Genomic DNA, 61,565 nt, shown 5'->3' on the forward strand with positions numbered 1-61,565 from the left:
CCTGGGCCAGCCACCCAGAATCAACTAGGAACACACCAGTTCTTAGACCCCAGAAATCTGGTGGTAAGGCCCAGCATCTGTCTTAACAAGTTTTTTAGGTGATTTGATGCACATTGAAATTAAGTGACACACAAAGAAATAGGTGAGGGGGATCCCTGGGTGGCTTAGTGGTATAGTGGCTGCCTTTGGCCCAGGACCTGATCCTGGAGTCCCAGGATCGAGTCCCACATCAGGCTCCCTGCATGGAGCCTGCTTTTCCCTTTGCCTATGTATCTGCTTCTTTCTCTCTCTCTCATGAATAAATAAATAAAATCTTAAAAAAAAAAAAAAGAAATAGGTGAGTATGGCCCACACACAGGAAATAAAGCAGCCCAGATGTTGGACTTACTAGACAGAAACTTTAAATCAGCTATTATAAATACATTCAAAGACTAAAGGAAACCAAAATAACAGATTGAGAATAGTGTGTAACCAATTAAAGAATATAAATAAATAGTTTAAAATGCTGAGAAAAATAAAATAAAATTTCCAAAGCTGAAGAGTATAATAACTGAAAGGAAAACTGTGGCCACAACAGCCCAATACCTGATTTGAGCAGCTAGAAGAATCAGTGAACTTAAAAATAGGTCAATTGAGATTATGTAGGGTGAGGGGGAAAAAAGAGTGTCAGAAACCAGAAACCTGGGGAACACCATCAGCTGTACCAACATAAACATAATGGGGAGCCCCAGAAGAAGAAGAGGGAAGGAATGGGGGAGAAAGAAAGGATATTTGAAGAAAAATGGCCAAAGCTTCCTAAACTGGGTGAAAAACATATTGATCAATGTATTTAAGAAACTGAGAAACTCCACATAAGGTAAACTTAGAGATCCATATTTAGAAACATCACGAAAAAATTGTCAAAAGACAGAATCTTCAAAACATCAAAAGAAGCACTCATTGTGTGCAAGTTGTCCTCAATGAGATGAACTGATTTCTCCAAAGAAGCCAGAGGGTAAAAGCATGGTATATTCAAAATGCTACAAGAGAAACACTGCCAACCAAGAATTCTGCACTCAATAAAATGATCCCTTAAAAAATGAAGGAGCTGGGACACTGTGGCTCAATGGTTGAGTGTCTTCCTTTGGGATCAAGTCCTGCATCATCCTGCTTCTCCCTCTGCCTATGTCTCTGCCTCTCCCTCTGTATCTCTCCTGAATAAATAAATAAAATATTTTCTTTTAATGAAGGAGCAACTAAAGCATTCCCAGATAAAACTGAAAGAACTCTTTGGCAGCAGAACTACCCTGCAAGAAATGCTAACGGGGGTCCATTGGACTGAAGTAAAGGACACTAGACAGTCATGCAAATCTACATTAAGAAATAAGAAGCACTGGTAAAGATAATGACATGGATAAATATAAAATATCGTGAAGGTGTTTTTTGTTTGTATTTTTTTCTCCCATATGATTTAAGACACCTACATAAAGCAACAATGATACCATGTTGATGGGTATATGATGCATAAATATGTCATTTATATGGCAATAATAGCACAAAAATGGGGGCCATGAAACAGACATATAGGAGCAAAGCTTTTGTACAATATTTAAATTAAGGTGGTATTAATAAACACCAGATTGTCATAAGTTGAAGTGTTAACTATAATCCCCAGGGGAATATTTAGAAAATAACTTGAGTACACTTTTTTTTAAAATAGCATAGGAAATAAAAAACACATTAGAAACTATCTGGTTAACCCAAAGTAAGGCATTAATGGGACTATGGGAACGAAAGAAGACATGAGACATACAGAGAACTAATAGTAAAGTGGCAGCTCTGAATTCTACCTTTTCAGTTACATTAAATGGATTATATTATTATATTAAATGGGTTAAACACTCCAATCAAAAGGCAGAGGTTAACAGAAAAGATTTCAAGGGCGCTGGGTGCCTTAGTTGGATGGAGCATTTTAATCTCAGGTCTTAATCTCAGGGTCTGAGTTCAAGTCCTATGCTGGGCATGAAGCCTACTTTAAAAAAAATATTTTTTTAAAAATTGTCCAACTATATGCTACCTACAAGAGACACAATTTAGATTCAAAGACACAGGTTAAAAGTAAAAGGATGGAAAAAGGTATATTTTCTTGCAAACAATAATCGAAAAGGGCTGAAGTGATTATACTAATATGGGATGAATTAAACTTTAAGGAAAGAGTAGTTGTAGAGACGAAGATCATTCTATGATGATAAAAGGGTCAGTCCATGAAAAAGACATAATAATTATAAATATATATGTGCCCAGTAACAGAGCCTCAAATGAATCAAAACTAACAGAATTGAATGAAAAAACAGTTCAACAATAAAATAGTTGGAGATGTCAATATCCCACTTTCAATAGCAGACGGAACAACTACACAGATCAACCAGGAAACGGAAGACCTAGTATTATAAATCAACAAGACTTAACAGATCTCTATAGGACATCCCACCCAATGACAAAAGAACACATATTTTTTCTCACGTAACATAGAAAAGTCTCCACAGTCTGATCTGTTACCATAAAACAAGTGTCAATACATGTAAACAGATTGATGTTGTCTGGTCACCATTTAGTGGAATTAGTTAGAAACCAATGACAGGAGATTTGAAATACAGTGTGTGTACAGTGTGAGTGCCTGACATTCAGAGCTTGATTGCAGAGACATCCACATCAAAGACATCTATTTCAAATAAACTTGTAACCAGCTATATGATGCAGCTGTTAGGAAGGAAACCCAATAAGGAACTGGGCTACCCCACCCATGAAGTTCCCCTTTCAGAAAACCCTGGGTAACCTTGTTAACTGACCATTTGACTGGCCCTACTTTTCTGTTCCATCATTCTAATTCCTGTTTTTATGCTTTAAATTCACCAAAAAAGATGACCCCACAAGACCCAAGGCATCCCATCCTTGGACCCTAATAAAAGCAGAGCCTGAGCTCCATGCTGTCCCCCTCTTTTTCTCCCCAAGAGTTTTCTGTGTGACCCCTGAGTATGCCATGCACCCTCCAATAGATCTTGTTCTCTCGAGCTCCCTGATGGTACTCCTGATATGCATCCTGCTATCACAGTAACAAAGGCTGGTCCAACCACAACATTGGCTGTGGTCTGGGAAATGTCTATGGGGCTCCCTAGTACTGACACAGCCCAGGTGAGTGCCCCAGGCATTCCCAGCTGAGAGCAGCACTCTAGATGGGCTGAGATCAACAGGCGTGTGGAAATTAAGCAACACACTCTTAAATAGCCAATGAGTTGGAAGAGAAACCACAAGGGAAATTAGAAAATACTTTGAGATTAATTTAAAAAAAAAAGACAGTAAAACACAAACACGGATGAGATACAGCTAATGTAATTAGAGTTAAATTTATAGCCATAAATTTTAAATCAGTAAGGTAGCCTCTCGGCTTAAGAAACTAACAAAAGAACAACAAACTAAACCCAAGTCAAGCACAAGAAAAGAAATGATAAATACTAAAAGCAGAAATAAATGAAACAAAGAAGAGAAAAATGATAGAGAAAATCAAGGAAACTGAAATTGGTTGTTTGAAAAGTTTAACAAAATTGATAAAAACTTACAAAGAAAAAAAAGAATAGATTTAACTTAATATCAGGAAAGAGGGGCAGCCTGGGTGTCTCAGCGGTTTAGTGCCACCTTTAGCCCAGGGCGTGATCCTGGAGACCGGGGATCGAGTCCCACATCGGGCTCCCTGCAGGGAGCCTGCTTCTTCTCCCTCTGCCTGTGCCTCTGCCTCTGTGTGTTTGTGTGTCTCTCATGAATAAATAAATAAAATCTTAAATATATATATATATTAGGAAAGAATGAGAAGACATTGGTACTGATATTACAGAAATAAAAAGAATTATAAAGGTCTTGTATGAACACCACATGCCAGTTACAAGAACAATAGTCTCCCTCTCTGGGAACAATGGTTCCCCAAGAGAGGAAAGAGTTTATCCTCAATCCTCAGAATCTATGAATATGTGACCGTCTATGGCAAAAATGAATTTTCACATGTGATGAAGGGTAAGGACTTGGAAGTGGGGAGATTATTCTGGGTGATGTTGGTGGGCCAATCTAATCATAACAGTCTTTAAAGGTAGAAAATCCTTCCAGGACCAGATAAGACACAATGAGAAGGACCTGAGCCGTTGTTGGCTTTGAAGATGAAGGAAGAGGAATTTGAGTTAAGAAAGCAGTAGACCTCTGGAATCTAGGAGAGCAAGCCAGACGCTGCCCCGAGTGCCCTGAAAGGAACAGCCCTGCCAACTCCTTGATTTTAGCCTAGAGAGTTCCATCTCAGACTTCTAACCTATAAAACTATAAGATGACATATTTAATATACTTCTATTTTTTAAGTCACAAATTAGTGGTAACATGTCTTGACAGCAATAGCAAACTAACACACTAACAAATTGGATAACCTGGATGAAATGGACAAATTCCTAGAGAGGCACCAACTACTAAAACTCAAGAAGAAACGAAAACTTGAATAGACCCATAACAAGTAAAGAGATTGAATTAGTAGTAAAAACTTTCCCATAAAAAAAGTAAAGCCCAGGCCCAGGAGGGGCTTCACTAGTGAATTCTATCAAAGGTCTAAAGAAGAATTAGTATGACTCCTTCATAAGCTCTTCCAAAAATAGCAGGTTGGGGGAACACTTCTCAATTCCTTCTATAACCCAGTAGTACTCTGGTCTCAAAGCTAGACACAGATGTCACAAGGAAAGAGAACTATAACCCAATATCCCTTGTGAAGACAGGTGCGAAAAGCCTCAGTAAAATACTAGCAACCTGAATCCAGCAATTTTTAAAAAGAATTATCTGCCATGATCAAATGGGATTTATCCAAGGAATATATGGTTGGTTCAATATGAAAGATCAATTAGATATAAAGAAAAAGACCCAGAATAGCCAACATTATGCTAAAGAAAGACATAGTCTTTACCTAACTCCACCCAGCAATTCTACTCTTAGGTAAACACCCAAGAAAACTGACAATATATGTCCACACCAAAAAAGTAAACACAAATGTTGAAAACAGGATTACTCATAGTGGCTGTAAAAGTGGTAACAATTCAAATGTTCAAGAAGTGATGAATAGATTAACAAAATGTGATATAACCATATAACCTTGGAAAACAATGAAATACTGGTACAAGATGCATGGATGAATCTTGTAAACACTACACTAGGTTAAGAAGCCAGACACAAATGTTGCATGTTGTAGGATTCTATTTATATAGAACATCCGGAAAAGGCAAATCCATAAAAACCAAAACAAGCAAACAAACAAACAAATATAGTGAATTCTAAGGGTCAGGGTGTGGGTGTATGAGGAGCAGATGCTCATGTATGGGGTTTCTTTCTGGGTTGATGAAAATATTCTGAAATTGTACTGTGAATCATCACAGACTGAACAACTTTGGGAATATACTAAAACCACTGAATTATATACTTCAAAAGGATAAATTGTATGATCTGGGACTTATACCTCAATTTAAAAAAAAAAAACAAAAAACAAATGAGACATAGGAGGAGTAAGATTGTCTCCAAATATTATCCAGTGACAAGTGATAGACTCAAGAATAGATCCCAGATATCTAGGACTCCAAAGTCCGCACATTTTCTGTATGTACCAGTCAGCTATTCCCTCTACAATGCTGGGTAATAACTACCCTGAGTCATAATGGTTTACAGATACATGTATTTTTTTTTCTTGATTATGATTCTTATAGGTGTGCTTTTCTTCCAGCTTCAGGTCAAGTGGTCTTGACCTCCACTGTTGGGTTGGCTTCAGTTTCCCTCCATGTGTCTTTAGTTAACCTTGGTTCAATAGCTACCTGGGCAATATTTCTCTCCTGGGAGGTCACTGGAGCACCAACCAATCTGCACAAGAGTGCTGGAGGCCTCTGCGTGTATTATAACCTCTGCTACTACTCATTCCACTCACCAAAGCAGGCCGCCTGGCAAAGCCGGAGATCAGTAGGGGCAGGGAAGCACACCTGCACTGCAAGGTCGCATTGCAGAGGGAGGGACTAAAGAACTGAGAACCCTAATCCAATCTCCCGCCTCCCCTGATGCAGAGCTTCACAGCTCGCACAGGTGCGTGTGCCTGGGAGCCCTCTGGGATACAAAGGGAAGATGCAGCTTAAGTTAGTTTTGAGAGAATGACCCCCAAACCTTTGTATGTTTGTTTATTTGTATGTCTGTGTTTTGTTTTGTGTTTTGGTCTCTGACAAACGAGGGAAACGCACTAGTTTTGTTCTGTGTACAGTCTCTGTGCTGCCCAAGTGTTTTCTTGGGTGACCCTTCAGGCAGCTTGCAGCTCACTCAGTTCCCACAGTCCCAGTGCATCTGACCTTATGGGGAGTGTGTGTGTGTTGGGGGTGTTCCTCCGTCTATTTTTAGGTGGGATATTCCGACCCTCATGTGTTGTCAATCTGTATGCTCTATCTTCAGGAATTTCCATCGAGCAATTCTTCACACTCTCAGCAGTGGCAGGCTCTCTAATGGGCCCACTAGAGAAGGTCTCTAGTGGATGAGTAGAAAGTCTCTACTCATCAGTCCCCCGCCCTCTACTGCCCTCCTGCTAGGAGATGAGGACGCAGGTCTCCAGCTGCCCCTGCTCTTCCCTCCCGCCGTAAGATAAACATCCTCACATCTTGGTGCTCTAGCCATATAAGTAAGCACTATTCTCCATACGTCAGGTTACGGACCAGGCATTCAGGCCCTTTGTTATATACACTTCTGGTTGTAGCTCATAATTGCCTCATCCTTGTCATTTTCTAGCTTTTCTTTATCTGTAGCTCTACTTCCCCCTCAAGGTCTTCAGCACAGTTGTCTACTCTGCCCAGTTACCGGATTACACGGGGGCTCCGCTGTTCCCTCTCTCCCCTCGCTCTCCAGCTTCCCGGCATCTGCACCTGCTCTCCCCGCAGCCACCTCCCAGCTGTGGTCCTGGGGCTGCTCTTCACCCCCCTCTGGGTGAGGACCCTGGTTTTGAACCTCATGTCATTCTTCCTTGGCTTCCTCTCTTATTTGTACAGAAGACCTCATCTAGCAGGTCTGGGTGATAAATTTTTAAGCCTTTACATCTCTAGAAATAACCTTCTTTTACTATAATTTGACTCAGTATGAAATCCGGGTTGAATATAATTTTTCTTCAGAATTTTGAGGGCATACCCCAGTTCTTCTATTTTTAATAATGTTGAGGAATCTGCTAACATTTTATCCCCTCTCTGGTGTAAAGTAATCCCCCTCCCTCAGAGTGTTTGGTGATCTGCTTTACCGCTCATGTTTACAGTGGTTTGACTTGGCTTTTTTCATTCATTTTGTTGGGACTCAGTGGCCCTCTCAGTTTCCCTCCTGGGGAAAGTCACATGGGAGATGATGAGCCGCCACCAGCCTCCCCAGCTGCGTTCCCTGCTCTCTTATTCTCCACGTGCCCACCACTCAATCTCAGGCTGAACCCCTCATTTTATTTTCTTCCCAAGCTTCCATCCACCAGCTTCTGTTTTACCTTCTCAAAGACTGATTTAACATTATTTCCCAATGCTTCTACTGAAATTTAAATTTTCACTACGATGCTTTAATTTACTAGCTTTTAACCTAGCCTTTGATTTTTCTTTTCATAGCATCTAGTCCTTTATAGGTTCAATATTTTCTCTTATATCCCTGAACATATTAATTACAGGGGTTTCTTTGAGATTCACTTTACTGTCCACATTGCTGATGTTTATTTTGTGTTTTCTTTGTCATGTGTGATGGTTTTATCCTTTGCTTTTCATGTTATAGCTCTTTTCAAATATCTGGTTATCCTTGTGAAGGGGATCAGAATAGGCCATCTCGAAATAGGCCACTTTGGCATAAGAATTATTTTGAATGGAAAGCATTTGAGAAACAGCAGAGTCCAGGGAAGCTCTCTATCCTCCTCTTTCTGCCTAATTGCAGTGTCTATACTTTCCTTGTGAGGATGGCCCTCACTCCTCTCCAGCACCAGAAAATACCATTATCACAACTAAATAACTGTTACCACTGAAGACAAAGTCAGCATCAGTGGGTGCTGCACAAACAAAACTTACTAAAACATCCCTCGTCTTCCATTAATTTCCCCAGATATTTACCAGCCCACCATTACCTCCTCTAGAAGCCCACACACCTTCCACTTCTCCACAATGTATCGCCCTCCGCTAAGATGGAATACGAGCCTTAAACTCACCTCTGAGCTCCGCCGTGTGTATGCATGTAACCTTGTACATGTAAATAAACTCGGGGTTTTTTTCTCCTGTGAATCCATCTTTTACCAATTTGATATACAAGCCTGAACCACTGACTTCAAGAAAGCAGAGAAAAAATATTTCCTCCTAAAAACAAACAAACAAACAAAAAAATTTCCTCCTACATTTGGATCCTCTTTAATATTTAGGAGTAATGCACCTAAAAGCTGCTTGACTTTTTGCATGGTGATGGGAAAGTGATATGTGACTGGACAGAAAGCCGGACTTTTCTACTATCTGTGACTTTTCCTGCTGTAAGTGGAAGATGACCTAAGGTCCTATAATGCGCTGTCCTGCTGGGAGCAGACTGACATGGTTCTCCCACTTCATGTCCCTGCTCGGGGTCCTCTGGGCTCCCTGGGTTCCCACAGAGATGCTGTTCTGTTCCCCTTCTTGGCAGAGAAGCGCCCAGATGCAGGGGCTTTCCATTTGGGTAACGGCTGAGAACCAGGTAGACACGTGCACCTCTCATTAATCCCCTCTTGCCAGGGGCAGCCTCGGCCCTACCCACTTCTTGACCTGATGACCCTGCATCAGGAGACTTTCTGGGCCAACTTCTAGTTTCCCACGGAGATAAATCTGTCAACTTCTGCTTCATTAAAAAAGAAAGAGAGAAATAGAAGGAAGAAAGAAAAGAGAAGGAAAGAAAGAAAAGAGAGAGAGAAAGAAAGAAAAGGAAGGAAGGCAGGAAGGCAAGAGGCCACCCCCAAACAGTGGTATTAAAGAAATACAACCATCAATTTAGCCAAAGACGCCGCAGATGGGCGGTCTAGGCTCTGCTGGGCCGCCTGTCCAGCTGCTCCTCGGATCAGTGCCTGGAGCTGGCTTGCCCTGAGCTGGTGGGCTGCAGTGGGGTATGGGCACCCTCTGTCTCCCTTATGCAGGGGGCAGCCCGGGGGCTCCCAGAGGGTGAGTGAGCGGGCAATGAAGGAGGCATCAGGCCCCAGGCCCAGACTTGGCACCTCGTCCTCTCTCGCACGTTCCGTCAGTTAAACCAAGTGTCCAGGCCAGGCCGGGCTTGGGAAATGACTTCAGCCTTTCAGGAAAGGACCTACCACCAAAGGGAAGTTGTGGGGCTTCCCTGTTGGTGTAAATGTGGGTCTGGGGATCCTGGCACTTGTCCCCATGGACTCACCTGCTTGCTTGTCTACACCCTACTCCAGCTTTCCACCTTCCAGGCCTTTCCTTGGGGAGCAACCCAAGTTCCATGGGATCAGTCAGGGGTGGTGCCCAGTGGGGTGTTGCTCATTACAGGGCTGCAGGGCCATGTGTCCCCTAGCTGAGGAGCCGTCCCGCGACACCCAAGGCTGAGGTGTGTTTATTACATGCAGGTGAGAAGGGGGAGGAGATTGACCAAGGCTGTAGGGCAAGCAGGGCCAAATGGGGGTCCTGGAGGGCTGTCACTGCTGTCTTCATGGAGAACTCACCTGGAGCGTGTGACCCTCCAATTCTGGTGCCGTGCTGCTGCTTTGAGCCAGGACTGCTGCTCACATCCTTCAGGGCTTTTCTTCAAGGGCCAGTGTGTCCTGTGATCACAGGGCAGTGACGGCCAGGCGGGCAGTGCGCTTGTTTCCTGGTCGCTCCTGCAGGCCTCGGCGGGGACTCGGGTGCTGGGCCTCCCACTTGCCCCCTGCCCCCTGCCCTCCTGCCCCTCCTGCCTCTGCTCTCACTTCCATACCGTGCGGGGCTCGTCTGGGCAGCAGAGTTTGCGGGTCTCTGCCTCCCGCTGCTGTCTTCCGGTCCCCGGGCCGCACATATCGAGGGCAGAGGGGCAGACGTGTCTCACGGCACCGATTCCAACGAAAGGACACTAGACTGGGACACACAAGCTGCTGAGGGTCCCACGAAGCCTGGGGGACGGGGTGGGTGGGTGCGGTGGAGGGAGCCAAAGGGAGTGGGGGGATATGGGGGGCAAGGGGGGATAGTGGGGGAGGGAGCCGAGGGGTGGTAGCATGTGGAGTGGGGGCTGGCAGTGAGTTGGCTCTGGGGGCAGCGTGCTGGCTGCCCACCACTGCCTCCCACTCTCTGTCACCCCCAGCTCTCTGACATCCCCGCCCTCCTGGAGGACAAGGTAAGTCACTCACTGTCTGCAGTCTCAGGGCCCTCACTCACCTGGTCCACCCCCTTACATGGGTTCCCTCGTGTCCCTCTGCTCCCCTGGCTGGCATGCTTACGTCGTCCTCCCCAGCTGCTCCTGGAGGTGCTCCCGCTCAGCCTGGGGCTCCTCCCTGTCCCAAGTTTCCAAGGCCCCAGCTCAGGGACAGGCAAGAGGCTCATCCCTGCAGAGGGAGGAGGACACTCCTCTCTGTAGCTGCACCTGTCCTCAGCAGCTTCCTCCTGGCAGGTTTTAAGCACACATGCATCCCGTTCCCTGAAGAATTACAGGGAAACCTGTCCCTGTCACCGTCTCCTCACAGGCACACTTCTGAGTGTCCTCCCCACTCCTGTCTCCCTGTCCTCCTTCTGGGGCTCAAACCCCCTGGGAATCGGGCTTCCACGCTCTTTCCTTGGTGGAGACCCCTGAGCCCCGGACCCTATGTTTACCCGCAGTGCTCAATCCCTGGACACATCCTGGCCTTGTCATATCTTCCGGCAGGTGCAGTGCAGCCACCCCGGCCCTTGTCCTATCCCCCCACATGCAGGGCCTGCATTCCCCGCGGCTGCGGCCCCCCTGCTCTGCCCTGAACGCCTCGATTTCCCGCCTTCACCTGACGATGCTCATTACCTGCCACCGGGCTCTCCCTGGGCCGCAGGCCTCTCCCCACACAGATCTCTCCGGAACCCTAGCCCCATCCTGCAGACAGCCTCCTGGACAGCCACTCCATATGCCCGGAGCACGACCTCTGTCTTCTCCCCAGGCCTCTGCCACACAACATGGGGTCTCTGCTCTGGCTGTTTAGTGCCCTGTCCCTCAAGGTGCAACCCTGGGAGCCAGCTTCCCAGTCTCAGCTTCATCACGTGGTCCCGTTACCTTGGACTCTACATAGCTCTCACCTGTGTCTGTGCTGTCACCATCTCGGTCCCTCCCACTTGTCTCCTCTCACCACCAGGGCTGTTGCAAGAATCTCTAGGTCAGTGGTTCCACATGTGTACCACCTGGACCCACAGCATCAGCACCCACCGTGCTTCAGACCAACCTAGAAGAATGTCCAGTTATGAGACTTCAAGACGTGACTATCTTGTAAAGCGTTTGCTTTATTAGCTAAAAACATAAAAATGGTAAATTCCAGCTGTCACCCTCTGGATCCCTTTTGCGTCTTCCTCCCTGCAATCCTGCTCATTTCTGTCCTTAAATTAAAAGGATTCAAGGCACCTGTGCCCCTTGGCCAGGGCTCCCTTTTTGCTTCTATCTGCATTTCCAGGGTCTTCATTGCTTACTATTTTTAGGGAGACAGAGGCAATAGATCTTTTGTTCTTTTTCCATTGACAAGGATCTCCATGTGTCTCATGTGCAATTCAGTTTTTACAATTTCTGCTGCCTTCTGGAGGCATCTCATGATATTTTTACTTTTTTTTTTTTTTTTTAAGGCAAAAACTCTGTGTTGGGCTGGCGAGATTGGGGACCTTAAAACGGCCAACCCCAGGCCAGCAACCTCCCAATAAGGCAGCCTTGCTGCCCTACCCTAACTTAGCTCACAAAGACCTGTAACCTTTGCCCTAATCGGAATGCCGCCCTGCCCCCATCTTCCCGCCGAAAACTCTTTATAGAGCCCCCTGCGGTTTGCCAGGGTTCGCCTTCCCTGACTCAAGCCCCTCCGAGTCATGGAACCTCGCCTGCGAGTGCTCCCCATTAAAGCACGTTTGAACGTACTGCCTGGCTCTACTGTTTTTAATTTCTCCGCCGTTCATTTGGGAAAAACCTAACACTCTGCACAACTGTTTTAAACTCTGAGAAGAGTTTAGCATCAAGATAAAAAATAGCAACAAGTGAGGGACACCTGGGTGGCTCAGGGAATGAGTGTCTGCCTTTGACTCAGGTCGTGATCCCAGGGTCCTAGGATCCAGTCCCACATCAGGCTCCCCACAGGGAGCCTGCTTCCTGCTTCTCCCTCTGCCTCTGTGTCTACCTCTCTCTGTGTTTCTCTTATGAGTAAATAAATAAAATCTTTTTTCAAAAATACCAAAAATGGTGGTAGAAGTGTCACCTGGTGCCAAGCCAACGGCGAGGGTGGGGCCTCAGTTCCACATACACAGACATGCTTTGGCCTTCGGCCCTTGCAACCTGTGTTTCTAGGCCTCGGGCTCCAGTCTCCTAAGCTGAGGGGCTCTGAGAGGCTAATTCCCAGACCAGTGACCTCAGAGCCCTAGGGGTGGGGCGACCCCCCCACCCCCGCCCATAATGGTGACCTACAGGGGAGGTGCAGAGCACCATGGTTTCAACTGTCCCTTCACAGAGAGTGGTTATTACTCATTATGTGACTGGCCTGTTCCTGCTCTTCTACTGGCGAATAATCTCTTCTGACAGAGATTGGAAACGTGGTGTTTTCGGGAGCTGCCGCTTTATTGCCCTACTGCAAAGGCAAAGAGGTGAGTGTAAATGACAATAGCAATAACAGTAATGCTGGGAGGGCCCCTGGGGCTCGGTTGGTGGAGTGTCCAACTCATGGTTTCGGCTCTGATTGTGATCTCAGGGCCTGAGATTGGGCCCCTTGTTGGGCTCTGCGCTCAGCGGGATGTCTGCTTGAGATTCTCTCTGCCCCTCCCTCCGGCCCACTTGTGTGCTCTCTCTCTCTAAAATAAATAAATCTTTAAAATAGTAATAATAACAGTAATGTCAGATGGAGTCACATAGGAAGGGGCCAGTTATTTTCAGTTAAAAAATAACTATTACGAAATTGATTTTTTTAAACCATTAAATGCGAATCTAAAAGAATCTTAGTTGGAAAAACTGACATTAATTAGATCAGTAAGATCTTTTTCCTGATATCAAATGGAAATGTCTCAGCAAAGCCTGTGTTGTGTGTGTTTAAGATGTCACTTTGCTCTTATCAACTGAGCGGGGCAGACTTTGAAGAACAATCAATCACATGGCTGCTAAGTAGCCCAAAAAGGCGATGATTCTATGATCAAATAATTATAATTTTGGAAAGTCAATATAGGAGTCTCCAAGTTGCAACATGTACCTGAGGCACTTAAGAAAGAGAGCCAGCATGTGCCCCAATATATTCACTTCTCTTAATTAAAGTTTTGTATATATTTATCTTTAAAGTATTTAGAATTGCATTAATATATTATGTATATTATAACAAATCTACAAAAATAGAAGTGAGAGGATCAATGGAAGATGAAATAAGCACTATTTTAAAAGATTTTCACCTTATTTAATGATACAAAAAAATCTTACTTTTACTAGAAAAATAGTAATAGAGCAGTGTGATCAAATGTGCATCATTTTTTTTTAATTTGGTTTGCAGCTTTTGATGCAGACATGAGAGGTCTGGCTTCAGATTTCATTTATTTTGACGCTTGGTTTTCAGACCTATCATTGGTGAGGACTCTTGGGAATACACGTGAATCCAGGTAGAGGATGTGGGGCCCTGGCTGCCCTCCCTGGGTTGTGCCTCCAGTAATTCAATAATTCAAACATTTACACTCATCCTAGAAAGATTTTAAAGGAGTTGGTTTCATCTTTCCAGATGTGGGTCAAGAGGTTTTACATACTAATTAGAAGATATTTTACTTTTTATATTTTTTTTCAAGTGGGTTCTTCTTTTGGAAGCTTTCAAAACAAGTTAAAAAAAAAAAAAAAAAACACTCCATTCCCCAAGTTTTGAGTATGCTGTAAGAATTCTCACAATGCCACAAAATCATAGTAGCAAAAAGTGCTCTCATCCCAACACTTTTCTTTGGAAAAGGAGGTTATCTTTAGCTTAGTATTAAATCCTGAAATTTACCAGAAAGGAGTGGCTGATGCCCAATCATTTTTGGAAGTGTCTTCTAGGTGACAAACTGCTCAGAGACACTTGCAGGCATTGAAAAATTTAGCAACATTTTTAACTTTCTCTAGTAATGACTAAGCTAAAAACCTCATTTAAATATTTTATAATGATTCTATCTCTAAAATAAATAAATAAATCTTTTTTAAAAAATGTGGAGGGGGCGCCTGAGTGGCTCAGTTGATTAGAGCACCCACTTCTTGGTTTCAGCTCACGTCAGGAACGTCATGACCTCAGGGTCCTGAGATCTAGCCGCCCCCTCCCTTGGGCTCCACAATCTGCTTGGAGACTCTCTCCCTCTACCCCTCCCCCACTCCTGCTTGCTCTCTCACTTGCTCTCTCTTTCTCTCTCAAATAAATAAACTTTAAAAAAAGAAATAAAATATTTTAGTATGAAATAATCTGAAAATTACCATGAATGCCATAAGAACATCCTGGTTGTTCTCCATATCATTACAATAAAATAGGCTCTCAATTAAATAATAGATCCCATATAATCACTCACTTGGATGCAGGCAAACTTTAATGTGCTACAATAGCTGAAAGTAAGTGAGTGAGTGGAGCAGGGGCGATGCTCTCATTATGGAGCTTCTGCTTATTTTTTGGACACACCTGCTGCCTTATCGTGACAGAGATGCACACCAATACTCATCCAATGGGGAGGCCTGGTGTACACACGTGGCTTCAGAGACCCATGGTCTAGACAACCAGTTAGGTTAGAGGTTCCCAAAAACTCAGCTACTCTGCTCTTCATCATCTTTTCTCTTTTTCTTTTAAATTTTTATTCATACAGGTCTTCATGTCTCGACAAACACATTACTAGATATTTCTAAGTAGGTTTTTATGATCAACGGGGTATTTTCAAAAGTGGGTATCGCTGGCAAATTTGGACATCAACAATTCTATATTTTGGCTCCCTCACTTCCCAGCTCTGGGGAAATTATTAACTTGTTTCTGCCTCAGTTTCCTCTTTTGTAAAGCTGGGGTGAATACCTATGTCTACCTCATAGAATTGTTATGACAATGAAACAAGTTCCTGTATAAGAAATACTCAGCACAGAGCCTAGATCACGGTAACTGTTATGATGACAGTGATGACCCAGCCATCTTGCTGACTTTTTCCTTATGATACAATTTGTACCACCTACAAATAGTAATATTTTTCCTTCTTCTTTCCTATAATTATATTTTATTTCATCTAATAATTATTAATAATAATTTAATAATAAAAATAATATTAATTAATGGAGATAGTGCATACCACATGTGCCTAATTTTAATGTCATATTTCACCATTGAGTGCCATATATTTGTACATTTATCTTATTGAGTAATAGATATATTCTTCCATTCTTATTGCACTTATGACTTCAATCAAGAATGAATTTTGAATGATCATATAGTTTTTCTCTTTGACTTTTAATATGATTATTTTACTATGATTTCCTGATATTGGGCCATCCTTGAATGAATGAGTTGATCCTTTACTTGGCTATGGTTTATGATTTTATAATGCGTGGATGAACTCTGTTAAGTAATACCTTACTTACTATGACTTGCATTAATATTTGTAAGTGGGATCAGTCTGTAGTTCTTTTGATCATGTTCAACACTTTCCTCTATTCTGTATTTCTGATAGACGATTAGTAGGATTTAGGGACTTAATCGGATTCTGGCTTGATTATTTGGGCAGGCATATCTCACGGGGGCTGTGCTCTATTGGAAGGCCCATTGTGTCTGGTTATCTCTCTTCTGTGGTGTCAACAGCCACTGATGCCCATTGCTTAGCTCTTTTAATCCATTAGGGATTGCAGAATAGTGGTATTCTATCAGCCTTTATCTTCATTTATTAGCTGGAATACCAGCCTCTCTCTACTACAGTTTATAAAGAAAAGGTGAGAAAAAAGCTCAAAAGCCTGATTTTTTTCCCCTTCAGCCTCTTCCAAAAGTAACCAATGTGATTTCTGTATTTCTTCTCTCTTTTGGGGGTGTGGGGTTGTATTGGGTATGTTTAGAATTATTTAATATTGTAATGAACCAATGTGTTTAAAGAGATTTTGTGTGCCTCGATCCACTGTGATTATCAGATGGCCCTCTTGTTGGCCAGTGAGAGCTTCCTCAGGTTGGCCTCAAGTACTTTTGACACATCTTCATTTCTTTGCTATCTGGTGTGACAAGATGTTTCAGGTCATCCAGCCCCTAACCAGGAACGTGCCCTCTGCAAGGAGCCCTGGTTCATTGAAGTGAAAAATAGTGATAGAGACACAGCCTGGGGGTTAGGGAAACTCCTTGCTTCTGGTTTGGTCTTTGCTCCCACATTTATCAATGGACAGAACTGGGAGATAAGTTTAGTTATTCCTGTTTCTTAAGAAAATATAAATCACAAGATTCTACTTATAATTTGAATTTGGGGCCTTAAGGTTCTCATTTAACTGCTATCTTAAATTTGTATCTCCTATCCTCCAAGCTGAAAATTCTTTCATCTCGGAATACTCCAGAACAATGCTGAAATATGGTGGACATCCTTATCTTATTTCTGCCTTATTAACAAGCTGTCAGTATTTCTCCATTGACTATGGCATTGAATTTTAGGTCAATTCTTCTTTCCATTTTTTATTAAGGACTTTTAAGGGATAGATTTTGAAATTTCATCAAATCTCATTCCAACAACTATGAAGATGATCATGTTTTTCCAATTTTATCCTTACATTCAATTAATTTTGTGAATAGGTTTTCCAATATTGAGTCATCCTTGCATTTCAGTTATGAAAAGAGTCAATTATGATACCAAGTGCTGCTTGGTTCCATTTGCTAATATTGTACTTTGGATTTCTGCATTAGTAATTGCATGTGAGATCGCCTGGGATAGTGACTGGTGCCATCCACCTCAGGTTTCTGTGTCTGCAGTAAGCTGACAACAAAAAAAAACATTAAATGTTTCCTTCTTGCCCCTCTTCTTGGGGAACCACTTACATAGCTTTGGTTTATCTGTTCTTAGGTCAGCAGCCTCCACTTGTGAACTGTCTGTGCCCTTTCCTCCCCATAGGAGAGCACTTTGAAACCATTCTCTCATTATTTCTTGACACAAATAGTTCATATTTTCTAAATAGTTTCCATTTATTATTTTTTTCCTTAGGAAACCTAAAGATAATGGAAAATATATACTGGCCTCTGCCCCTGGTTCCTGGCCCAAAGTTCCTAAACTCTTAAAACTTCCTAAGTGATGAGAATAGTAGGAGCATCTTCTGTTCTAATGAGCTGACTTTGGGTGAACTTCTGAGTGTCTCCTGGGTTGATCAGTGTGATCAGAGCCTTGGGATTTTCAGCCCTGCCCTCCATTCTCTTGAGAAGGGAAAGAGATGAAAGTGGAGTCATGATCCATCACACCTGCATCAGAAAGCCTCCATAATATCCCAGTGAAGCAGGGTTTGGAGGTCTTCCAGGCTGGTGAGCATGACACTGAGGCTCCCATGCTCAGGGGCCTCCCAGACCTTGACTTGTGCCTCTCTTCATCTGGCTGTTCATCTGTATCCTTCATCATAGCCTTTAATAAGCCGGTGAATGGAGGTGTCTCCCTGAGCTTGTGAACTGCTCTAGCAAATTAATGGAACCCGAGGAGGGAGTTGTGGGAACCTCTGATTTATATCCTCTTGGTCAGAAGCTCAGGTGACACCCTGAACCTGCTCTGGCCTCTGAGGTGGAGGAGGGGTGTCTGGTGGGACCGAGCCCTCAGCCTGCAGGATCTGACACCACCTCAGGACAGAACTGAGTTGAGTTGGCAGGACAGCCCGCTGGCATCTGAGAATTGCTTGTTGGTGTGGGGAAACCTCCACACATCTGGTGACTGGCAGTGTAATTGAGAGTCAGGAGGTCCCCAGGGCACAAACACCCCCAAGATCCAGCACTCAGGATTTTCCTCATAGCAGGAGGGAAAGACAGGGCTTTTCATTTTTAAAAATAATCAATTTGGGGATTCCTGGGTGGCTCAGTCGGTGATGCATCCACCTTCAGCTCAGGTCACGATCCTGGGGTCCTGGGATCAAGTTCTGCATCAGGTTCTCTGCAGGGAGCCTGCTTCTCCCTCTGCCGATGTCTCTGCGTCTCTCTCTATGTCTCTCATGAATAAATAAATAAAATATTTAAATAAATAAATAAATAAATAAATAAATAAATGAATAAAGGGGATCCCTGGGTGGCGCAGCAGTTTGGCGCCTGCCTTTGGCCCAGGGTGCGATCCTGGAGACCCGGGATCGAATCCCACATTGGGTTCCTGGTACATGGAGCCTGCTTCTCCCTCTGCCTATGTCTCTGCCTCTCTCTCTCTCTCTGTGACTATCATAAAAATAAATTAATTAATTAATAAATTAATTAATTAATTACAATCTTTAAAAACAAATAATCGATTTTATTGATTAGTATTCTTTTATGTATCTTGGCTGATAATAGATTTATTAGTTTTACCATTTTTCTTTTTTCTATATGTATAAATTTATCCATTCTAGTTTCCATAGGGTTTTTTTGTTCATTTAAATTTTTTTAAAGGTTTTATTTTTAAGTAATCTCTACCTCCAATGTAGGGCTCAAATTCACAACCCTGAGATCAAAAGTCGCACAGTCTACCAACTAAGCCAGCCAGGCACCACCTAGTTTCTTTAGTTTAAAAATACTGTTCTTAAAATATATATATATAGTTCTTTTTCTAACAACTAGAGTTGAATACTTAAAACTGGTTTTCATTATTTTTTGCTTATTAACATTAATACTTGACTATGAATCTTTCTAAGCAATACGTTAGCTTTGGTATTGGTGCTATTGCTATCAGCTATTATAATTTTTTCTTTGACCCAAATGTAGTAAGAGATTTTAGAAAATTATATGGGTAACAGGTTTTCTTCCTAATTTTTAAAATTAATTCTAATTGTAATGATGTGAGATCAGAAAAAGCCCTGTGTAGCTTTTGTCTTTTCCCTGCGGTGATCTTTGTGTTCAAAACAGAGCTGTTCTCAGAAGGATGCAAAAGATGTGTTCTCAGGAACTAAAAAGAAAGTACCAAAACTTTTTGTTTTTACTTTAAAAAAATTTTTTTAAGATTTTATTCATTTGAGAGAGTGAGCATGAGCATGAGGGGGACAGAAGAGGGGAAGCAGTTTCCCCACTGAGCAGGGAGCCCACTGCAGGACTCGAGCCCAGGATCCTGGGATCATGACCAAAGGCGGATGCATCACCGACTGAGCCACCCTGGCTCCACACCCAGCATGGAACCCACCATGGGCCTTGAACTCACAAACCTGAGATCCAGAGTCAGATGCTTGACTGACTGAGCCACCCAGGACCCCCACTTTAATTTTTTTCAAGTTTATTTATTTAAACAATCTCTACACCCAATGTACCCAGCTCAGTACCCTGAGACCAAAAGCCACAGGCTTCATTCACCAAATGAGCCAGCGAGGTGCTCATTTAATTGTATTTACTTTAACAATTAAGAATTGTCAATAGGACAATTAGTTCATTTATGAATAAGTAGCTATAAATTGCAAGTAAAGGTTTCTAACTGATGGACTAGCTGAATATAAGGTTAATGTGCTTGACTGTCCTACAGTCCTAAATAAAGAAGATGTATTCTTTGTTAAGAGTGAATAGAGGTTTCACGAATCAATTAGGTCTACCTTATTTTTTATATCCTTCGGGTTCTTTCAGATTTAATTATTTTTCTCTATCTGATTTCCCATGAAACAATAAGAGTGAATGAAAGCCTCCTAATTCCAAAATGTTTCTGTCAATGGCTTCTTGTATTCCTTGGAGCACCTGAATAACATTTTCTGATGCTGGGCTACTCAGTTTGTTAGGCTGTACCTCTTGTCATGTACAAATGGCCTTCCTTCCTCATGCTGAATACTCTGTCCTAAATGCAATCTCTTCTGATGGTGACATCGTAACCTCTGCTTTCTCATTGTTTTCATTTGCCTGGCGTGTCTGTGCTCATCTTTCACTGCAGTATCTAACTAATTTTATTTTAGATCTGTCTTTTATGTGACACATACATTGGGTTTTGCCCTGTGGGCCCATCTGAGTTTTTAAAAATTGTTTTAAATGATGGTTAAATACAGGGGCCCCTGGGTGGCTCAGCCAGCTAAGCTTCTGCCTTTGGCTCAGATTGTGATTGAGGATCCTGGGATGGAGTCCCGCATCAGGCTCCCTGCTCAGTGAGGAGTCTGCTTCTCCCTCTCCCTCTGCTGCTCCTACTTGTGCTCTCTCTTGCTTGCTCTCTCTCAAATAAATAAAATCTTTTTTAAAAAAGAAAGAAATGGTTAAATACATAAAACATAAATTTTATCATCTCAATCATTTTTAATACGTATATATTTTAAGTTTTTATTTAAATTCCAGTTAGTTAACACACAGTGTAATATTAGTTCCATGTGTACAGTATAGTGACTCAATACCTCCATATAACAGCCAGTGCTCATCACAGGGTCATTCCTTCCTCCCCACCACATGTTGGTTTCTCTCTCTCCCTCTTTTTTCCCTTTTGCTCATTTGTTTTGTTTCTTAAATCCCACACATGAGTGAACTCATATGGTATTTGTTTTTGTCTGACTGACTCATTCTTTTTTATGGCTGAGTAATATTCCATTGTGTACACACACCACATCTTCTTTATCCATTCATCTGTCTATAGACATCTGGGCTCTTTCCATAATTTGGCTGTTGTAGATAATGATGCTATAAACACTGGGGTGCATGCATCCCTTTGAATTAGCATTTTTATATTCTTTGGGTAAACACCAAGTAGTACAGTTACTGGATCATAGGGTAATTCTATTCTTAATTTTTTGATAGAACTTCCATACTGTTTCCCACAGTGGCTGCACCAGTTTGCATTCCCACCAACAGTATAGAGGGTTCCCCTTTCCCCACATCTTTGCCATCATCTGTTGTTTCTTATGTTGATAATTTTAGCTACTATGACAGATGTGAGATGATATGTCATTGTAGTTTTGATTTGTATTTCCCTGATGATGAGCAATGTTGAGCATCTTGTCATGTGTCTGTTGGCCAAGTCGAGGTCATCTTTGGAGAAATGTCTGTTCATGTCTTCAGCCCATTTCTTGACTGCATTATTTATCTTTTGAGTGTTGAGTTGTATCCGTTCTTTATAGATTTTGGATGCTAACCCTTTATCAGATATGTCGTTTGCAAATATCTTCTCCCATTCTGTAGGTTGCCTTTTGGTTTTGTCAACTGCTCCCTTTGCTGTGAAGAAGCTTTTTATCTTGATGAAGTCCCAGTAGTTCCTTTTTGCTTCTATTTCTCTTGCCTTTGGAGACGTGTCTTGTAAGAAGTTGCTACCGCTGATGTCAAAGAGGTTGCTTCCTGTGTTCTCCTCTAGGATTTTGATGGTTTCCTGTCTCACGTGTAAGTCTTTAATCCATTTTGAATTTATTTTTGTATATGATGTAAGAAAGTGGTCCAGTTTTATTCTTCTGTGTGCCTCTGTCCTGTTTTCCCAGCATCATTTGTTGGGGAAACTTTCCTGTTTTGTCAAAGATTATTTGATTATAAAGCTGTAGTGATCAAAACAGTATGATCCTGGAACAAATATAGACCCAGAGATCAATAGAATAGAATAGAAAACCCAGAAATGAACCCAGATCTTGACCATTTTTAAGAGCACAGTGTGGTAGTGTTAACTACATTTATGGCATTGTGCCATTTATCTCCAGAACTCTTCATCCTATAGAGCTGAAACTCTGTCCCCACTAAACACTAACTCCCCACTCCCTTCCCTGAGCTCCTAGAACCCATCCCTTTACTTTTTATGAATTTGACTGTTTTGAGTACCTCATCTAGATGAAGTCATTTAGTATTTTTCTTTTTGTGACTGGTCTTATTTCATGTAACAGAATGTTTTCAAGTTTCATCCATTTGTAGCATGAGTCAGAATTTTGTCCCTTTTTAAGACTGAATAATATTCCATTGTATGTACAGAGGTCATTGTATTTATCCATTCATCCACTAATGGACACTTGGAGTGCTTCCAACTTTGGCTGCCATCCTCAGGGGTGTCCAAACATCCCTTCAAGTATTTGCTTCTAATTCTTCTGGGTGTATACCCCAAAATGGAATTGTTGGATCATATAGAGATTCCATGTTTAATATTTTGGGGAACCGCCATACTGGTTTCCACATGAGCTGCACCGTTTTTATTCCCATGAGCAGTGCAAATGGTCCTGATTCTCCATATCCTCACCAATACCTGGTACCTTATGGTTTGTCAATGGTAGTCATCTTAGTGGGTAGAAGGTGGCATCTCATTGTGCTTTTGGTTTGAAATCTAATGATCAGTGATATTGAGTTGCAGGTCCTGCCCTCAGTCAGGGAGAGGGGATTGTACAAAGGTGTGGAGGATTATTGGAGATCATCTTATCGCCACAGCTGCATTTGAAAATAAAGAACAGAACTACTGTAAAGTAGAAAACATCAGAATGCATCCTATGTAATCAGAAGATGTATTTTTAAATGAGAGTCTTGCTAGGAATACAAACATATCCGCATGCGGACGTGCAATAGAAATGTATTTCTTATTGTTGGTCCAGAACAAACAGCTTGAAAGCCACTGACCTGGGAGATCTTCCTGCAGACCCTGAAGAGAAGACTGTAATTAAACTGTACGTGAGCCCAGGCCCCCGCGGCTTGTTCTCCGCTCAGTGCGCTCCCATGGCAACCACTCTTCTTCATTTCTGCTCTTGCGCATGGTAGCCACCACAGCACTTGTATTTTCAAAGAACTTACATCAATCTAACCATTTCCTCCAAGATTTTTTCATCCAATAGTCTGAAACTCAACAAGCTTTGCTGGTTGGCAAGGCTGTGGGGAGTGCGCACTTGTTCTGACCTGTTTTCCTGCTCTCCAGGCTGCGTGTGAGGTCTGCGGGGGGGGGGGGGGGGGGGGGGGGGGGGGGGGAAGGGGGGGAGGTGTTCTCATGGTGTCTGAGCTCCCCCTGCCACCGGCTGCCCTGCTTCGCGTATATGAAGGTTCAACATTAGAGGTCTCCTGTGTTATATGTCACATTCCTGATCTCCCCACTATTTTCTTAAGGGTTATGAGAAAAGAGAGGTCTGCGAAGCGTCTCCTTTGCCATCTTAAAATCTCGCTTCCCGAGGCAGCCCTGATCTCTGAAATGCGTCCCAGTGTCCCCCTCACATGGGGCATGGCCACCCGTGTGTCCTTGCCTTCCGGAGTTGTGGCCCCTTGAAGATGGAGCAGCTCAAGCTGGGCTGAGACTCCTCAGGCAACACTGGATGCTGGGTGCCAGGTTTGGGGGGTGGTGCCCCTTCCTGCTTGGGGAGCGCTCACTTCCACCTGCCTTGTCTTCTGGGCCTCACTCCCTCCTGGGCTGGGGCTGAACCTCATCCCTCCTGGTGAGGGTCTCTTCCCTCCCATCTCTCCTTCCTCCAGGGAGCACAGATGGTTTTTGTTTCTCTTTTCTTTCCATTTAGTGTCTTTATTCATAAGAATTCAGACATTTTTGCCTTTTCTCCACTTTCTTCCCAGCTTGAAGAATCACACGATGACCTGGGGGCCCCAGGAGCCCCTTCCCGCCCTCCCCCTTCTTTGTATCTTTCCCCACTCACCCCCACTCTCACCAGCATGTGATGAGCAGAGGGGTCCTGAGAGGACACTCAGGATTTGTTCACCCACTGCTGCCTCCGCCTCATTCGAGGGAGCGTTCTGAGTGTAGACACCCCGCCAAACCAAGCCTGGCTTCTGTTTCTTTCTCTGGCCATCACTTTTCAGAAACAATGGCTTTCAGTGTCCCTTTGTCCCGCTGTCTGTCTGAGCCTGATGACTACTTCTGCCCTTATGTTTCTCACTCTCTTGCTGTCGTAGGCAACATAGACTCTTCCCCTGCAAGTTCTAAAGATGATTTTCCAGACAATATTTCCAAGAGGTTTTTCTCTTTTCCAGAAGGGCCAGGATAGCATTCTAGCCCATGGGGGAGGCTCAGTGTACCACCCACACCCACAACTTAAAACCAGCCGTGTCCTGGGAAGGACTGTCTCTCGTGCCCAACTTGAGAAAGATGCAACATGGTGTGATTCCTTCTCCTTCTCCTCTCCTCCCGTTGTCCCATCTTCCTTACCCTTCCTCAAAGGAAAATAAAGAAGCTCCATTATGCAAAGAAATGCAACACAGAAGGGGACCGTAGGCAAGTTGGCTGGCCTTGCCTTGGGGGATAAAACAATGGTGGGTAAGACCCTCTGGGAAGAGAACCCTCTTTGGTCACCCCTCCCCTTGACGCAGAAGCGGAGGAATTGCCTGGGTCACTTTTGGGAGCAGCTGTCTCTGCATCTTGCTTGTCAACATGGTGTCAACAGGTTTTATTTGCATCTTCAGGTGACTCAGGGCTCACTCTAAAATCACAATGTGATGACCCATGGGGACAGGCACAGCCCTGCTGCAGGTCGGATCAGGGAAGACCCCGATGCTCACAAACTACCTTTCCAAAGAAAAAAACATAAAACAGAAACAAGTCTGTGGGTGTAGCCCTGTGATAACGGAGTGACAAGTGCACAGATAAATGGTTTCTCTGGAGCCGAGCCCCGCATGCCTCCACGGGGCCGAGTTGAAGAGCTGAACAACCGAACATTCACCAGCAGGAACAAGTGTGCAGGGCTGCTGATGGCGAGGACATTACGTAAGCTTTAATAATTATGCTAAGTTTTTTTTCAGTGTGTGCAAAATTAGGAAAAATTACAGGCAGACCATGGAGATATTGTGGATTTGCTTCCAGACCAGGGCAGTAAAGCAAACATTGCAATCAAGTGAGTCAAGTGAACTTTTTGGTTTCCAGGTGCATGTGAAGTTGTGTTTACAGGGTCCTGTAGCCTATGAAGTGTGTGGTGGTATGTGTCTAAAGAAACAACGCTCATGCCTTAACTAAAAATACTCTGTGTTGTAAAATGCCAACCCTCATCTGAGCTTTCAGCGAACCATGATCTTTTTGCTTGGTGGAGGGTCTTGCCTCATGTTGATCTGCTGACCCCAGAGGGTGCTGGTGGCCAAAGGCTGGGTGACTGTGGCCATTTCTGAAAATAAGACAACGCCGACGTTTGCTGCATGGATCAACTCTTCCTTTCGTGAATGATTTCTCCGTAGCCTGTGATGCTGTTTGGTAGCATTTTACCCACAATAGGACTTCTTTCAAAACTGGAGTCCCTCCTCTCAAACCCTGCAGCTGCTTTACAGCTACGTTCATGTGATATTGTAAGTCCTTTTTTGTCATTTCAACAGTCTTCATGGCATCTTCACCAGGAGTAGTTTCCATCCCGAGAACCCACTTTCTTTGCTCATCTGTAAGAAGCAGCTCCTCGTCTGTTTAAGTTTTATCCCGAGATTGGGGGCAGTTCAGTCGCATCTTCAGACCATACTTCTCATCTCGATTCTCTTGCTGCTGTTCCTACATCTGCAGTCAGGACACATTCAACATTTACGGATTAGGCTTGCCATCCTACACGCGCAGCTTGTGATGCCCCCAAAACAATTACAATGTTAACGTCAAAGATCACTGGTCGCAGGTCATCATAACAAATACAAGAACAACGAAAAACTCTGAAATCTTGTGAGAATTGCCAAAATGTGACACAGGGACATGAGGCCAGCAGATGCTGTTGGAAAAAATGGTGCCGACTGACTTGCTTGATGCAGGGTTGCCACAGACTTTCCATTTGTAAAAAGCACACCCTCTGCAAAGCGCAGGAAAGCAAAGCAGTAGAACAAGATGTTCCTGAATAAGCACAGAGTGTCATCACGATGTGATGCTGCAAAGTAAGAGCAGGTCTGCTCCGTGGCACATCTGCATTTTGTGAATTTGGGGGGATTCAAGAATGTGAGGTGACGCTCTAAGACACTCGGCAATGACTTTCAGAAACAAGATTCTAATGACTGTTTTTACTAGTACCAATTTATCAGTCGCTCTGCAAATATTTTTTGGAGTATAATAAATAAGTCAGCGCTCAACTGACAGATAAGTATGCAAATGACAGGGGACCATATGGTGGTTACAAGACAGAATTTAACATTTTAAAGGACAAAACACTCATATTCATGTACAGCAATTAACTAGAGGACCAAGGACCATCTGTTGTGACTCACTTGTCCCCCCCACCCCCCCCCCCCGCCCGCCCAGATGCACACACAATCCTAAATTTCACCTTGGCTTTTCTTGGTCCCATGTTCCAAGCAGAGGAGTATCTTTTCCATAATTTTCTCATTATGTGTTAATGTGATCATAATGTTCTTACCACGTCGCCGTATTTCCGTGTTTGGCTCCGAGATCGTGTGGTGGGTGTCTATGTGCCTCAGCCTGTTTTCGGATTTTCTTCCCCTCCGTGTTGGTTTCTCTGCTCTGGCATGGGGCCAAGGCTTTTCCCCGTCGCATTTTGCAGCATCACTCCGTCCCGCTCCGTCTCCCCGGGAGGAGGCAGGGATGGAAGGAGAACCATGCTGGCGTAGGCCCAGCTTCCCCCTGCGTGGCGCGAGAGCGTGTGTGCAGAGACACGCCGAGGTGGGTGTCCTTGCCCGTGCTCCCCGGCGAGCGGGACTCAGCCCGTTCATCTTCGGAGAACAGGTCTTAAATCACGGGCATTTATCCCTTCCTTTTCATCTCCCGATGCCCTATTATTCTCCTCAGAGGGAGACTTTGAAGCTAAAAACACTAAGTCAAAGCCAAAAGAGGTGTTGGGGGGGCGGGTGGGGAGTTCAGTGGTTACCAGCACTTCTGGTCCCACATGGGAGACCGTCCATCTGGGTCATTCGGCTGAGGGGGGCTTGTGTCAAGCTCACCCAAGGAACTATGGGTTTCTTCTTCCTTTCAGCTACACGGATTCAAAACAAGTGTTCTAAGGCACCATCTTTCTGCGATCTTGTAACAAAGCACAACTGATAAACTTCCATTTATATTCCAAGAAAGGGCCCGAGCCATTCACATGTCTGGCCATAGGCATGAGAAGTCTGGGTGCTCCCCGGCTCGGGGTGATTCCAGGCTGGGGTCTCCCAGCGGCCAGCTGCCCAGCTCGCGCTCTGCCCTTGACCGTGGCGGCCGCGGCTGCCTTCCCCTAGAGCGCACCTGTCCTGACCCTCGAGGCCGCACAGCCTAAGGCAAATCCTGTTTAACCGCTTCTGGGACAAGTTTGCAGCTACTGTCTCTAAGGGATTGGCTGAGAGAGTGAAAACTCCATTGCTGAGTGATAACTCCAAGTCCAAGACCCATTATCTCCTAAACATATCTCAATCAGCTTTTCTGGGGTGCCTGGGTGGCTCAGTCAGTGAGCATCTGCCTTCGGCTCAGGTCATGATCCCTCAGTCCCTCGATCCTGTGGGATCGAGTCCCATGTCGGGGTCCCTGCTCAGCTCCGACTCTGCTTCTACTTCTGACCCTCTCCCTACTCGTGCTCTCTCTCTCTCTCTCTGAAATGAATAAATTTTTAAAAACCTTTAAATTATTTTTCCTAAGGTGCTCAAAATATCAAAGATTCATCTCGTTTGAATTTTCTTACCCTTGTTTGCAATTAAAGAAGCTAAAGTTTGAAGAGACTTTATGAGGTCCCCGCCAAAATGATTTTACCTTCTTCTTATGCAGCTTTAAACCTGCAAGACTTAGCCTGTCCAGTGAAACTTCAGATAGCATTTCCACCAATGCCTTAGGACTGGACACATGTCATTAGTGGGAGAGTTAAGATACATCCCAATGTAGGGCAGCCCTGGTGGCACAGCGGTTTAGCACCGCCTGCATCCAAGGGTGTGATCCTGGAGACCCTGGATCGAGTCCCATGTCAGGCTCTCTGCGTGGAGCCTGCTTCTCCCTCTGCATGTGTTTCTGCCCCTCTCTCTCTCTGCATCTCTATAAATAAATAAAATCTTTAAAAAAAAAAAAAAAAGATACATCCCAATGTAGCAGGACTCTGCCCTAGGAGTGTCCCATGCACTGTGGCAGGCAGTGGCTTCCTGCTCCAGAGACACAATGACCACCAATGCCCCCTCACCCCTACCTTCATTTGCATATTTTATTTCTATTTTATTTATTTATTCATGAGAGACACAGAGAGAGGCAGAGACACAAGCAGAGGGAGAAGCAGGCTCCCTGCAGGGAGCTCGACGTGGGACTGGATCCTAGGACCCTGGGGTCACAACCTGAGACAAAGGTAGACGCTCAACCCCTGAGCCCCCAGACAACCCCATCTTATTATTTCTAATCAATCAGATGTTATTAATTTTTTTCAAAATTTTAAATGCTCATGAGAAATAATTTATTTAAGTGGAGCCTGAGATATTTTTGTCACGTGCACACACACACACACACACATATTTAAATTAATGGACATTATTTTTTAGTGCAGTTTTAGGTTTACTGAAAAAATTGAACAGAGAGTTCACATATATTCCTTTTATTCCCTGCCTTCATGCCCCTGTAGTTAATATCTTGCACTTGTTACAGCTGATGAGCTGATATTGATCATTATTATTAGCTAAAGTCTATAGTTTACATTAGGGTTTGCTCTTTATATGGTACAGTTCTTTAGGTTTTACCAAATGCATAATGTCACTATTATGTATCACAGAATATGTGTCACTGTCCTAAAAATCCCTGTGCTCCACCTACTCACCCCCACCCCTAGCCCTCAGCAACCACGGATCCCTTTACCATCCCTGTAGTTTTGCCTCTTCCAGAACATCACAGACCTGGAGTCCTACTATAGGTTGCTTTTTAAGAGTGGCTTGTTCCACTTAGTGATGTCCATTTAAGGTTCCTTCATGTCCTCTTAACTGGGTCTTTCACAGAGGGGATGATTTTTCTTTTTGTCATGATGAAGTCCCTCTTACCAATATTTTCCTTCACGGATCATGCGTTCGATGTCCTAAAACATATGGCCAAATCCACGTTCCCCTAGATCTTCTCCCATGGTTTGTTTTTCAAGTCTTATAATTCTGTGTTACATTTAGGTTTACAAGCCACATTGAGTTAGTTATGGTGAGGGCAGTAAGACTTTTGTCTAGATTTATTGTATTGCATGTGGATGCCCAGCATTTGTTAATAATGCTGTTCTTCCCTTTTCTCCACTGAGTTGCCTTTGCTCCTTTGCCCAAGGTGGCTGAGTAGGCCTGTGTGGGTCCATTTCTGGGCTCTCTGTTCTGTTTCATTGATCTGTGTGTCTCTCTTGTCACAAACACCACACTGTCTTGATTACCACAGCTTTACGGTAAGACTTTGGAGTGAAGTCAGTCCTCTGACCTTGTTTTTCTGGGTCTTTTTGCCTTTTCACATAAACTTCAGAATCAGTTTGTAGATGACTACAAAGTAGCTTGCTGGAATTTTATTGAAAATGCACTGAACCTGTAGATTAAGTTGAGAAGAACTGACATCTTGTCAATATTGAATTTTCCTATCCATGAATATGAATTACCTTTCCATTTATTTAGATCTCCTTTGACTTCTTTCACCAGAGATTTGTAGTTTTTCTCACATAGATCTTGTGCAAACTTTGTTAGACTTATATCTAAGTATTTCTCTCTCTCTCTCTCTTTTTTTTTTTTTTTTGGTGCTAGTGTTAATGGTGTAGTGGTCCACCACCACCCCCAGCTCTACTGAGGTAAATAGATTAAAATTGTATACATTTAAGTATACAATATGATGTTTTGACATGTTTGCATAATGAAATAATCACCATGATCAAGCTAAATCACGCATCCTAATTCACATAATTACCATTTCCTTTTCTTTTTTAAAAATGGTTTTGTGTTCTTAATTTCAAATCCCAATTGTTTCCTGTTGGTATATAGGAAACCTATTGACTCTTTTTTTTTTTTATTGACTCTTATATATCATCCTTGTATCCTGAAACCTTGCAGCTTTGTTTAATCATCCATTAGTTCCAGAAGTTTTCATTTTTGTCAATTCTCTGGAATTTTCTATATAATCATGTCATCTGTGAACAGAGACAATTTTATTTCTTCCTTCCCAATATGTGTGCCTTTTTTCTTATCTTATTGTCAACAATATATTTCCAGAGCAGCATATAACAACAGATATGATTATAGCTAACAATATGAATCCTTCATGGCAAAGTCTGTGCTGTTTGAATATAAGTTCTACATGTGTCTTCTACACATGAGTTAAAATTCTTAAAAGCTTCCAATCCATGAGCATGGAATATCTTTCCATCTTTTCGTGTCTTCGTCAATTTCTTTTAGAAGTGTTCTGTAGTTTTTAGGGTATAGATCCTTTACTTCTTTGGTTAGGTTTAGTTCTAAGTATCTTACGCTTTTGGGTACAATCATAAATGGGATTGACTCCTTAATTTCTCTTTCTTCAGTCTCATTGTTATTGTATAGAAATGCCACTGATTTCTGGGCATTGATTTTGTATCCTGCCACATTGCTGAATTGCTGTATGAGTTCTAGCAGTCTTGGGGTGGAGTCTTTTGGGTTTTTTTTTTAAGTTTTTATTTATTTATTCATGAGAGACACACAGAGAGAGAGAGAGAGAGAGGCAGAGATGCAGGCAGAGGGAGAAGCAGGCTCCATGCAGGGAGCCTGATGTGGGACTTGATCTCGGGTGCCTCCGAAGGCAGGCACCAAACCACTGAGCCATGCAGGGATCCCTGGGTTCTCTATGTACAGTATCATGTCATCTGCAAAAAGGGGAGAGTTTGACTTCTTCTTTGCCAATTTGAATGCCTTTTATTTCCTTTTTTGTCTGATTGCTGAGGCTAGGACTTGTAGTACTGTGTTGAATAGCAGTGGTGAGAGTAGACATCCCTGTCGTTTTTCCTGATCTTAGGGGAAAGGCTCAACAGTTTTTCCCTGTTGAGAATGATATTTGCTGTGGGCTTTTTGTAGATGGCTTTTAAGATGCTGAGGAATGTTCCCTCTATCCCTACACTCTGAAGAGTTTTGATCAGGAATGGATACCGTATTTTGTCAAATGGTTTTTCTGCATCTATTGAGAGGATCATACGGTTCTTGTTTTTTCTCTTGTTGATGTGATCTATCACGTTAATTGTTTTACAAGTATTGAACCAACTTTGCATCCTGGGGATAAATCCCACTTGGTCATGGTGAATAATCTTCTTAATGTACTTTTGGATCCTATTGGCTAGTATCTTGGTGAGAATTTTTGCATCTGTGTTCATCAGGGATATTGATCTATAATTCTCCTTTTTGGTGGGGTCTTTGTCTGGTTTTGGAATTAAGGTGATGCTGGCCTCATAAAATGAGTTTGGAAGTATTCCATCCCCTTCTATCCTTCAGAACAGCTTCAGTAGAATAGGTATTGTTTCCTCTTTAAACATTTGCTAGAATTCCTCTGGGAAGCCATCTGGCCCTGGACTTTTGTGTTTTGGGAGGTTTTTGATGACTGCTTCAATTTCCTTCCTGGTTATTGGCCTGTTCAGGTTTTCTATTTCTTCCTGTTCCAGTTTTGGTAATTTGTGGTTTTCCAGAAATGCATCCATTTCTTCTAGATTGCCTAATTTATTGGTGTATAGCTGCTCATAATATGTTTTTTTTAATTTTTTTTAATTTATTTATGATAGTCACAGAGAGAGAGAGAGAGAGAGAGAGAGAGAGGCAGAGACACAGGCAGAGGGAGAAGCAGGCTCCATGCACCGGGAGCCCGACGTGGGATTCGATCCTGGGTCTCCAGGATCGCGCCCTGGGCCAAAGGCAGGCACCAAACCGCTGCGCCACCCAGGGATCCCTCATAATATGTTTTTAAAATCATTTGTATTTCCTTGGTATTGCTTGTGATCTCTCCTCTTTCACTCATGATTTTATTAATTTGAGTCTTTTTTCTTTTTAATAAGGCTAGCTAATGGTTTATCTATCTTATTAATTCTTTCAAAGAACAAACTCCTGGTCTTGTTGATCTGTTCTACAGTTCCTCTGGTCTCTATTTCAATGAGTTCTGCTCGAATCTTTATTATTGCTCTTCTTCTTGTTGTTGTAGGTTTTATTTGCTGTTCTTTCTCCAGTTCCTTTAGGTGCCAAGTTAGCTTGTGTATTTGAGTTTTTTCTCATTTTTTGAGGGATGCTTGTATTGCAATGCATTTTCCTCTTAGGACTGCTTTTGCTGTATCCCAAAGATTTTGAACAGTTGTATCTTCATTTTCATTAGTTTCCATGAATTTTTTAAATTATTCTTTAATTTCCTAGTTGACCCATTCATCTTTTAATAAGATGCTCTTTAATCTCCATGTGTTTGAGTATCTTCCAAATTTCTTCTTATAATTGAGTTCTAGTTTCAAAGCATTGTGGTTTGAAAATATGTAGGGCACAATCCCAATCTTTTGGTATTGGTTGAGACCTGATTTGTGACCCAGTATGTGGTTTATTCTGGAGAAAGTTCCATGTGCTCTTGAGAAGAATGTGTATTCGCTTGCGTACAGATGGAAAGTTCTATATATATCTATGAAATCCATCGGTCCAGTGACTTGTTTCTTTGGTGATGTTGTGCTTAGAATATCTGTCATTTGTAGAAAGTGCCATGTTAAAGCCTCCCAGTATAAGTGTATTATTATCTAAGTATGTCTTTACTTTGGCTATTTTTTTATTTAATTTTTTTTACTTTGGTTATTAATTGATATACTTGGCAGCTCCCACATTAGGGGCATAAATATTCATGATTGTTAGGTCTTCTTGTTGGGTAGACTCTTGAAGTATAATATAGTGTCCCTCTTCATCTCTTACTACAGTCTTTGGGATAAACTTTATCTGTTATGAGGATTGCTACCCCAGCTTTCTTTTGAGGACCATTTGAATGGTAGTAAATGGTTCTCCAACATTTCGTTTTCAGGCTGGAGGTGTCCTTAGGACTAAAATGAGTCTCTTATAAATAGCAAATAGATGGGCCTTGCTTTTTTATCCAGTCTGAAACCCTGCGTCTTTTGATGGGATCATTTAGCCCATTCACATTCAGAGTAACTATTGAAAGATATGAATTAATATTGTGAAAATGTCTATACTACCCAGGGCAATTTACATGGTCAATGCAATCCCTATCAACATACCATGGACTTTCTTCAGAGAGTTGGAACAAATAATCTTAAGATTTGTGTGGAATCAGAAAAGACCCCAAATAGCCAAGGGAATATTGAAAAAGAAAACCAGAGCCGGGGGCATCACAATGCTGGATTTCAAGTTGTACTACAAAGCTGTGATCATCAAGACAGTGTGGCACAAAAAACAGACACATACATCAATGGGACAGAATAGAGAACCCAGAAATGGGCCCTCAACTCTATGGTCAACTAATATTCGACAAAGTAGGAAAGACTATCCACTAGAAAAAGGACAGTCTCTTCAATAAATGGTGCTAGGAAAATTGGACAGCCACGTCCAGAAGAATGAAACTGGACCATTCTCTTATACCATACACAAAGATAAACTCAAAATGGATGAAAGATCTAAATGTGAGACAAGAATCCATCAAAATCCTAGAGGAGAATACAGGCAATACCCTTTTTGAACTTGGTCACAGCAACTTCTTGCAAGCTACATCTATGAAGGCAAGGGAAACAAAAGCAAAAATGGGACTTAATCAAGATAAAAAGTTTCTGCACAGCAAAAGACACAGTCAAGAAAACTACAAGATAATCTACAGAATGGGAGAAGATATTTGCAGATGACATATCAGATAAAGGGCTAGTATCCAAGATCTATAAAGAACTTATTAAACTCAACAGCAAAGAAACAAACAATCCAATCATGAAATGGGCAAAAGACATGAACAGAAATTTCACCAAAGAAGACATACACATGGCCAACAAGCACATGAGAAAATGCTCTGCATCCCTTGGCATCAGGGAAATACAAATCAAAACTACAATGAGATACCACCTTACACCAGTGAGAATGGTGAAAATTAACAGGACGGGAAACAACAAATTTTGGAGAGGATGTGAAGAAAAGGAAACCCTCTTGCGCGGTTGGTGGGAATGTGAACTATATAACCACTCTGGAAAACTTGTGTGGAGGTGCCTCAAAGAGTTAAAAATAGAGCTACCCTATGACCCAGCAATTGCAGTACTGGGGATTTACCCCAAAGATACAGATGCAGTGAAATGGCAGGACACCTGCACCCCAATATCTATAGCAGCAACGTCCACAATGGTCAAACTGTAGGAGGAGCCTCAGTGTCCATCGAAAGATGAATGGATAAAGAAGATGTGGTTTATGTATACAATGGAATATTACTCAGCCATTAGAAATGACATATACCCACCATTTGCTTTGACGTGGATGGAACTGGAGGGTATTATGCTGAGTGAAGTAAGTCGGTTGGAGAAGGACAAACAGTGTATGGTTTCACTCATACGGAGAATATAAAAAATAGTGAAAAGGATTAAAGGGTAAAGGAGAGGAAATGAGTGGGAAAAATCAGAGAGGGTGACAGTGCATGAGAGACTCCTAACTCTGGGAAACAAACAAGGGGTAGTGGAAGGGAGGTGGGTGGGGAGTTGGGGTGACTGGGTGGCAGGCACTGAGGAGAGCACTTGATGGGATGAGCACTGGGTGTTTTACTATATGTTGGTAAATCAAACTCCAATAAAGAAAATATACAAAAAAAATTATGGTAAAATAAAGAAACAAAATTTCCAAAAAAAAAAAATTCTTAAAAGCTGGGAATTTCCTTGAATTTATATAACCCTACAGCCTATCATGCAGTCTGTTAATGGTAAGCACTCAATGAGTGTCTAGTGGGAATGAATGTAAGGAATTAAAAGAATTAGTAACTGTATATCCAACATCCTAGCAGAAAATAGAATTTACATCAGAGGGTTCAAATCCAGAGACTTGAACACAGTGGCTCTAGACCATGGCTGTCCATTAGAGTCATCTGGGAGCTTTCATATTCCCGTGCTTGGGGATGGGATCAGGCTTTACAGGCGATTCCAATGGCCAGTGAAGATTGAAAATTAGTGTAATAATGAAAAGACTACTTGTGGAAATGTAGGCAGGCTCAGGAAACCAAAACAGGGTGTCCAGACACTTATTTTATAGGCGGAGACACAGAAGCCTGGGGAGGAGTCAGTAGCTCAAGATGATAGAGGTAGTAAGTGGCCAAATGGAGATTCAAGCCAGGGATGTCTTATTCTCTACTTCAAATAAAATAAATATTCTGCCTTCCAAAATGAATTTTTCTCTGGATCAAAATGTCACATTTGACCAAGCCTGAAGTTAAAAACACCTTCAAAGTAAGCATGAGATTCTCCTCCTCTTAAAACCAGACCAAATGGATTAAGGTCAGAGTTGTCTCTGTGTTGTCAGATGACTTATGGCCCAAAATAAAACCTGTCTAGTTTCTGTGAATAATGTAAGACATACGATGCTTTCTCCTTTCCTCCCCATTTTGCAGATACACTCGCATCTGGACTTTTCTGGAAATAAATGAAATGGAAGCCAGAATGACAGATACTAAATCTGCTGGCAGGTGCTCTGGGGAAAAGGGTGAGGGGGGTGGAAAAAGAGGCTGACCTTTGATTAGAGCAAAAAGCCAGAGACGCGGATTTGCCAAGCTTGGCCTCTCCCAGCGTCGCTGGAGATAATAGATACACCCTCGCTTTCCCTCATAGCGAAGGACTTAATGCAGACATGTTTTTAACTCATCTGCTACTCATTGTTGATTAGACTATGGAATGTCTACATCTTCTGAGACTACCAGATGCCTCTTAACGTGAAGTGGTTTGGTGTAATCGTGATAGTGCTTGTCTTTAAAATCCTTTACACTTTGCATAATCCCCTCCCAACTCTCAGAGTCATCCCATTTTAGACATGTTGTGTGTCCCTGTTCTGTTCCTGCTGGGGCCTCTTCCCACTGCAGAAGGCAAGGATTTTTGGGTGAGCGCATGTCCTGCAGCTCACCGCAGTCTCCTCGCCATTGCCTGCTGATGCTTGATCTAGTTGGTTGTCTGTCTGGATGCCAGAGGCATCTGAGGGTGCATCGCCTGTCCTGCCTCCGCTAACTCCTGAGTATAGAGATGAGAGGCAGCAGACCTGTGTGTTTGCACACGTATATTTTGTTTGGGCTTTTACTGTTTTGTTTTCCATGCAGGATATTTTCTAAAAATGACCCTGAATAGCTGTACTTTTACGAGCATAGACTTATTGCCCAGTCTTTACCCTCTAGATTATGTAGTTAAACATTATATTCACAATCATAAATGAAATGATGACCCCTTATATGGAAAGTTCCAAAATGTACCTAAATTAGATAAATTGAGACAGGTTAGTATATGGGAAATGTCATGCAATTATGCAGATTAAAAACTACGGCACAGATATTACAAATGTTTGTTTAACTTTGATCAATAAATGAACCAAAATCAGATGGTTTATGATTATAAAATTACAAGCATTATAATTATAACCATTAAAACACCCTCTGTGCTGATGATAAAGAAAACTGACTTTTTTCCAGTACCACTTAATTGGTGAAGGAATCAGGTTAAATATATATGCCTCCCCTGTCTCAAATTATTTGTTAAGAACAAATATCCAGGGAAGCCCGGGGGGCTCAGTGGTTTAGTGCCGTCTTCAGCCCACGTCGGGCCCCCTGCGTGGAGACTGCTTCTCCCTCTGCCTGTGTCTCTGCCTCTCTTTCTGTGTCTCTCATGAATAAATAAATAAAATCTTAAAAAAAGAGAGAGAGAGAGAGAGAGAACTCTCAGGCACCGAGCTGAGTGCCTGCACCTCACACTGTCCCCTGTTTGTGCCCCCTGCTTGTGCCCAGAGTCAGCGCCCAGAGTCCCAGGGGCTTTGCAGCCTGGGAGGAGACCTCTGAGAGACACCCCCCCATAGGGCTGCTGGACCTGCTGAATCTCTCCCGAGAGCAGACAGGCCAGAAGGCAGTGATGCGGCAGCCACCCCCACCTCCGCAGGTCTGGATCGGGCCCCTGGGCCTCCCTGGTCACCAGGACTCCCTGCAGGTCCTCACAGAGGCAGACAGCCAGTGGTAGCCAGCTTCACAGCAAGCGGCACTTTGCCTTTTACAGAACTAGCAGTTCCTACAGACTTTCACTTATGTCTAAAATGTAGTCCAAATGTCCTTTCCAGTTGGCTTTTGGTTTTGTTTTAACTAATGAACTTTATCATTATTTTTAGAGCAGTTTTGGGTTTGCACAACCTGTCTTTACAGCGCCCTCTGCTTCTGCCTCCAAGCACTGTGTTCTTTCCTAACTTGCTTGGTCCCTGGCTGGGTGCTGGAGGGCTGGCGGGGCGGGGGGAGCTCTTCTAGCCATAAAGCAAGCTCTACTCTTCATCTGGCACCTTTTAAGACACTGCAGAAATAGCAAAGTTAAACAGAAAAGTATTTTTACCCTATTTATCATTTAATAATATATAATAAATAACACTGGGAACTATGTCAAAGATAAATTGAGCAGAATAAAGTGAGAGAGATGGAGGGGCTCAGCTAGTCACGAAGGGCCCTTCTTTGTTCATGGGTTGTTTTTTTTTAAGATTGTATTTATTTATTTATTTGAGAGAGAATGTGTGCAAGGGAGGAATAGCAGAGGGAGAAGAACAAGCAGAGTCCATGTTGAACAGAGCCTGATGCAGGGCTTGATCCCGTGACCTGAAATCATGACCTGAGCCAAAACCAAGAGTTGGCAATTTAATTAACTGAGCAACCCAGGTGCCCCCTGTTAGTTTATTTCTGAAGCCAGTGTAGACATTTTGGGTCTGGTTGATATCAGTAAATGGAGAGACTGTGGGGACAGATCGGAGGGAACAGCATGTACGAGGGTCCTGAGGCAGAGGCCCATGACTGTGAGTGAGTGAGGCTTGGATGAAGGAGTCCGGGGGTAGCAAGGCCCCTTCAAGGGAGGCTCTGCTTTATTCTAGATGGGATGGGAAGCATGAGGTTCCATGTCATCCCCTCACTGCCTCTCCAGATCCTCACCTCTCTTTCCCTGGGTTTGTGGGTGTCCTGGGACATTTGCAAATGGGAAACCACACAAGGTTGTCATGCCTGAGCAAAGCCTTGCCCTCTGCCTCTGTTTCAGGAAAAAGCTTCTTTGCCTCCTGGTTCCCTCAGGAGCTTCCTCTACCCCACCATCTGAATTCTGATTCTCCATCATCGTACAAGCCTCTTCTGTGACCTGTGGAATCCTGTCCCTTTCTTTCCGATGATGGTAAAGACTCTATTTTCTTATGCTCCCAGGAGGCAAGAGGAAATATGTTCATTCCCTTTTTCTGGAAGCAGCAAAACCATCAGATTTCCAACTGGAAAGTGTGGATGTGCACATTCAGGAGCCCTCTAGAGACCCCAGGAGAGGCAGCCCACATGGGGCAGAGGTCCGGGTGCCGTGTCATCTGGGGCGCATCTGGGATGCGTCTGAAAGGCCTGGAAGGATTGGGAGGGGTCAGGAACCCTGAGACTGAAGCTGCACACACTCGCCCACCTGTCACTACGATGACACAGAGAAGCAGTGACACTGGCCTGCACGCAGATTCATCCCCAGAAAGAGGGGTGGGGGCGGGGAACACCATGTCTTGCCCGATGAGCGACAGGGGAATGGACAGAGAAGATGTGATGTCTACGTGCAGGGCCTTGAAAATAGAAGATGCTGCCGTCTGCCGCAGCTGGATGACCCAGCGGATGCCGGGCTCAGTACAGCGAGGCAGACACAGGACGAAGGCCACGTGGTTCCCCTGCCAGGATGGCCGTGGAGTCCTCGGCAGGGAAGCAGGGCGGGAGAGTGGGATCCACGGCAGGAGGACCCGGGTGGGGGCGGGGGGCTCCGTTCAAGGGAGAAGGTTCCAGTGCAGGATGAACAAGTCCGGAGACCTGACATCCACCCTGTTTCCGATGCCAACGATGCTGTGTCTGCCCTTGAAATCTACCAGGAGGGCCAACCTCGTGTTAAGCGTTTCACCACAATCAAATAAAATAATAATAATAATAAAATTGATTCTGTAAATAATTTTTTAAAAAGAAGAAGAAGAAAAAGAAAATATAAGCAAGAGCTCAGGCATGACAAAGCGGCCCCAGGGGACAGGAGGAATTGCTGAGGGGGCCCCCAGGATGGTAGAAACCCGGGGTCTGGCCCCAGGCCCCACTAAATCCCCTGGTGCAGGTCGTGGCCAGGCTGATCCCCAATGGGAGCTCTCGGGGACAAGTGCAGACCCCCAGGACCAGGGGGCTCCCCTGCCCCGTCCAGCAGGAGCCCTGACAAGATGTCCTCGCCTCCCTGGGACCCCAGAAGAGTTGCAGTCTGGCAGTGAGAGCCAGGGCCCGGCTGGGGGACGCCACCTCCCCCTGGACAGACCCCTGCTCTGGATTGAGACTTCTGTCACCTGTGACCAGGAGCTTTCTAACTCATTGATTTTAATAAAAATAGCATTTATGTTAAGATTAGATACATGGGACACCATGTGGCTCAGCAGTTGAGCGTCTGCCTTCAGCCCAGGGCATGATCCTGGGGTCCTGGGATTGAGTCTCACATTGGGCTCCCTGCTTGGAGCCTGCTTCTCCCTCTGCCTGTGTCTCTGCCTCCCTGTGTCTCTCATGAATAAATAAATAAAATCTTTTTTAAAAAGATTAGATATGACATGATGGCATTTGTCATATTTGTTGATGAATTACTAAACATCATTTTTAAACGCAGCAATTATATGAGATGATATTATTAAAGTTCCCCTCATTTGCTTTGTTGATGGAAAGTTGATACAGAAGCTTTCCAAATATGTCTTTGGGGAGGTTAAAAATTGGTTCCAGTGACTTTAGTAAGAAAAGCAGTCAATACATTCTAATAAAAACCTAGAGAAAAAATTATTTAAACATTTTTTTCCCAACAACAAAAAAAGCCAAATTAAGTAAGAAAATACTGTCATAAGAAACTTCCTTCCAAAATATCTATTTTGAAGAGCCGTGGAATCAAAAGAAACTAGGCCATAATCTTTAGAACCAGTTCTTAAAATCATCCACTCTGGTTACATCTGCTGGTCCTTCTTTGATTCTATTAACTGACATTCAAATCCTCCAATAAAAAGTGTATAATTTATTTTCTCTCGTTGCAGGAGTATGAGGCCCATGGTCCTTGGAAGCCTTATCTGAGAACTATCTGGATCACATTATACACTGATCTGCTCCTGGCTTCGAAAAGAGGCTTTGTTCTGTTATAACCCCACTTAAAGGAATCTATGTAAACACTCTGGTACAATGTATATGCCTGGCTTTTGAAACCTGCTCCAGCAACATAAACACCCTTTGCATAACACGCATGCTCGCTTACCGTGCACAGAAATATAATTACAGGTTGAGCACAAAACCAATAGTTGTAGTGCCTAAAATACTGAAAGAGGGACACCTGGGTGGCTCACTCGTGAAGCGTCTGCCTTCAGCTCAGGTCATGACCTCAGGGTCCTGGGGTCAAGTCCTGCATCGGGCTCCCTGCTCAGCGGGGTATCTGCTTCTCCCTCTCCCCCTGCTCATGCTCTCTCTTGCTATCTCTCTCTCTCTCTCTTGCTATCTCTCTCTCTCTCTCTCAAATAAATATATAAAATCTTTTAAAAATATATTGTAAAGAGATGAAGAAAAGAAGAATTTTTCATTATTTTAACTCACTCATCTTTTGAAATGGGTTTCCCTAACAGGACTCAGGGATCCGTGTGCTACCAGTTTGCTTACACCCCCCAGGGCCAGACCCGCACCTTAGCTTGTGGCAGGTGCCATGACATGGTGATGCCCTGAGTACAGGGAGGATCCCCGAGGGCATGTGGACACAAGGCTTCACAGCAAGGCAGCCGGAGAAGAGTTGGTCCTACTGGAAGATTGTTGCTCTGTGATTCTGGAGTAAAAGAGCTGAAGGCGTGTATGTGGCAATTGAGTACGAATGTGCTCATTTCCTGACAGTCCAGGTGTGTGGCTCTCACCCAGGGGAAGCTTCCACGGATTCAGCTCTGCACAGACTCTGCAATCAGAGCTTCTGCAGTAGTGATGTGTGGCAGCTTCCAGACAGAAAGTGAAAGCTCGTCATGTGCTTCACAAGCAAGCCCATTGCCACGGAGGAGGAAGGATATGACAGCAATGACCCGCTCCAAGTTTTGGTGCCATTGGTGTGATGGGTGATACTTAGAATTGGGAAGTTTCCAGTTCATGGGAATGCTGAGAAGGTGAGATTTGGCAGCGTGCCAGGAGAATTCATCTGGGTCTCTACCTTCTGGTCTTCCCTGTGCTGGGACAGCCAGCAGGCCCCGTTTGGGGCAGTGTGGCTGCTGGCCAGGCCCCCTCAGCTCCCCGGTTCCTGCTTGGGAGGAGAGGTCCCCGTTGGAGGCTCCCCATTTGTGAAGGTCCTCATCAGCAGAACAGATGGGGAAAGATGATGAAAATCTGTCTTTCTGTGCCATCCACATACTTGCTGGCTTTTTTCTGCCCCCTGGGACCCCGTAATGGGAGCCTCCAACGCCCATGGGCGTACAAGGCAATGGTTGGTTGATGCAGTGGACCCACTGAGCAAGCGGGTGCAGGTGTCCAGGGCAGTTGGTAGATGCAGAGGACCTAACGAGCAAGTGGGTGCAGGTGTCATGGAGGGAGCTGCCTGTCCTGGTCACATCCGCACATGAGGCTCCTGGACAGCAGAGTGTCTGAGGGCGCAGTGGGACCTTCTGCATGTCCCATCTCCACAGCATAGATGTCGTGAATCACATGTGCTTATCTGAAATCACATAAAGAAATAGATCCTGCAAGGAGCCTGGTGGGCAGCATGGCCAGAGTCCTCTCTGGGTCATCGGTTCCCAGGGCACCGCTACAAGGAGTGTGCACAGACAAGCCCGTGGCCAAACACAGCCTCATGCCTATTTTGGGGGGGGCGAGCAGAGGGGAGGGCCACACTGCGCTTTCAAGAAAACATCAATAGTTCTCATATGCAAAATTTGAGAGATGTTCACATTATAAGTTTCTAGATTCTGGCTTCTCCAAAAAAATCAGTAGCTCCAAACCTCCAGGTTGGCGGGAGCTGCCTGGGTGGAGACGCGATGAGTTCATGACCTCTCTGTGTGCGAAGCCCAACCATTCACTTACCACTCGGGTCCCAGGAGCAGGCAGGTGGCCACCCCGCTGTAGAGAAATGACGGAGACTTTGAGCTCAGAGCAACGCCGGAGCCTCAGAGAGCACCTAGAGCGCCCCCCGCTGGAGGGTTCAGCTCCCAGTCCTCTATGGGTCCCCTAGCTTCAGACATGGAGCCTTTGACTCACTATTATTTTTTAAATTCACAAGGTCGCTGTAGGAATTCTACCAGAAGCAAGCCCAGCCAAGGTGCCGACCTCAGACAAGGACTGAGTCATCGAGAGAGGTGATGGAGGTCCTGGGACATGGGACACAACGAGCTCAGACTCATACGGCCTGGGGTAACAGTTGCCAGCTTCCAAAAAATTCTCCAACAAGTTTTCGATGGGGCATGCACATTAGACAAAATGCATTGCTTCAGCCACGCATTAGGAAAAAGGAAGAAATGCATGGCTTCTCCTAAAATATCTGTTTATTGAGCAACCGACTTGAATTTTGAGAATTTAGTATTAAAGTTATTCTTTATGTGCAAAGTAACATAAGTGATGACCATTAAAAAAGACATTGGATGCATTGATTAAATTATTTTATAGGATTTGTTCAGCACAGTAAAGTGTTTAAAGGCCAATATGTTTTTGCTGTTGACATAGAGAAGACAAATGTTAATAGCAATTCACTTTTTGAACTGAATCTTTTTTGTTCTTAAGATTTTTTTCCTTCGTGACGCCAAAAACAAAGCAAAAAAATTTTTTTAAAGTGGGACTATAGTGGGGTGCCTGGGTGGCTGAGTTGGTTGAGTGTCCAACTCTTGATTTCAGCTTAGGTCATGATCCCAAGGTCATGGAATCTGCTTAAGATCCTCTTTGTCTTTTTCCCTCTCCTTCTGCTCCTCCCCGTCTCTAAAAAAAATTAAAAGTAATGAATAAATAACTAAATAAAAGGTGGGACTCTAGCAAACTACGAAGCTCCTGCACAGCAAAGAAAACCATCAACAAAATGAAAAAACAACCGATGGAATGGGAGAAAATATTTGCAAATCATATAAGGAGGTGATATACAACATATATGAAGAACTCATACAACCCAGTAAAAAAAAAAAAATCCAATTAAAAAATGAGCAGAGGACCTGAATAAACATTTTTCCAAGTAAGACATAAGGATGGTCAGCAGGTACATGAAAAGATGCTCGATATCACTCATCATCAGGGAAATGCAAATCAAAACCGCAGTGAGATGTCACCTCACACCTGTCCGAACAGCTATTCACAAGAAAACAAGAACTATGAGCAGACGAGGATGTGGAGGTAAAGGAGCCCTCGTGCACTGTCGGTGGGAATGCAAACTGGTGAAGCCACCCTGGGAAACAGGATGGAGGGTCCTCAAAAAACTAAAAATACAACTACCATATGATCCAGTACATTCCACTCCTGCGAATCTACCCAAAGGAGATAAAACAGTATTACAAGGCAATGTTTGCACTACCATGGTCTCTGCAGGGTTATTCACAACAGCCACCACAGGGGAGTATAGTGTCCATCACAGGACAAATGAATAAAGAAGGCGTGGTGCCCGTTTATTAGGGAATGGTACTCAGCTGTGAGAAAGAAGGAAATCCTGCCACCTGCAACAGCGTGGGCCGATCTTTAGGACATTATGAAATCAGTCAGAGAAGGATAAACACTACCTGGTGTCGCTTGTATGAGGAATCTTAAAAAAAAAAAAAAAAAAGTCACACCTGCAGAAACAGAGTAGAATGGTGGTTGTCTGGGGCTGGGGACGTGGGAAAAATAGGGAAAGCGTGGTGAAAAAGTGCAAAGTTCAGCCGTAAGTTGAAGAAGGTTTGGGAATCTAAGATCTAACGTAGTGACTGATTTGCATTTCCTGCTGATACTGTATTGCACACTTAAAATTTACTATAGTAGGACTTAGACGTGCTCACACACACACAAGAGAAAGACATGAGGTGATCTGTACGTTTAACTAGATGGAGCGAATCCTTTCACTACACACAGATCAGATCACCACGGTGTACACTTTAAACGTTGTAGTTTGACTTGTCGATGGTTCCTCCATAAAGCTGAAATTTAAGAACTTTTTCCTTCAAAAAAACCCTCTGAGAACCAGAAAATCCCCGAAAGCATTTAAAGAGTAATTAAGCAGCTGCTAGGACCCACTTTCGTGGGAGGACGTAGCAGCACACCCCACAGAAGTTCCAAATCGGCCCCACTCGCCGGCTCCCTCGCAGACCCTGTCTCCAGGCAGTGTCCCGTGGTCCCGTGGAGGGACGTGTGTCACCTGGAGGAAGACGTGCACTCGTCTCCCAGAGCACAGCAGACTGTGCGATACACTGACCGCTAAAGTCCTAGCTGCTGAATCTGGACGCAGCAGGACCACAAACGAAAGTGCCAATTGAAAAATGTGGACGAGGACCTGTTCGGGTGAATCAGTGCAGGCATCGGAAGCAAATTCAGGAAGAGGTCCTCTGTCAGGGAGGAGGGGTTGTGGGAATCTGCTGCTTACAGCAAAGGCTCTGCAAGTCCTCACGGGCAAGACAGGCCCTGCTGCAACCCTGCGTGGAACCCCTGGTCTCAGGGCTACCTACGTCCCCTTTCCTGCAGTTACGATCCATATTCAAGAAGAAGAGGGACACCTGGGTGGCTCAGCAGTGGAGCGTCTGCCTTCGGCTCAGGGTGTAATCCCAGGGTCCTGGAATCGAGTCCCACATCAGGCTCCCCTCAGGGAGCCTGCTTCTCCCTCTTCCTGGGTCTCTGCCTCTCTCTGTGTGTCTCTCATGAATAAATAAATAAAATATTTTTAAAAAGGAGAAGAAGAAGAGAAAATAAGCAATTTAATAACTGCTCTGGTGGTGGGCCATCTGGTGGCTCAGTCTGTTAAGTGTCTGACTCTTGATTTGGACTCAGGTCATGAGTCCCTGCGGTTGTGAGATCGAGCCCTGTATGGGGCTTGCTTGAGATTCTCTCTCCCTCTTCCTCAGTCCCTCTCCCTCTCCAAAATAATAATAAAATAAAATATAAAATAAAATAAAATAAAATAAAATAAAATAACAAAACTGCTGTGGTGGACGCTGGTGTACCACCTGGATCTTGCTCCCCACCAGGCCCTCACCCCCCAGCTCCCGGGAGTACCTGCTACCAATAGCTCCCAGACGGGAGCCTCCTCAGGAACTGTCCTCAGCAAAGGACTCGGCTTCATCCAAGGTCATCTGCCTTCCCTGGAGGGTGCAAGGCCCAAACCCCTTCCCTCATGGCAGGTCCCCTCAGACAAGCCATTCCTGCTCAGAACTGAGCCCCGTGAGGCTGCTGCTGCACCCACATAACAGCCAACTCTGCCCTGCCAGTCCTGCTGTCCTCCTGCCCTCACAAGGTGGCTCCCAAGCGGGCACCTCAAAGATCCTGCCTGCAAATCTTCCTTCAGACCCTGTTCTCTGAGGAGTCCCAATGACAGTGTGGCTTCTGACATGTCATTTTTGATAGGAGTGTTGCAAATATGTCAAAATGTCCCAAACATCATAAATCTGTCATGTGCAGGCCTCAGGATTTTCTCTTCAAGGGTGGTACTAACGGACACTGACCAAGGAATGTTATTTTTTTCAATGGTGACAAAATTCACATGACGTCAGAACAGCTGTCAAGCAATCAATTTCATGGAAACAAAAATCATAAAATGAATTGCTTTGAAGCATAATTGTCTATTTTTTGGCAGGTACTTAATTACTTGAAACTTATGGCCATTAAATTCAAGTGGACTGCCTGAATTTAACAATTAACGAACACAAAGAATAACAGCGTTTCCCTTTCCAGGGGCTTGGAACCGTCTCAGCAAAGGGGAATCTTGCCTTCAAGCTCACAATGTGGTGTCAAAATCCAGTCTACATTCTCCGAATTTTCAGATGGAATTTGGAAGAAAAACGTGCTGCTTCTGAACTGATTGTCGAGGCAGGGCATTCTGGATGTGTCTGGGCTGCACAGGCAGGGAGTGGGGTGAGGGGCAGGTGCAGAAGCAGCCCCATTGCCCTCACGCCTGACATCGCTCTCCGCACTCTCCATGCAGCGCTCATGTCAGAATCCACTTCCAAGTAACGCCACTGGAGGTCCAAAGGCGGGATGAGGGAATGAGCCAAGGGAGGGTGATTTGGTGCAAGATGAAGCATTCTGTGTTTCTTCTGGCTCCCAGAGCTGCCCACCCTCACAAAGCTGAGCCCCGGGGGCCCCAAGAAACATCGGCACCTGCTGCATGAAAGGCAAAGGCAACCGGCACCACAGGTCTGTAAGGGACTTGCTTGGGCACCAGGCCAACACTTTCCTAATGTCCGAGGGTCTAAGCAAAGGGCGGCGGGTCAACAGGGTCAACACAAAGGGTTCCGACAGGGTGCGTGGCCCTGGAGGAATGTGGCATGGAGTTTTGCGCCTCTTTACCCCCAACTTCTTGAAGAAAGTTACCAGCAGGTCAGTGAGAGCCATGCGACCAGCTCACACTGCAACAGAAGCCACGCGGCAGAAAGCAGCCAACGCGTCAGTGGTTGGAGGATGGAGCCCCGATGGGCGCCCCTTATGTCGAGGGGGGTGACCCAGCAGGACTCCCGTGTTAATAGAGGGAGGGAGGGAAGGAGGCAGGGCAGGCCATGGCCAGTATTATAAAAATAAAAATCCAGCATCTTGCCACCTCCAAGAGGCATACTTGAAATAAATGTCATGTGTATTGGAAATGGAGACACACCCTGGGGGTGCTGAGGGAAGGACCAGGACGGACACTAGTGGGAATCCGGGATGGACAGGTGCACAGCTTCACCCTGGCCGAACCAGCCCTGGGCAGCGGCCGCAGCCTGAACAGACACAAACTTTTCCCATCGTCTGCGACCTACTTCACCTGAGTTCATCAACGGCCAGGTCCACACACGCTGATTCCTCTCTCTCCCCGCTCCTGCGTCTGTCCCCTCCGGAATGTAGCCCCAACTCAACACAGGCCTTCCCTCTGATGACTTATTTTTAAATGGATAATATTATGTCCCCAAAACAAAACTGCAAGAAAAACCCGACAGTATAGAATGAAAAAGCTATACAAATTCCCTGACAAGAGCCGGCTACTTCCAAAATACAAAGAGTAAAGACACGGCTCAGTAAGATCAATTTTCCACACGACCTAGAAATGAAGTCTCCTTCTGAAAGTGGCATCTCAGCCCCCCCTAAAACATCACCTGCCACTGGGCAGCTGGGGGCACCTGGGACCGTCCGGGTGCAAGCAAACGGCGTATGGCCCGTGGAGGAGTGGACGGCTGGGCTCGAGGAAAGCTGAGATCACAACACGATGTTGTATCTTGTCCGAATAGTCTGTGTGAGTCCAGGAGAAACATCTGCGAGTACTGCGGACCCCGGGCGACGAAGTCAGGACTCGCCAGCGTTCCGCCACGTGCAGGGTAAAGCTGGGGCCCCGTCCAGGGGCGATGGTGCATCAGCCGCTGCAGGGCAGGACCTCAGCCTCAGATGCCGGGCTGCGTCCGGAGGCTGCCACTCGGCCAGATGCCAGCCCAGCATCCGAGGCACACACCCAATGTCCACCCAAAGCGGTCTCCCAACAATGATTGGCTTCCCGTATTGAAGAGAGAAGGTGTTGAAGAGAAAAAACTGAGCTTCCGTCCTTTCCTCACTGAAAATAATAAGCTGGCATTTTGGTTTATACATCAGTATCTTGAGAGTTTGGTTAACGTGAGTTAACTAACTACAGATGCCCATTCTGAGTTAAATACGGAGACCATACAGGGAGCCAGTTCCCGGGAGAACACTGTCTGAGTAGCGAGCAGTCTTTGGCATCAGAGTGGGATCAAGGCTTTAACGCTGAGGAAAAGGACACCAAGCTCAGAATCAGTGCTCCACCAATACCCCCCAGACCCTCTCTGTATTCCATTTTCCATCAGAAAACATTTTCCCCCGAGGAGGAACATTCCTAGGAGTTTCATTTTCTGGGTTGCTCTCCAACAGAAGCATCTCCATCAGAACCAGACACCCCAGAGGGAGGATTTTGTGTGACATGGAGGCCCTCGTTCTCTCCGAAAAAAGCCGTTACATATTTTACTGCAAATTATCTGAGTCATAGTTTAATTCATCTCAAGTCACCAGTCGTAATACTGAAAACTATCCCGCCTGAGTGAGGGTTCACAAAGTGTGGATTCATCTCTTCTAAGCTCGTCAAGATAAGCTTCAGTAACAGGAGTAACGGCAGAAATAAGGAACCTGCTTTAAACAATGACCAGTTTCTGGAACTCTCACCACCTATTATTTGTCTAAAGAGCTCCCCCCACCTGTTGAATTGTTAATACTTCACATTGGTATAAAACAGTTCTTCCCCCGGGCACCTGGGTGGTTCAGTGGTTAGGCGTCTGCCTTCAGCTCAGGGCGTGATCCTGGGGTCCTGGGATCGAGTCCCACATCAGACCCCCCGCAGGGAGCCTGCTTCTTCTGCCTGTGTCTCTGCCTCTCTCTCAGTGTCTCTCATGAATCAGTAAATAAAATCTTTTAAAAAAAAAAGTCATATCAGGAAATTAAGTTGCATTAGGGAAGAAAAGAAGTAGCATGAAGGAAACAGGGAGATACGATCCCTATGGGAACTGGAGCCATGACCTGTGTGACCAGAAAGAAAAGAAAGGGGTAACTATTTACTTCCTATTGAGAACAGGTCACATCTTGTCCCCCTGGGTTCAGGCTGAAAGCAGTGAGCACTCTGCACACTCCTTGGGGTGCCTGTGACGCTTTCCCAGCTAACCTCCCCCTCCCAGGTGCTCCCAGTTCACAGACACAGGAAAGAGGTGCAGGAGGATTCAGATTCAGATCCACCTTGTATCGGCTACACATCAGTTAGCTGGACACCCGACACCAAGAGGAAGAAGGGGAAATGGACACGTGGCCCTCGGGGTCTGGAGTTAAGTATGGGGTCCTGCACGGATGCTTCCTTAGGGCAGCAGCAGCCACCTTCCAGGGGTGAGGGTGGACTCAGGGGTCTAGCTGGGCTGGTGCAGAGGAGGAGTGAGCTTGCCACAGGGTAAGGGACATGGAAGAGGAGAGCATGTCCCACCGTTTTGGGCGTGCATGGTGAGGCACTGGATCCGGGCTGCTGGTGGAAGGGAAACAGGGGAGAGGTGGCAGACAGATAGAATTGGAACAGGCCAAAATACATTTTTAAACACAATTTCCATTTTTCCATTTGTCTGGTTTTGTCAAGAGGAAATTTTCTGAATTGAAACCTCTTTTTTAAAAAAATTATTTATTTTACAGAGAGAGTGTGTGCTCATGAGCAGAGGGAAGGTGAGAGGCAGAGGGAGTAGCAGACTCGATCACGGGACCCCAGGGTCATGTCCTAAGCCTGAGTCAAGAGTCAGACCCCCAACTGACTGAGCCACCCAAGTGCCCCAAGTCCCTTTTATTTAAAGTCATCTAGTCACTGGGGGCACTTGGTAACTGTTAACAACACCAAAACTATCCATGATCATTATTGGCCATAATCATTGACAATTCATAGCAGCAAATTACAGCCTATCCGCCCACTTTTGGGAGCCTGCAAGCCAAGAATAGGTTTTACATTTTTAAATGGTTGAGGGGAGAAAAGAAGACCACTATTTGGTGACAGGTGAAAGTTACATGAAATTCAAATTGTGCCTATAACACACATCCAAAATAAAGTTTTATTGGAACACAGCCACGCTCCCCCCTTTACAGATGGTCTGTGCAGCTTTCCTGTTCCCATGGCAGAGCAAGGAGCTGCTAACCACACACGTTTACCATCTGGCCCTACTGGAAGGTGCACCGGCCTGCGACACAGAGAACCAAGTGTTCCTCTCTTCCTCAGGTTGCCCCTTGCCTGTTATCATAATATTGTGGATGGCCGACTACGAAGACGTGTATGTTTATCAGAGACTTTTAAAAAAGACAGAGAAATCAGAACCCTGGAAGATGAGTGGTTGTCAGAGTAAAGACAGGGGCACCTTCCCAAGATGGATTTGAACTTCAAGGACTCACGGTTCTCAGACGTGCTCCGGGAAGGAGAGAGCGAGCTCATACCCACAGTGTGCGTGAAATAGCAATGGTGCACAGGAGGGTCAAAACCTCAATTAACGCAGAAAGTTCTTGAAAACACCATGTGGGAGAGATCCTGCACCCCCATGCTCACTGCAGCATTATTTACAGCAGCCAGGATAGGGAAGCCAAATCCATGCCCCCACCGATAGGCGAATGGACAAAGAAGGTGTGGCAGATACATGTGTGGAATATTACTCACCCATGAAAACGGAGGTCCTGCCATCTACTGGGGATCTGTCTGAGGTCACGGATGCTCACTGAACTGACAGTGTGACCATGTCACAGTATCTGCATGTCCAGTCACTATGCTATGTACGAACTTACACAGTGTTCTACATCAGTTATACCTTAATGAAACTGGAATGAAGTTTTTAGAATGGACAGGTTTCACATCATATTAACACCATTGGGATTGTCCACTTGACTAGGTCACTAGCAGTGTTTTTTCGGGAGTGGGGTGAGGCCCAGAGTGACCACAACACGTGGCAGATGTGGATGTTATAACGGGCATCTTCGAGATACGAGAACCCAATGATCGTGGCAGAGACGTGTGGGATGCAGCCCCTGCACCCAGTACGTACCTGATGGGTGCCGCCCCAGAAGGCTGGGACAGAATTACTGACTCACACTTCTATCACACTGCTGCTCATTTATGTCTTGGATTTTTTTCAATGGGTTGCTTTTTTGCTTTTTAAAGAATGTTTGCTCTATCCAACAAACCAAGGAATCAATGTGACATAGTAAAAATTTGAATTTGTAGAGTTTAATAGAACATTGGCATCGGTGGGCTTGGAGTATCCCTCTTGGCACACGCATCACCAAGGTGCAGAGAAACCCCCAGGTTCTTACCCACTGCCACCTTTTGAGTTTAAAAATATAGTTTTAAAATATAGACCTGATTTCCATCCTTGGCTATGGGCGGGTGGCTTATATCCATAAGGCACCAAGAAACCAAGCAGCCAAATGATCATTAAGATGGAAATGGATCGTTAGCCACGAGGGCCTGAGTCAGAGCTACAACTCTTCAAGGGCCTGTAAAACCATCTGAGATTTGAAAAAAGGAAGAAAAGAAAGTGCACTTGAAAACTAATCTCTGTTTAATTAACTGTTTACAAAATAGAGCATTGGGTCATCAACTAGACCGAGTTTTCTCTGATAGAATTGTTTGCGCTCAACAAATGTTTGCTGGGCCTGTCATGGGGGCTGCGCCCAATTCTCAATCCCCGCCTTCCTTGAATTTTCACTTTAGGGGAAGAGACAAAAAAATGACAAACATGAAGTTAGGTAAGGCCAGAGCTGTGAACAGAAATCCCTCAGGGCAGGAGGACCCCGGGGTCAGGCGGAGGTGACCTCTGGCAGAGAGCTGTGTGAGGAAGGGCTGCCTTGCACCCAGAAGCGGAACAAATCACATTATGAAACTAAAAAAGAAACAGATGGGCTTCATTTTAATACTGTCTTCTATTTAACTCAATACACCAAAATATTATTTTCACGTGTAATTGACATTGACAATTTCAATGAGATTTTTGCTGAGTGGACATGATTAAAAGTGGTTGAAATGGACAACAGCATAGCAGTCATCTAGGTAAGGGGGGTTTTACCAGTGCTTTTGGCCAGCCAGAACTTCAGGAAACCATTCATCTTTTTATTTTTTTTTTAAGATTTTTTTTATTTATTCATTTGAAAGAGAGACAGAGACAGAGAGAACACACGCAGGAGGAGAGGCAGAGGGAGAAGCAGACTCCTAACTGAGCCGGGAGCTCAACCTGGGGCTGGATCTTAGGTCCCTGAGATCATGACCTGAGCCGAAGACAGACGCCTAACCATCTGAGCCACCCAGGTACCCCCATTCATCTTTCTTTTGAGAATCTTTTCCTAGGGTACGGGGCAGAAGGATTCCTGATTAGGATATTTGGGACTATCTCGCATGAAACATTTAGAATTGCTTTCTTAGGTAACTTGCGATTTCTAGTATTAACGAAGCCTTTTATATTGCTCCCCCCACAGAATTTGTGCTCATAAAGTGTGTGTAAGCTGGTAAGGAAGGTAGGAAGCGGCGGGTGTCCCCTATTCTGAGAACACTCATCAATAGCTCAGCTCAACAGAAGGAGTTTGGAAGCGGTGCTGGTGGCCTTGCTGCTGGCTGCCACCAAGAGCAGACACGGGACCAGGGCGTGTGCGCTGCGTGGCTCTAAGTCACACCCTTGCTGGAGGCCGGTTGCCCATCTCCCTGGGAATCTGCTCCGTAACAGAAGAACAATAGAAGGCACTGTTGCCCAAATTCGGCAGAGGATTAGGAATGACCGGGATGGTTGCTGCAAATAGAGATTTGGGGCCCAGAGCAGGGAAATCTTGCTTGAGCAACAACTGTGTATCGAAGTGACATTTTTGGTACCAAGGAGGAAGAGGAGGAACCTGGGGCTCCAGGCGCTCTCCCCCCACCCCCCTCCACCTCCTTTTGCGCCTCCAGGTCCTAGATGCCTCCCTGCCAGTTTATGGCAAGGAGGACCAACGTCTGGGTCAGGACAGATACTTCTTCTGTTTCTTGGCTACGAGGGATCCTGACCCCAGGTTTCAGAGCCCACCTGCTGTTGGCAAGCAAAAACTACTTTTCTCTCGGGGTGTGCGTCAGCGATTATTAAAGTGAGTACACTGGGACATCAGGAAATCCTGAAACGGGAGAAGCCGCTGTGGCTTTAAGTCTCTGTGAGATGGTTGTCCCCATAGCAGGCTGTCTGTGAACCAGGACCTGCTACAGTCCTCTGTCCTCTGTGTTAGAATATGGTGTAATTAAAACGTGAGCAGACGTGTCCTGAGGATGAAAATAAGACGGCAGATAAGCCCATGAGAAGATGCCCAGAGCCACCAGCTGTGAGGAAGTGCAAATTAAAACCATGTGGGATGTCACTACAGAGCTAAAAGAGTGGCTAAAGTAAAAAATATTGACAACACCAAGTGCTGGTGAAGATGCAGAGAAAGTAAATCACTCCCACACACTGGAGGGAACGAGAGTTTGTGTCGTCCCTCTGGAAGACAGCATGGAAGCTCTTGCAAAACTAAACACACAATCACTGTATGACCAAGCAAGGAAACCCTTGGACGTTTATCCCACAGAAATGGAGGCTATGTTCACACAAAAACCTGTAGGCAAATGTTCAGAGCGGCTTCATTCATAATAGCTGAAAACTATAAACCCCCCAGATGTCCTTCGGTGGAGGAATGGTCACACAGACTCTGGTATCTCCATACCATGGAATTCTGCTCAGCAAGCAAAAGAATGGACTATTTATTTATGCAACAGATTAAAAGGGAGTCCTACTGAGTGAAAAAATCCAATTCCAAAAGGTTACTGTTAAAAAACAATTCAACTGAGTAAATTTTAAAGATCTTATTGGCTTTGTTCAATAATTCATGAATTGGACAGCATCCCATCCAGCAGATAAAAAGGAGACTCATAGCCCACATGGTACAAAATGGAAGACTTTTACAGGCAGAAGAGGGTAGGAAAAGAAGTTACTAGCAAAGAGTGCATTGTTTTAGGCAAAACCACCTTCCTTTGGGGAAAGGCCAGGGGTCCATCAGGCAGATGACCTCACTAGTGCTGACCAGGTAATCCCAGACTGACTGGTTAAGATTACACTCCTGGAAGAGGCTGAAACTGTTTTAGGTATTAAGTCTTGGTTTGGTGACATGAGCCTATACTATACCCCAGCTCCATTTTGAGCCTGTTCTCTCTCTCTAAGTAATCTCTATACCCAATCTCTATGGGCTTGAATTCATGACCTGAGATCAAGAGTCACCTGCTCTACCAACTAAGTCAGCCAGGCGCCCCTGTTTTCTCTTTTTAATAACATCATATGATTCCATTTATATAGCATTATTGAAAAGACAAAATTATGGAAATGAAGAACAGATGAGTGAAGAGGAGCGATTGTCCAGGTTACAGATGGGGTGGAGAGGACAAGGGTTACCCAAGGGGGTCTTGCGGTGATGGAAGTGCTCTGTGTCTTGACTGTGTCAGTGTCAATGTTCTGGTTGTGACATCGTCTTGTAGTTTTGGAAGACATTACCCCCCTGGGGTAATTAGGTGATGGGTGATCAAGATGTCTCTGTATTACTTCATCCAACTGTGTGTCAATGTACAGTTTTCTCAAGATAAAAGTTTAATTTAATAAGACATGGTGTAACTGCAGATGTCTTATGCACCCCAGCCCACCCACACACACAAGTGTACTGTACCCTTACCCTCAGGGGTGTTCAAATTCCTGAACCCTTCTAAATAGCAATCGAATGGCCCAAATGATTAATTTGCCATTTGAAAATTGTTATTAGCTGCTATTTGTCAAGAGTCTATCATTTGTATCCATTTCGTGTCACTGGATTATTTCCCCTTATCCATATCACAGAGGGCACAGAGCCAAAAGTTCTGTATAATCTTTTTAAGTTTTATCTAAGCAACACTTATAATTGGAAATGAGCATTCTGAGACGGTTTTGCTGAACTGTGTATGACAGAATGACTAAGTAGAAGTGGATGGTGCCATGGGCAATGAGACTTGGAGAATGGGATACCATTGCCCACAAAGCAATGACTGTAAATGAGATATTTCAAGTAGGCAAGATTGCCTCGGTGATGATCCCTACAATTTGCAACCAAGTGCAACCCAGGGACTCAAGGATTGAACAGTCCATGGGCTCACCCATGTGGGCCATAAAGAATAAGACCCCGGTCTGCAAGCAAGGAGAACCACCCCATGACTGCCATCTTCCCTTTATCTTTCCCAGAAACACAAAAGACCCAAATCAAAAATGAATGCACAGCCGGCACACTGAGCAAGCTGGCTCCACAGCTGAACAGGCCATAGGTGCTCCCAGTGAGTAACAAATGAATAATGGAACACTTGAAAGGCTAAGACATTTGTATAATCATGGAGCCTGCTGCGGAAGGAACAGCTGTAATGAAAGCCACAGGGAAAACACAGAACAGAGCATCCTGGATAATCCTCTAATCGTACTTTTTAACAAGAGAAAAGCCCTTTCAGGCATGTACCTTTCATTCCCCTAGAAACTCATCACTGGATTTCCAAAGAACAAAATTAAATCTGATGAGTAGTCTTTAGAATTTTTCTTTACTCATTTGGAAAGACAAATGAAGGGTAAATATTCCAGAAAAAAGCCATCAAATTCTACAGTTTTCCATAAAGGACTCTTTGTCCTGAACTCAGAGCTCTTTGATCTAGAAACCAGAATGAATATCCTCCCCAAGTCAGACTGGGTGGAGTGGCCTCAGACCCCACCGCTCTGGGATGGTGCCACCCATACTTGTGCCACAGCTACCATTTCCTGCTCATCACTAGCTGGGCAGAGTCACTAGTTCACAGCTGTGGATAATGCTCTAATCATGTGCCATTTAATGCAAAACATGGGATGAGCTCCTACTTTCTCATATACCTTCTTGACATCCCATGGAAACAATTTTAACAGAGACAAACATACAACATCTTATCTGAGTAACACCAATACCTCTGCCATCTTTCTCCTTGTCTCAGTTATGGATTGCAGCAAAAATTAGTATTATAAAACAACATCCACTTTACTATGCCCTTTGGGTTCTTCAGTCAGGGATTCAGACAGAGTCCAGGACGGAAGCCCAAGAGGATGGCTTATTTGCTCCACGGAGTCTGGAACCCCAGCTAAGAGAACCAAAATGGCAGGGGCTTCTTTCCTTACTCACCTGGCACTTGGCCTGGGATGACCCACAGGTTAGGCTCACCCAGGCCAGGCCTGAGCTCTTGCACATGGCTTCTCTGTGAGGCTTGAGCTTCCTCCCAGCATGGCCACTTCAGGTGAGGTAGGCTTCTTACATAGGGGCTCTCCCATTCAGCAGCATGGTCTGTGTTCCCCACTTTGTATATGGGCAGGTTCTTGGCTGCTTTGATCAAAAGAATATATTGGAGGGGACCCATGCGATGTGAGGTCATCCTGCATCACTCGACTTCCCCACTATCCTCTAACTGACCACAGATACAAGGACCCATCCAGCTGGCCCAGACTGGACAGCTAGTCCAGATGACTCAGTAATCAGACATGCAATAATCAGGTGGTTATTTGAGGCCACCATTCGTGGGCAGAAGCTAATGGATATGCATGTATTTGAGTCGGTGCTTTATGATGTCAATAGCCTGGCCAGAGTCCCAGCTCCGGGAAGGCAGGTGCCAGGTATCCTTTGCTCCATCTCATCACTGGTGTTTAAAACAGCACTTGACACAGGTAGACTCTCAGTATTGATTTATTGTTGAGGGAATTAAGTGAAGTGTCACAAGTCTCCACTGGATCTGTCCCCACACTGTCATAATCATGTCTATAGGCTGTGTATTAACCCAACTTCTAGATGAAACTCAGAAAAACACATGTATGGCCAGGGGACCAGGCTTAATAACATTTTTTTCGATGATATAAAATAGGTTCATGCTGGGTGTTTGGAATGTCCTGAAATTGGACTGGGGAAGCTCACAGATCTCTAGGCTTTTAAACATCGATGAATTGTAGTCTGAGTGTGTGTGGGGGGGGAATTTTATGGTATGTAAGTCATACCAACTGTTAAAAATGAAAAAAAAATTATCACGGAAAAAGTAAATGCATATCTAACTGGAAGAATGTGGGATGCATAAGGTGGGGAAAGAGACAGAGGGAAGGCCAGGGTTTGGAGACCCACCTGTCTCAGCAATTACTCATGTCTAAAGTTGACCCAACAAGAAAGAAAGTCAAGAACAAGAAAGTCAAGTTCAACAAGAAAGTCAAGTTCAAGCACGTCATTTAAAGCTAAATAGTGAACCCACAGGAGAACTGGCTACAACCATGTATCCACAGCAATCCAGATGAAGGGGAGAGGAATGTGACTTAGCCAAACCTTCATCTTTCCTAACAGAAAGTCATCACAAAACAAATCAAGGTTGAAAAATGGAGAAACTCGTTGAGTATATTGCTTATTTATAATCTGGAATGTTGGAAGTAACCACCAGAGAAACCCAAAACAGGTTAAATTCCTGCCTTTAGGAAATTTCCCACACGTGCCTAGATTAAATAATAGTTGGTATTTCTGTGGCAGATGTTGAAAATGATGTACTACTTCTCACTGCCCCGTGTGTGCACACACGTCCATGTCCACGTGTGTCCTCGTGTCTTAAGAGATTCATAATTTCAAAAGGAAAACTAGCTTCAAGAAAAATTACAAAGAATCCTCTCATATATTTATAGTGATCAGTGACATGAAACATTCTTTCGTTTTTGAAGGAAATATTAAGATTTCATTACATGGAATGGTTTGCATTTAGCAAACTAGTTGATCCAGATTACATCACATTATTATATTTCAAATATCTGTCTAAATTTCTATGACTTTTGTATTGCTGAATCTGCTGCTAACACATAAAATTATATTTAGAACATCTTTTAAAGATTTTATTTATTTGAGAGAGAGAGCATGCATAAGTAGGGGAGAGAGAGAAGCAGATGCCCTCTCTGAGAGCAGAGCCCAATGCAGGACTCGATCCCAGGATGCTGAGATCAGGACCCCAGCGGAAGTCAGATGCTTTAATCAGCTGAGCCATCCAGGCACCCCACATTTCAACCTTTTACATGTGACTTTAAAAATAGTCACTAATCAAGTCATATCCAAGTGTATCCAATAAAATTAAATATCCATAGTGCTTTAATGATGACCCAAAGGGCCCTCCTTTGGGGTACTGAATCATCTCATTTCTGTTACCTTGAATCCTTGGATATTTCTGAAATTAAGAAGCAAATGTCTCTAAAATTGGCAAGACTTTCAAGGGTTTGTTAGTCGGTATATTATCGCTTTCTGCCAAAGTGACTAAGAGGACATTGGCCAGTATGTATTTGTTTCCACTCGATCCATCCTGATTTGTGCCCTGGATGAGCAGGGACCAACCTGCAGAGATGCAATGCTGTCTCTTAGCCTGTAGTTTCAAAATGGACTTCAAAGTCCCAGCAGAAGTAATTGGAAGAAAAAAGACTTGGATCTCAAAACCATGCATCCTCAGCACCGAAATTTGAAACTTTGTCATAAACAATTTGTCACAAGAAAGTTTTTCCAGCAGGAAGACAGTAGGCTCTTTCCAGGAAGTAAGTTGTCATAGAAAATACAGCACGGCCACTAGACTCCCAGATGCAGCTACAGGTGCAGACGTGCTTAAGAGTTTCTCAGCGTAGCCAGCAGTCAGAAGGCGGCCAGGAGTTAGGATGCATTCAAGAAAAAAAATATTGAATTTTCCATTTGTCTAGGAACCTGAAAACATACTGGCTGAATAACAAATATCTAGTCTTGTGGCGAACGAGAGCCCATGTTGCTACACTGCTTAAAATGCATCCCACTCAGCCCAAATGTCTGCCATCCTTGAAATATTACTGAGACCAGACATGATTGCAAAACATCTGGTGAATTAGGATAGATGGTTTTAATTTAATTCTAAATATGGGGAATCCCCCATGGGTCCCCATACGAAAGAAAGCAGGAGTGTTACAAAATCTAATAGATGATTTGTTTCTAGGAAATGTGCAAAAATGTGAATCGTGCCAAAGGCAGCCGCAGTGCCCTGAACGACCAGATTCCCCAAAGTCTCTTTCGGAGCCGAGATGGCTCTTCAGTAAGAAGACAGAGGTCCCAGGCTGTATAATTCAGTCCTTCGGGGGTCACACCGTAAACTCACATTCTTGGGCCTTCCTTATCAATTCTATGTTATTTAGCTGGGGATTCATATTTGAAGCCCATTCAAGTCTATGTAAGTGCACTGTGATTATATACGTCTGGGTGGGAGCAACAAATATGCTCCAGTTTAAAAAATTGTGCCTCTTCTTGCCCGGCATCCAAAAGAAGCAGAGGAATGGAGCTCTAGACTCAGAGGCAAGCACTCAGCTACCCCACAGCCGATCCGTATTTTCCTCTTGGGTTCAAATCCCTCCTCCCCTCTGTTTGCTGAGTGGTATGGATGGTTCATCTGGCCTCTCTGCCCTTCACCTTCCCCATCTGTAAAGAGGAGGGGGTGGTGAGGAGGGATGAGCTGCTGGCAAAGTAGTGGGTTCACAGGACCCTCCCCGAGCAGAGTGATGATGATGGAAGCAGTGGCTCCCAGGGCCCAGAGCTCTTACCTCGATACCAAATACCCTCCGTGCAGCACCAAGGAGTAAGGTCAGCCAGATATTTCCCGATGTCCTGGAGAAGATCCCAACATCGCATCCTCCTGCTGGGGTTCCACAGGCTCGCACATCGTGTAGAGCTGTGCCAATAAGCAGCCGTTGGACTTTCCTGCATGCTCCTTTTGAAAGGTCACCTATGTCTCTTCCTTCCTTATGTGTCTTCTTCCTTATGTGTCAACTCCACTGGGGTGTCCAGATACTTGGGTAAACATGATTCTGGTTGTTTTCTGCAAGAGATAAACAGTTAAATCAATAGACTGGTTAAGGCAGACTAGACTGCCCTCCCTGCTGGCCTCATCTACTCCACGGAGGCCGAAGAAGGGAGACCTCCCTCTCCGCCTGGCCATCTCCGAGCCTGGGCACGGCCCTCTGCAGCCTTCAGGTGTGGACGCAGTTGGAACCTACACCACCCACTGCAAAACGGGGCACTTCCCCAGCTTCACCATCACAGGAGCCACTCTTTATAATACATCTCCGCTTGTGCATCCTGTCGACCTTGTTTCTCTCAAGAACCCTGACTAACACACAGGAATAACGTGTACACTTAAATACTTAGCATATTAAAATATACATACTTTAACTACTTACCATATCAAAAAAGCTATGAAAAAAGTCTTCTATAGGGGCGCCTGGGTGGCTCAGTCAGTGAAGTGTCTGCCTTCCGCTCAGGTCATGCTCTCAGGGTCCTGGGATGGAGTCCCATTTTGGGCTCCCTGCTCAGGGCAGGAGTCTGCTTCTCCCTCTCCCCCTGCCCCTCCTCCTGCTTGTGCTCTTCTTTGTCTCTCGTGCTCAAATAAATAAATAAAATCTTTAAATAATGTAAATAAATATATAAAATAAAATATTATTGGTTTTCAAACAGTAAGTAATTCTTTTTTTTTTTTTGAGTGATACAGAAAAAAAAAAAAAACAAAGAATGTAAATGTCATCCCAACTTCAATCAGCTTGAAGCAACAAGAGGCAGCACCCAGGGAATAACTTTCTACGTGTCCCTAAACATGGACAGAAGAAGAGGGAAAAAAATGACAAACATGGGAATTATATTATGCATGCAATTTTTAAGTAAAATGTCAAATATAATTTTCTGGAATTTAATAGAAGAACACGGAACCAGTCAATTTCAGGAGTTTCTGTACGTCGAATAAATTTCCTTCATAAGAGAAATTTATTTCCAAATGATCACTCTGAAGACAGAAAAACGCATATTGCCTGCGGCTACAGGAAGCAAGAGTCAGGATTCTATTTTGCGAGTCTCAGAAAACAACCGCTGCCTGAAGTAGAAAAATACATTTTTCAAAAGAGACCTGATAGCTCAGGGAATGCGCACAGGCTGGGGGCCTGTGGCTCTCATTCCACCGCGGAGGAGTAGGGGCTGCCGCTGGGCACACAGGCCGGGACCCTCGGCCTCACTATCATGAGTGAACATCATCACTGTCCCATCTCTCCACCTCTCCTTCCAGATTCAGGTCCCAGAGGGCACAGCCAAGGCCCTCGCTGCAGGGGTGTGAGGGCCAGCTACCTAGTGCACAGCCTGCACGATCGTGCAGGAACCAGAGGGATTCTCACAAAATCGAGGAATTACCCAGCATAGCATGGGTGTGTCTGCGAGAGAACCACAAAATGCAACCTCTGCCTGCCCAGCACCCACCTATACCTCCTTCTGGTACTTGTCTTCCCAAATTCCCCACAAAATGAAATTTAAAAAAAAAAATGAAATAAAACAAAAGCTCCTATTTACCCCTCATTCGGGTGAAATTCGCCCTCCCTCTGGTTTCACCCTTTTTCTGCCTCAGATTCTGGGCTGTAGGAGTAATCACAGCTAACACCTCAGACGGATGGCGCCACCCTTGCCCCTGTATTTGTGAGTCTGGCACAAAAGCACCAGGGAGACAGGAAAGGCTGGCCCATCCCAGCAAGTGGGCTCTTTTGTCCACCAGATTTCTAAAAGCGCCATCCGCATTTG

The 61,565-nt window shown here is 44.4% G+C and overlaps 2 long non-coding RNA genes across 5 annotated transcripts; one reads left to right on the plus strand and one right to left on the minus strand.

The window, feature by feature from the left end:
- Positions 1–8,400: 8,400 nt before the first annotated feature.
- On the minus strand, positions 8,401–12,596 carry LOC125755260 (uncharacterized). Of its 4 annotated transcripts, none has more exons than XR_007411208.1 (5): positions 12,443–12,596; positions 11,292–11,434; positions 10,410–10,634; positions 9,976–10,112; positions 8,401–9,823 (listed from the first exon to the last, which is right to left on the minus strand). It is a non-coding gene; the product is annotated as an uncharacterized LOC125755260 (long non-coding RNA). The 4 variants fall into 4 exon arrangements; XR_007411207.1 differs by having other exon boundaries at positions 10,410–10,576; positions 12,419–12,586; XR_007411206.1 differs by having other exon boundaries at positions 8,402–9,823; positions 9,976–10,107; positions 10,410–10,576.
- Positions 12,597–12,676: 80 nt separating this feature from the next.
- Positions 12,677–41,403, plus strand: LOC112644873 (uncharacterized). Its single transcript, XR_003126828.3, has 3 exons — positions 12,677–12,824; positions 13,712–13,785; positions 40,313–41,403. It is a non-coding gene; the product is annotated as an uncharacterized LOC112644873 (long non-coding RNA).
- Positions 41,404–61,565: the final 20,162 nt, after the last annotated feature.

The sequence above is a fragment of the Canis lupus genome, chromosome 1 (assembly GCF_003254725.2).
Source record: "Canis lupus dingo isolate Sandy chromosome 1, ASM325472v2, whole genome shotgun sequence".
Lineage (NCBI taxonomy): Eukaryota > Metazoa > Chordata > Mammalia > Carnivora > Canidae > Canis > Canis lupus.